We start from the raw sequence: 72,089 nt of genomic DNA on the forward strand, positions 1-72,089 counted from the left end.
GGCCAAGGGTTTGGAGGATAGAGACATTTAAAATGTTAGAGATTACTCGAAAGTCGATTTTTAAAAGGCAAATATCTTCCGATCTGTAGGAATCTGAGAGACAAACCTGATGTCACTTTGAGGGAACGTATATGTGAACATCCTGTCAGAGTCACGTCAATGTATGTCCAAGGGTTTGTAGGATAGAGACATATTAATTTCTCGAGATTATTTGAAAGTCAATTTGTGAAAAGCAAATATTTCCCGATCTGTAGGAATCTGAGAGACAAAACTTATGTCACTTTGAGGGAACGAATATGTCAACTTCATGTCATAGTCACGTCAATGTATGTCCAAGGGTTTGGAGGATAGAGACATTTAAATTTTTAGAGATTATTTAAAGTCAATTCTTAAAAGGCAAATATCTCTCGATCTGTAGGAATATGAGAGGCAAAACTTATGTCACTTTGAGGGACCGTATATGTCAACTTCCTGTCAGGGTCACGTCAAAGTAAGTCCAAGGGTTTGGAGGATAGAAAGATTTTAATTTTTCGAGATTATTCGAAAGTCAATTTATGAAAAGGCAAATATCTCCCTATCTGTAGGCATCTTAGTGACAAACCTTCTGTCACTTTGAAGGAATGTATATGTCAACCTCCTGTCAGAGTCACGTCAATGTATGTCCAAGGGTTTGGAGGATAGAGACATTTAAATTTTTCGAGATTATTCGAAAGTCAATTATTAAAGGGCAAATATCTCCCGATCTGTAGGCATCTGTGAGACAAACCTTATGTCACTTTGAGGGAACGCATATATAACTTCATGTCAGAGTCTCGTCAATGTATGTCAAAGGGTTTGGAGGATAGAAACATTTGAATTTTTCGAAATTATTCGAAAGTCAATTATTAAAGGGCAAATATCTCCCGATCTGTAGGAATCTGAGAGACAAACCTTATGTCACTTTGAGGGAACGTATATGTCAACTTCGTGTCAGAGTCTCATCAATGTATGTCCAAGGGTTTGGAGGATAGAGACATTTGAATTTTTTGAGATTATTTGAAAGTCAATTATTAAAGGGCAAATATCTCCCGATCTGTAGGCATCTGTGAGACAAACCTTATGTCACTTTGAGGGAACGCATATATCAACTTCATGTCAGAGTCTCGTCAATTAATGTCCAAGGGTTTGGAGGATAGAGGCATTTAAATTTTTCGAGATTATTCGAAAGTCAATTTTTAAAAGGCAAATATCTCCCTATCTGTAGGAATCTGAGAGACAAAACTTATGTCACTTTGAGGGAACGAATATGTCAACTTCATGTCTTAGTCACGTCAATGTATGTCCAAGGGTTTGGAGGATAGAGACATTTTAATTTTTCGAGGTTATTCGAATGTCAATTTTTAAAATGCAAATATCTCCCGATCTGTAGGAATCTGAGGGACAAAACTTATGTCACTTTGAGGGAACGTATATGTAAACGTCCTGTCATAGTCACATCAATGTATGTCCTAGGGTTTGGAGGATAGAGACATTTAAATTTTTCGAGATTATTCGAAAGTCAATTTGGGAAAGGCAAATATCTCCCGATCTGTAGGAATCTAAGAGACAAAACGTATGTCACATTGAGGGAAAGCATATGTCAACTTCATGTGAGAGTCACGTTAATGTATGTCCAAGGGGTTGGAGGATAGAAACATTTAAATTTTTCGAGATTATTCGAAAGTCAATTTTTAAAAGGCAAATATCTCCCGATCTGTAGTAATCTGAGAGACAGAACTTATGTCACTTTGAAGGAACGTATATGTGAACTTCATGCCATAGTCACGTCAATGTATGTCCAAGGGTTTGGAGGATAGAGACATTTAAATTTTTCGAAATTATTCGAAAGTCAATTATTAAAGGACAAATATCTCCCGATCTGTAGGCATCTTAGAGACAAACCTAATGTCACTTTGAGGGAACGTATATGTCAACTTCCTGTCAGAGTCACGTCAATGTATGTCTAAGGGTTTGGAGTATAGAGAAATTTAAATTTTTAGAGATTATTCGAAAGTCAATTTTTAAAAGGCAAATATCTCCCGATCTGTAGGAATCTGAGAGACAAAACTTATGTCTCTTTGAGGGAACGTATATGTCAATTTCCTGTCAGAGTCTCGTCAATGTATGTCAAAGGGTTTGGAGGATAGAGACATTTGAATTTTTCGAGATTCTGCGAAAGTCAATTTATGAAAAGGCAAATATCCCCCTATCTGTATTCATCTGAGAGACAAACCTTATGTCACTTTGAGGGAATGTATATTTCAACCTCCTATCAGAGTCACGTCAATGTAGGTCCAAGGGTTTGGAGGATAGAGACATTTAAATTTTTCGAAATTATTCTAAAGTCAATTATTAAAGGGCAAAAATCTCCCGATCTGTAGGCATCTGAGAGACAAACCTTATGTCACTTTGAGGGAACGCAAATGTCAACTTCATGTCAAAGTATCGTCAATGTATGTCCAAGGGTTTGGAGGATAGAGACATTTAAATTTTTAGAGATTATTCGAAAGTCAATTTTTAAAAGGCAAATATCTCCCGATCTGTAGGAATCTGAGAGACAACCCTTATGTCTTTTGAGGGAACGCATATGTCAACTTCATGTCAGAGTCACGTCAATGTATGTACAAGGCTTTGGAGGATAGAGACATTTAAAATTTTCGAGATTATTCAAAAGTCAATTTTTAAGATTCAAATATCTCCCGATCTGTAGGAATCTGAGAGACAAAACTTATGTCACTTTGAGGGAACGTATATGTCAACTTCCTGTCAGAGTTACGTTAATGTATGTCCAAGGGTTTGGAGGATAGAGACATTTAAATTTTTAGAGATTATTCGAAAGTCAATTTTTAAAAGGCAAATATCTCCCGATCTGTAGGAATCTGAGAGACAAAACTTATGTCACTTTGAGGGAACGTATATGTAAACTTCCTGTCTGAGCACGTCAATGTATGTCCTAGGGTTTGGAGGATACAGACATTTTAATTTTTCGAGATTATTCGAAAGTCAATTTGCGAAAAGGCAAATATCTCCCGATCTGTAGGAATCTCAGAGTCAAACCTTATGTCACTTTGAGGGAACAAATATGTCAACTTTATGTCAGAGTCACGTCAATGTATGGCCAAGGGTTTGGAGGAAAGAGACATTTTAATTTTTCGAGATTATTCGAAAGTCAATTTTTAAAGGCAAAAAACTCCCGATCTGTAGGAATCTGAGAGACAAAACTTATGTCACTTTGAGGGAACGTATATGTCAACGTCCTGTCATAGTCACGTCAATGTGTGTCCAAGGGGTTGGAGGATAGAGACATTTAAATTTCTAGAGATTATTTGAATGACAATTTTGGAAAAGGCAAATATCTCCCGATCTGTAGGCATCTGAGAGACAAAACTTATGTCACAATGAGGGAACGTTCATGTCAGAGTCATGTCATAGTCACGTCAATGTATGTCCAAGGGTTTGGAGGATAGAGATATTTGAATTTTTCGAGATTATTCAAATGTCAATTTTTGAAAAGGCAAATAACTCCCGATCTGTAGGAATCTGAGAGACAAAACGTATGTCACTTTGAGGGAACGTATATGTCAACGCCATGTCAGAGTCACGTCAATGTATGTCTCAGGGTTTGGAGGATAGAGACATTTTAATTTTTCGAGATTATTCGAAAGTCAATTTTTAAAAGGCATATATCTCCCGATCTGTAGGAATCTGAGAGACAAAACATATGTCACTTTGAGGGAACGTATATGTCAACTTTATGTAATAGTCAAGTCAATGTATGTCCAAGGGTTTGGAGGATAGAGACATTTTAATTTTTCGAGATTATTCGAAAGTCAATTTTTAAAAGGCAAATATCTCCCGATCTGTAGGAATCTGAGAGACAGCCCTTATGTCACTTTGAGGGAACGCATATGTCAACTTCATGTCAGCGTCATGTCAATGTATGTCCAAGGGTTTGGAGGATAGAGACATTTTAATTTTACGAGATTATTCGAAAGTCAATTTTTAAAAGGCAAATATCTCCCGATCTGTAGTAATCTGAGAGACAAAACTTATGTCACTTTGAGGGAACGTGTATGTCAACCTCCTGTCAGAGTCACGTCAATTTATTTCCAAGGGTTTGGTGGATAGAGACATTTAAATTTTTAGAGATTATTCGAAAGTCAATTCGTGAAAGGCAAATATCTCCCGATCTGTATGAGTCTGATAGACAAACCTTATGTCACTTTGAGGGAACGTATATGTCAACGTCCTGTCAGAGTCACGTCAATGTATGTCCAAGGGTTTGGAAGATAGAGACATTTAAATTTTTAGAGATTAATCGAAAGGCAATTTTTAAAAGGCAAATATCTCCCGATCTTTAGGAATCTGAGAGACAAAACTTATGTCACTTTGAGGGAACGTAAATGTCAACTTCCTGTCAGAGTTTCGTCAATGCATGTCCAAGGGTTTGGAGAATAGAAACATTTTAATTATTCGAGATTATTCGAAAGTCAATGAGTTAAAGGCAAATATCTCCCGATCTGTAGGAATCTGAGAGACAACCCTTATGTCGCTTTGAGGGAACGTATATGTAAACTTCCTGTCAGAGTCACGTCAATGTATGTCCTAGGGTTTGGAGGATAGAGACATTTAAATTTATCGAGATTATTTGAAAGTCAATTTTTAAAACGCAAATATCTCCCGATCTGTAGGAATCTGAGAGACAAAACTTATGTCACTTTGAGGGAACGTATATGTCAGCTTCCTGTCAGAGTCATGTCAATGTATGTCCTAGGATTTGGAAGATAGAGACATTTAAATTTTTAGAGATTATTCGAAAGTCAATTTTTAAAGGGAAAATATCTCCCGATCTGTAGGAATCTGAAAGAAAAACCTTATGTCACTTTGAGGGAAGGCATATGTCAACTTCCTGTCATAGACACGTCAATGTATGTCCAAGGGTTTGGAGGATAGAGACATTTAAATTTTTAGAGATTATTCGAAAGTCAATTTTAGAAGGCAAATATCTCCCGATCTTTAGGAATCTGAGAGACAACCCTTATGTCACTTTGAGGGAAGGCATATATCAACTTCATGTCAGAGTCACGTCAATGTATGTCCAAGGGTTTGGAGGATAGAGACATTTACATTTTTCGAGATTATTCGAAAGCCAATTCTTTAAAGGCAAATATCTCCCGATCTGTAGGAATCTGAGAGACAAAACTTATGTCACTTTGAGGGAACGTAAATGTCAACTTCCTGTCAGAGTTTCGTCAATGCATGTCCAAGGGTTTGGAGAATAGAAACATTTTAATTTATCGAGATTATTCGAAAGTCAATGAGTTAAAGGCAAATATCTCCCGATCTGTAGGAATCTGAGAGACAACCCTTATGTCACTTTGAGGGAACGCATATGTCAACTTTATGTCAGAGTCACATCAATGTATGTCCAAGGGTTTGGAGGATAGAGACATTTAAATTTTTCGAGATTATTCGAAAGTCAATTTTTTAAAGGCAAATATCTCACGATCTGTAGGAATCTGAGAGACAAAACTTATGTGACTGTGAGGGAACGCATATGTCAACTTCATGTCAGAGTCTCCTTAATGTATGTCCAAGGGTTTGGAGGGTAGTGACTTTTGAATTTTTCGACATTATTCGAAAGTCAATTTTTAAAAGGCAAATATCTCCCTATCTGTAGGCATCTGAGAGACAAACCTTATGTCACTTTGAGGGAACGTATATGTCAACTTCCTGTTAGAGTCTCGTCAATGTATGTCCAAGGGTTTGGAGGATAGAGACATTTGAATTTCTCGAGATTATTCGAAAGTCAATTTATTGAAAAGCAAATATCTCCCTATTTGTAGGCATCTGAGAAACAAACCTCATGTCACTTTGAGGGAACTTATCTGTCAACTTCATGTCAGTGTCTCGTCAATTTATGTCCAAGGGTTTGGAGGATACAGACATTTGAATTTTTCGAGATTATTCGAAAGTCAATTATTAAAGGGCAAATATCTCCCGATCTGTAGGTATCTGAGAGACAAACCTAATGTCACTTTGAGGGAACGCATATGTCAACTTCCTGTCAGAGTCACGTCAATGTATGTCTAAGGGTTTGGAGTATAGAGAAATTTAAATTTTTAGAGATTATTCGAAAGACAATTTTTAAAAGGCAAATATCTCCCGATCTGTAGGAATCTGAGAGACAAAACTTATGTCTCTTTGAGGGAACGTATATGTCAATTTCCTGTCAGAGTCTCGTCAATGTATGTCAAAGGGTTTGGAGGATAGAGACATTTGAATTTTTCGAGATTCTTCGAAAGTCAAGTTATGTAAAGGCAAATATCTCCCTATCTGTAGGCATCTGAGAGAAAAACCTTATGTCACTTTGAGGGAATGTATATGTCAACCTCCTATCAGAGTCACGTCAATGTAGGTCCAAGGGTTTGGAGGATAGAGACATTTAAATTTTTCGAAATTATTCTAAAGTCATTTATTAAAGGGCAAATATCTCCCGATCTGTAGGCATCTGAGAGACATACCTTATGTCACTTTGAGGGAACGTATATGTCAACTTCATGTCAGAGTATCGTCAATGTATGTCCAAGGTTTTGAGGATAGAGACATTTAAATTTTTAGAGATTATTCAAAAGTCAATTTTTAAAAGGCAAATATCTCCCGATCTGTAGGAATCTGAGAGACAACCCTTATGTCTCTTAGAGGGATCGCATATGTCAACTTCATGTAAGAGTCACGTCAATGTATGTCCAAGGCTTTGGAGGATAGAGACATTTAAATTTTTCGAGATTATTCGAAAGTCAATTTTTAAAGGCAAATATCTCCCGATCTATAGGAATCTGAGAGAAAAACCTTATGTCACTTTGAGGGAATGTATATGTCAACCTCCTGTCAGTGTCACGTCAATGTATGTCCAAGGGTTTGGAGGATAGAGACATTTAAATTTTTCAAAATTAATCGAAAGTCAATTTTTAAAGGGCAAATATCTCCCTATCTGTAGGAATATGAGAGACAAAACTTATGTCACTTTGAGGGAACGCATATGTGACCTTCATGGCATAGTCATGTCAATGTATGGCCAAGGGTTTGGAGGATAGAGACATTTAAAATGTTAGAGATTACTCGAAAGTCGATTTTTAAAAGGCAAATATCTTCCGATCTGTAGGAATCTGAGAGACAAACCTGATGTCACTTTGAGGGAACGTATATGTGAACATCCTGTCAGAGTCACGTCAATGTATGTCCAAGGGTTTGTAGGATAGAGACATATTAATTTCTCGAGATTATTTGAAAGTCAATTTGTGAAAAGCAAATATTTCCCGATCTGTAGGAATCTGAGAGACAAAACTTATGTCACTTTGAGGGAACGAATATGTCAACTTCATGTCATAGTCACGTCAATGTATGTCCAAGGGTTTGGAGGATAGAGACATTTAAATTTTTAGAGATTATTTAAAGTCAATTCTTAAAAGGCAAATATCTCTCGATCTGTAGGAATATGAGAGGCAAAACTTATGTCACTTTGAGGGACCGTATATGTCAACTTCCTGTCAGGGTCACGTCAAAGTAAGTCCAAGGGTTTGGAGGATAGAAAGATTTTAATTTTTCGAGATTATTCGAAAGTCAATTTATGAAAAGGCAAATATCTCCCTATCTGTAGGCATCTTAGTGACAAACCTTATGTCACTTTGAAGGAATGTATATGTCAACCTCCTGTCAGAGTCACGTCAATGTATGTCCAAGGGTTTGGAGGATAGAGACATTTAAATTTTTCGAGATTATTCGAAAGTCAATTATTAAAGGGCAAATATCTCCCGATCTGTAGGCATCTGTGAGACAAACCTTATGTCACTTTGAGGGAACGCATATATAACTTCATGTCAGAGTCTCGTCAATGTATGTCAAAGGGTTTGGAGGATAGAGACATTTGAATTTTTCGAAATTATTTGAAAGTCAATTATTAAAGGGCAAATATCTCCCGATCTGTAGGAATCTGAGAGACAAACCTTATGTCACTTTGAGGGAACGTATATGTCAACTTCATGTCAGAGTCTCATCAATGTATGTCCAAGGGTTTGGAGGATAGAGACATTTGAATTTTTTGAGATTATTTGAAAGTCAATTATTAAAGGGCAAATATCTCCCGATCTGTAGGCATCTGTGAGACAAACCTTATGTCACTTTGAGGGAACGCATATATCAACTTCATGTCAGAGTCTCGTCAATTAATGTCCAAGGGTTTGGAGGATAGAGGCATTTAAATTTTTCGTGATTATTCGAAAGTCAATTTTTAAAAGGCAAATATCTCCCTATCTGTAGGAATCTGAGAGACAAAACTTATGTCACTTTGAGGGAACGAATATGTCAACTTCATGTCTTAGTCACGTCAATGTATGTCCAAGGGTTTGGAGGATAGAGACATTTTAATTTTTCGAGGTTATTCGAATGTCAATTTTTAAAATGCAAATATCTCCCGATCTGTAGGAATCTGAGGGACAAAACTTATGTCACTTTGAGGGAACGTATATGTAAACGTCCTGTCATAGTCACATCAATGTATGTCCTAGGGTTTGGAGGATAGAGACATTTAAATTTTTCGAGATTATTCGAAAGTCAATTTGGGAAAGGCAAATATCTCCCGATCTGTAGGAATCTAAGAGACAAAACGTATGTCACATTGAGGGAAAGCATATGTCAACTTCATGTGAGAGTCACGTTAATGTATGTCCAAGGGGTTGGAGGATAGAAACATTTAAATTTTTCGAGATTATTCGAAAGTCAATTTTTAAAAGGCAAATATCTCCCGATCTGTAGTAATCTGAGAGACAGAACTTATGTCACTTTGAAGGAACGTATATGTGAACTTCATGCCATAGTCACGTCAATGTATGTCCAAGGGTTTGGAGGATAGAGACATTTAAATTTTTCGAAATTATTCGAAAGTCAATTATTAAAGGACAAATATCTCCCGATCTGTAGGCATCTTAGAGACAAACCTAATGTCACTTTGAGGGAACGTATATGTCAACTTCCTGTCAGAGTCACGTCAATGTATGTCTAAGGGTTTGGAGTATAGAGAAATTTAAATTTTTAGAGATTATTCGAAAGTCAATTTTTAAAAGGCAAATATCTCCCGATCTGTAGGAATCTGAGAGACAAAACTTATGTCTCTTTGAGGGAACGTATATGTCAATTTCCTGTCAGAGTCTCGTCAATGTATGTCAAAGGGTTTGGAGGATAGAGACATTTGAATTTTTCGAGATTCTGCGAAAGTCAATTTATGAAAAGGCAAATATCTCCCTATCTGTATTCATCTGAGAGACAAACCTTATGTCACTTTGAGGGAATGTATATTTCAACCTCCTATCAGAGTCACGTCAATGTAGGTCCAAGGGTTTGGAGGATAGAGACATTTAAATTTTTCGAAATTATTCTAAAGTCAATTACTAAAGGGCAAAAATCTCCCGATCTGTAGGCATCTGAGAGACAAACCTTATGTCACTTTGAGGGAACGCAAATGTCAACTTCATGTCAGAGTATCGTCAATGTATGTCCAAGGGTTTGGAGGATAGAGACATTTAAATTTTTAGAGATTATTCGAAAGTCAATTTTTAAAAGGCAAATATCTCCCGATCTGTAGGAATCTGAGAGACAACCCTTATGTCTTTTGAGGGAACGCATATGTCAACTTCATGTCAGAGTCACGTCAATGTATGTACAAGGCTTTGGAGGATAGAGACATTTAAAATTTTCGAGATTATTCAAAAGTCAATTTTTAAGATTCAAATATCTCCCGATCTGTAGGAATCTGAGAGACAAAACTTATGTCACTTTGAGGGAACGTATATGTCAACTTCCTGTCAGAGTTACGTTAATGTATGTCCAAGGGTTTGGAGGATAGAGACATTTAAATTTTTAGAGATTATTCGAAAGTCAATTTTTAAAAGGCAAATATCTCCCGATCTGTAGGAATCTGAGAGACAAAACTTATGTCACTTTGAGGGAACGTATATGTAAACTTCCTGTCTGAGCACGTCAATGTATGTCCTAGGGTTTGGAGGATACAGACATTTTAATTTTTCGAGATTATTCGAAAGTCAATTTGCGAAAAGGCAAATATCTCCCGATCTGTAGGAATCTCAGAGTCAAACCTTATGTCACTTTGAGGGAACAAATATGTCAACTTTATGTCAGAGTCACGTCAATGTATGGCCAAGGGTTTGGAGGAAAGAGACATTTTAATTTTTCGAGATTATTCGAAAGTCAATTTTTAAAGGCAAAAAACTCCCGATCTGTAGGAATCTGAGAGACAAAACTTATGTCACTTTGAGGGAACGTATATGTCAACGTCCTGTCATAGTCACGTCAATGTGTGTCCAAGGGGTTGGATGATAGAGACATTTAAATTTCTAGAGATTATTTGAATGACAATTTTGGAAAAGGCAAATATCTCCCGATCTGTAGGCATCTGAGAGACAAAACTTATGTCACATTGAGGGAACGTTCATGTCAGAGTCATGTCATAGTCACGTCAATGTATGTCCAAGGGTTTGGAGGATAGAGATATTTGAATTTTTCGAGATTATTCAAATGTCAATTTTTGAAAAGGCAAATAACTCCCGATCTGTAGGAATCTGAGAGACAAAACGTATGTCACTTTGAGGGAACGTATATGTCAACGCCATGTCAGAGTCACGTCAATGTATGTTTCAGGGTTTGGAGGATAGAGACATTTTAATTTTTCGAGATTATTCGAAAGTCAATTTTTAAAAGGCATATATCTCCCGATCTGTAGGAATCTGAGAGACAAAACATATGTCACTTTGAGGGAACGTATATGTCAACTTTATGTAATAGTCAAGTCAATGTATGTCCAAGGGTTTGGAGGATAGAGACATTTTAATTTTTCGAGATTATTCGAAAGTCAATTTTTAAAAGGCAAATATCTCCCGATCTGTAGGAATCTGAGAGACAGCCCTTATGTCACTTTGAGGGAACGCATATGTCAACTTCATGTCAGCGTCATGTCAATGTATGTCCAAGGGTTTGGAGGATAGAGACATTTTAATTTTACGAGATTATTCGAAAGTCAATTTTTAAAAGGCAAATATCTCCCGATCTGTAGTAATCTGAGAGACAAAACTTATGTCACTTTGAGGGAACGTGTATGTCAACCTCCTGTCAGAGTCACGTCAATTTATTTCCAAGGGTTTGGTGGATAGAGACATTTAAATTTTTAGAGATTATTCGAAAGTCAATTCGTGAAAGGCAAATATCTCCCGATCTGTATGAGTCTGATAGACAAACCTTATGTCACTTTGAGGGAACGTATATGTCAACGTCCTGTCAGAGTCACGTCAATGTATGTCCAAGGGTTTGGAAGATAGAGACATTTAAATTTTTAGAGATTAATCGAAAGGCAATTTTTAAAAGGCAAATATCTCCCGATCTTTAGGAATCTGAGAGACAAAACTTATGTCACTTTGAGGGAACGTAAATGTCAACTTCCTGTCAGAGTTTCGTCAATGCATGTCCAAGGGTTTGGAGAATAGAAACATTTTAATTATTCGAGATTATTAGAAAGTCAATGAGTTAAAGGCAAATATCTCCCGATCTGTAGGAATCTGAGAGTCAACCCTTATGTCACTTTGAGGGAACGCGTATGTCAACTTTATGTCAGAGTCACGTCAATGTATGTCCAAGGGTTTGGAGGATAGAGACTTTTGAATTTTTCGACATTATTCGAAAGTCAATTTTTAAAAGGCAAATATCTCCCTATCTGTAGGCATCTGAGAGACAAACCTTATGTCACTTTGAGGGAACGTATATGTCAACTTCATGTCATAGTCTCGTCGTGTATATTCCTAGGGTTTGGGGGATAGAGACATTTGAATTCTTCGAGATTATTCGAAAGTCAATTATTAAAAGGCAAATATCTCCCGATCTGTAGGAATCTGAGAGACAAACCTAATGTCACTTTGAGGGAACACATATGTCAACTTCATGTCAGAGTCTCGTCAATGTATGTCAAAGGGTTTGGAGGATAGAGACATTTGAATTTCTCGAGATTATTCGAAAGTCAATTTATGAAAAGGCAAATATCTCCCTATCTGTAGGCATCTGAGACACAAACCTTATGTCACTTTGAGGGAATGTATATGTCAACCTCCTGTCAGAGTCACGTCAATGTATGTCGAAGGGTTTGGATGATAGAGACATTTAAATTTTTCGAGATTATTCGAAAGTCAATTTGGGAAAGGCAAATATCTCCCGATCTGTAGGAATCTAAGAGACAAAACGTATGTCACTTTGAGGGAACGCATATGTCAACTTCATGTCAGAGTCACGTTAATGTATGTCCAAGGGGTTGGAGGATAGAGACATTTAAATTTTTCGAGATTATTCGAAAGTCAATTATTAAAAGGCAAATATCTCCCGATCTGTAGTAATCTGAAAGACAAACCTGATGTCAATTTGAGGGAACGTATATGTCAAAGTCCTGTCAGAGTCACGTCAATGTATGTCCAAGGGTTTGGAGTATAGAGACATTTAAATTTTTAGAGATTAATCGAAAGTCTATTTTTAAAAGGCAAATATCTCCCGATCTGAAGGAATCTGAGATACAAAACGTATGTCACATTGATGGAAGGCATATGTCAACTTCCTGTCAGAGACACGTCAATGTATGTCCAAGGGTTTGGAGGATAGAGACATTTAAATTTTTAGAGATTATTCGAAAGTCAATTTTTAAAAGGCAAATATCTCCCGATCTGTAGGAATCTGAGAGACAACCCTTATGTCACTTTGAGGGAACGCATATATCAACTTCACGTCAGAGTCACGTCAATGTATGTCCAAGGGTTTGGAGTATAGAGACATTTAAATTTTTCGAGATTATTCGAAAGTCAATTATTTAAAGGCAAATATCTCCCGATCTGTAGGAATCTGTGAGACAAACCTTATGCCACTTTGAGGGAACACATATGTCAACTTCATGTCAGAGTCCCGTCAATGTATGTCAAAGGGTTTGGAGGATAGAGACATTTGAATTTCTCGAGATTATTCGAAAGTCAATTTATGAAAAGGCAAATATCTCCCTATCTGTAGGCATCTGAGAAACAAACCTCATGTCACTTTGAGGGAATGTATATGTCAACCTCCTGTCAGAGTCACGTCAATGTATGTCCAAGGGTTTGGAGGATAGAGACATTTAAATTTTTCGAGATTATTCGAAAGTCAATTATTAAAGGGCAAATATCTACTGATCTGTAGGCATCTGAGATACAAACCTTATGTCACTTTGAGGGAACTTATCTGTCAACTTCATGTCAGTGTCTCGTTAATTTATGTCCAAGGGTTTGGAGGATAGAGACATTTGAATTTTTCGAGATTATTCGAAAGTCAATTAATAAAGGGCAAATATCTCCCGATCTGTAGGAATCTGAGAGACAAACCTAATGTCACTTTGAGGGAACGTATATGTCAACTTCCTGTCAGAGTTTCGTCAATGCATGTCCAAGGGTTTGGAGAATAGAAACATTTTAATTTTTCGAGATTATTCGAAAGTCAATGAGTTAAAGGCAAATATCCCCCGATCTGTAGGAATCTGAGAGACAACCCTTATGTCACTTTGAGGGAACGCATATGTCAACTTTATGTCAGAGTCACGTCAATGTATGTCCAAGGGTTTGGAGGATAGAGACATTTAAATTTTTCGAGATTATTCGAAAGTCAATTTTTAAAGGCAAATATCTCACGATCTGTAGGAATCTGAGAGACAAAACTTATGTGACTGTGAGGGAACGCATATGTCAACTTCATGTCAGAGTCTCCTTAATGTATGTCCAAGGGTTTGGAGGGTAGTGACTTTTGAATTTTTCGACATTATTCGAAAGTCAATTTTTTAAAGGCAAATATCTCCCTATCTGTAGGCATCTGAGAGACAAACCTTATGTCACTTTGAGGGAACGTATATGTCAACTTCATGTTAGAGTCACGTCAATGTATGTCCAAGGGTTTGGAGGATAGAGACATTTGAATTTCTCGAGATTATTCGAAAGTCAATTTATTGAAAGGCAAATATCTCCTGATCTGTAGGAATCCGAGAGACAAAACTTTTGCCACTTTGAGGGAACGTATATGTCAACCTCATGTTGTAGTCAGGTCAATGTATGTAGAAGGGTTTGGAAGATAGAGACATTTAAATTTTTAGAGATTATTCGAAAGTCAATGAGTTAAAGGCAAATATCCCCCGATCTGTAGGAATCTGATAGAAAACCCTTATGTCACTTTGAGGGAACGCATATGTCAACTTTATGTCAGAGTCACGTCAATGTATGTCCAAGGGTTTGGAGGATAGAGACATTTAAATTTTTCGAGATTATTCGAAAGTCAATTTTTAAAGGCAAATATCTCACGATCTGTAGGAATCTGAGAGACAAAACTTATGTGACTGTGAGGGAACGCATATGTCAACTTCATGTCAGAGTCTCCTTAATGTATGTCCAAGGGTTTGGAGGGTAGTGACTTTTGAATTTTTCGACATTATTCGAAAGTCAATTTTTTAAAGGCAAATATCTCCCTATCTGTAGGCATCTGAGAGACAAACCTTATGTCACTTTGAGGGAACGTATATGTCAACTTCATGTTAGAGTCACGTCAATGTATGTCCAAGGGTTTGGAGGATAGAGACATTTGAATTTCTCGAGATTATTCGAAAGTCAATTTATTGAAAGGCAAATATCTCCCTATTTGTAGGCATCTGAGAAACAAACCTCATGTCACTTTGAGGAACTTATCTGTCAAATTTCATGTCAGTGTCTCGTCAATTTATGTCCAAGGGTTTGGAGGATAGAGACATTTGAATTATTCGAGATTATTCGAAAGTCAGTTATTAAAGGGCAAATATCTCCCGATCTGTAGGTATCTGAGAGGCAAACCTAATGTCACTTTGAGGGAACGCATATGTCAACTTCCTGTCAGAGTCACGTCAATGTATGTCTAAGGGTTTGGAGTATAGAGAAATTTAAATTTTTAGAGATTATTCGAAAGAAAATTTTTAAAAGGCAAATATCTCCCGATCTGTAGGAATCTGAGAGACAAAACTTATGTCCCTTTGAGGGAATGTATATGTCAATTTCCTGTCAGAGTCTCGTCAATGTATGTCAAAGGGTTTGGAGGATAGAGACATTTGAATTTTTCGAGATTCTTCGAAAGTCAAGTTATGTAAAGGCAAATATCTCCCTATCTGTAGGCATCTGAGAGAAAAACCTTATGTCACTTTGAGGGAATGTATATGTCATCCTCCTATCAGAGTCACGTCAATGTAGGTCCAAGGGTTTGGAGGATAGAGACATTTAAATTTTTCGAAATTATTCTAAAGTCATTTATTAAAGGGCAAATATCTCCCGATCTGTAGGAATCTGAGAGACATACCTTATGTCACATTGAGGGAACGTATATGTCAACTCCATGTCAGAGTATCGTCAATGTATGTCCAAGGTTTTGGAGGATAGAGACATTTAAATTTTTAGAGATTATTCAAAAGTCAATTTTTAAAAGGCAAATATCTCCCGATCTGTAGGAATCTGAGAGACAACCCTTATGTCTCTTAGAGGGATCGCATATGTCAACTTCATGTAAGAGTCACGTCAATGTATGTCCAAGGCTTTGGAGGATAGAGACACTTAAATTTTTCGAGATTATTCGAAAGTCAATTTTTAAAGGCAAATATCTCCCGATCTATAGGAATCTGAGAGACAAAACTTATGTCACTTTGAGGGACCGTATATGTCAACTTCATGTCAGAGTCTCGTCAATGTATGTCAAAGGGTTTGGAGGATAGAAACATTTTAATTTATCGAGATTATTCGAAAGTCAATTTATGAAAAGGCAAATATTTCCCTATCTGTAGGCATCTGAGAGACAAACCTCATGTCACTTTGAGGGAATGTATATGTCAACCTCCTGTCAGTGTCACGTCAATGTATGTCCAAGGGTTTGGAGGATAGAGACATTTAAATTTTTCAAAATTAATCGAAAGTCAATTTTTAAAGGGCAAATATCTCCCGATCTGTAGGAATATGAGAGACAAAACTTATGTCACTTTGAGGGAACGCATATGTGACCTTCATGGCATAGTCATGTCAATGTATGGCCAAGGGTTTGGAGGATAGAGACATTTAAAATGTTAGAGATTACTCGAAAGTCAATTTTTAAAAGGCAAATATCTTCCGATCTGTAGGAATCTGAGAGACAAACCTTATGTCACTTTGAGGGAACGTATATGTCAACTTCATGTCATAGTCACGTCAATGTATGTCCAAGGGTTTGGAGGATAGAGACATTTAAATTTTTAGAGATTATTTAAAGTCAATTCTTAAAAGGCAAATATCTCTCGATCTGTAGGAATATGAGAGGCAAAACTTATGTCACTTTGAGGGACCGTATATGTCAACTTCCTGTCAGGGTCACGTCAAAGTAAGTCCAAGGGTTTGGAGGATAGAAAGATTTTAATTTTTCGAGATTATTCGAAAGTCAATTTATGAAAAGGCAAATATCTCCCTATCTGTAGGCATCTTAGAGACAAACCTTATGTCACTTTGAAGGAATGTATATGTCAACCTCCTGTCAGAGTCACGTCAATGTATGTCCAAGGGTTTGGAGGATAGAGACATTTAAATTTTTCGAGATTATTCGAAAGTCAATTATTAAAGGGCAAATATCTCCCGATCTGTAGGCATCTGTGAGACAAACCTTATGTCACTTTGAGGGAACGCATATATAACTTCATGTCAGAGTCTCGTCAATGTATGTCAAATTGTTTGGAGGATAGAGACATTTGAATTTTTCGAAATTATTCGAAAGTCAATTATTAAAGGGCAAATATCTCCCGATCTGTAGGAATCTGAGAGACAAACCTTATGTCACTTTGAGGGAACGCATATATCAACTTCATGTCAGAGTCTCGTCAATGTATGTCCAAGGGTTTGGAGGATAGAGGCATTTAAATTTTTCGAGATTATTCGAAAGTCAATTTTTAAAAGGCAAATATCTCCCTATCTGTAGGAATCTGAGAGACAAAACTTATGTCACTTTGAGGGAACGATAATGTCAACTTCATGTCTTAGTCACGTCAATGCATGTCCAAGGGTTTGGAGGATAGAGACATTTTAATTTTTCGAGGTTATTCGAATGTCAATTTTTAAAATGCAAATATCTCCCGATCTGTAGGAATCTGAAAGACAAAACTTATGTCACTTTGAGGGAACGTATATGTAAACTTCCTGTCATAGTCACATCAATGTATGTCCTAGGGTTTGGAGGATAGAGACATTTAAATTTTTCGAGATTATTCGAAAGTCAATTTGGGAAAGGCAAATATCTCCCGATCTGTAGGAATCTAAGAGACAAAACATATGTCACATTGAGGGAAAGCATATGTCAACTTCATGTGAGAGTCACGTTAATGTATGTCCAAGGGTTTGGAGGATAGAAACATTTAAATTTTTCGAGATTATTCGAAAGTCAATTTTTAAAAGGCAAATATCTCCCGATCTGTAGTAATCTGAGAGACAAAACTTATGTCACTTTGAGGGAACGTATATGTGAACCTCGTGTCAGTGTCACGTCAATGTATGTCCAAGGGTTTGGAGGATAGAGACATTTAAATTTTTCGAAATTATTCGAAAGTCAATTATTAAAGGGCAAATATCTCCCGATCTGTAGGCATCTTAGAGACAAACCTAATGTCACTTTGAGGGAACGTATATGTCAACTTCCTGTCAGAGTCACGTCAATGTATGTCTAAGGGTTTGGAGTATAGAGAAATTTAAATTTTTAGAGATTATTCGAAAGTCAATTTTTAAAAGGCAAATATCTCCCGATCTGTAGGAATCTGAGAGACAAAACTTATGTCTCTTTGAGGGAACGTATATGTCAATTTCCTGTCAGAGTCTCGTCAATGTATGTCAAAGGGTTTGGAGGATAGAGACATTTGAATTTTTCGAGATTCTTCGAAAGTCAATTTATGAAAAGGCAAATATCTCCCTATCTGTATTCATCTGAGAGACAAACCTTATGTCACTTTGAGGGAATGTATATTTCAACCTCCTATCAGAGTCACGTCAATGTAGGTCCAAGGGTTTGGAGGATAGAGACATTTAAATTTTTCGAAATTATTCTAAAGTCAATTATTAAAGGGCAAAAATCTCCCGATCTGTAGGCATCTGAGAGACAAACCTTATGTCACTTTGAGGGAACGCAAATGTCAACTTCATGTCAGAGTATCGTCAATGTATGTCCAAGGGTTTGGAGGATAGAGACATTTAAATTTTTAGAGATTATTCGAAAGTCAATTTTTAAAAGGCAAATATCTCCCGATCTGTAGGAATCTGAGAGACAACCATTATGTCTTTTGAGGGAACGCATATGTCAACTTCATGTCAGAGTCACGTCAATGTATGTACAAGGCTTTGGAGGATAGAGACATTTAAAATTTTCGAGATTATTCAAAAGTCAATTTTTAAGATTCAAATATCTCCCGATCTGTAGGAATCTGAGAGACAAAACTTATGTCACTTTGAGGGAACGTATATGTCAACTTCCTGTCAGAGTTACGTCAATGTATGTCCAAGGGTTTGGAGGATAGAGACCTCTAAATTTTTAGAGATTATTCGAAAGTCAATTTTTAAAAGGCAAATATCTCCCGATCTGTACTAATCTGAGAGACAAAACTTATGTCACTTTGAGGGAACGTATATGTAAACTTCCTGTCTGAGCACGTCAATGTATGTCCTAGGGTTTGGAGGATACAGACATTTTAATTTTTCGAGATTATTCGAAAGTCAATTTGCGAAAAGGCAAATATCTCCCGATCTGTAGGAATCTCAGAGTCTAACCTTATGTCACTTTGAGGGAACAAATATGTCAACTTTATGTCAGAGTCACGTCAATGTATGGCCAAGGGTTTGGAGGAAAGAGACATTTTAATTTTTCGAGATTTTTCGAAAGTCAATATTTAAAGGCAAAAAACTCCCGATCTGTAGGAATCTGAGAGACAAAACTTATGTCACTTTGAGGGAAAGTATATGTCAACATCCTGTCATAGTCACGTCAATGTGTGTCCAAGGGGTTGGAGGATAGAGACATTTAAATTTCTAGAGATTATTTGAATGACAATTTTGGAAAAGGCAAATATCTCCCGATCTGTAGGCATCTGAGAGACAAAACTTATGTCACATTGAGGGAACGTTCATGTCAGAGTCATGTCATAGTCACGTCAATGTATGTCCAAGGGTTTGGAGGATAGAGATATTTGAATTTTTCGAGATTATTCAAATGTCAATTTTTGAAAAGGCAAATAACTCCCGATCTGTAGGAATCTGAGAGACAAAACGTATGTCACTTTGAGGGAACGTATATGTCAACGCCATGTCAGAGTGACGTCAATGTATGTCCAAGGGTTTGGAGGATAGAGACATTTTAATTTTTCGAGATTATTCGGAAGTCAATTTTTAAAAGGCATATATCTCCCGATCTGTAGGAATCTGAGAGACAAAACATATGTCACTTTGAGGGAACGTATATGTCAACTTTATGTAATAGTCAAGTCAATGTATGTAAAAGGGTTTGGAGGATAGAGACATTTTAATTTTTCGAGATTATTCGAAAGTCAATTTTTAAAAGGCAAATATCTCCCGATCTGTAGGAATCTGAGAGACAGCCCTTATGTCACTTTGAGGGAACGTAAATATCAACTTCCTGTCAGAGTTTCGTCAGTGCATGTCCAAGGGTTTGGAGGATAGAAACATTTAAATTTTTCGACATTATTTGAAAGTCAATTTGTGAAAAGCAAATATTTCCCGATCTGTACTAATCTGAGAGACAAAACTTATGTCACTTTCAGGGAACGTATATGTCAACTTCATGTCATAGTCACGTCAATGTATGTCCAAGGGTTTGGAGGATAGAGACATTTAAATTTTTAGAGATTATTTAAAGTCAATTCTTTAAAGGAAAATATCACTCGATCTGTAGGAATATGAGAGGAAAAACATATGTCACTTTGAGGGACCGTATATGTCAACTTCCTGTCAGAGTCACGTCAAAGTACGTCCTAGGGTTTGGAGGATAGAAAGATTTTAATTTTTCGAGATTATTCGAAAGTCAATTTATGAAAAGGCAAATATCTCCCTATCTGTAGGCATCTTAGAGACAAACCTGATGTCACTTTGAAGGAATGTATATGTCAACCTCCTGTCAGAGTCACGTCAATGTATGTCCAAGGGTTTGGAGGATAGAGACATTTAAATTTTTAGAGATTATTCGAAAGACAATATTTAAAGGCAAATATCTCCCGATCTGTAGGAATCTGAGTGACAAAACGTATTTCATATTGAGGGAACGTATATGTCAATTTCCTGTCAGAGTCTCGTCAATGTATGTCAAAGGGTTTGGAGGATAGAGACATTTGAATTTTTCGAGATTATTCGAAATCAAATTTATGAAAAGGCAAATATCTCCCTATCTGTAGGCATCTGAGAGACAAACCTTATGTTACTTTGAGGGAATGTATATGTCAACCCCCTGTCAGAGTCTTGTCAATGTATGTCGAAGGGTTTGGATGATAGAAACATTTAAATTTTTCGAGATTATTCGAAAGTCAATTATTAAAGGGCAAATATCTCCCGATCTGTAGGCATCTGTGAGACAAACCTTATGTCACTTTGAGGGAACGCATATATAACTTAATGTCAGAGTCTCGTCAATGTATGTCCAAGGGTTTGGATGATAGAGACATTTAAATTTTTCGAGATTATTCGAAAGTCAATTTGGGAAAGGCAAATATCTCCCGATCTGTAGGAATCTAAGAGACAAAACGTATGTCACTTTGAGGGAACGCATATGTCAACTTCATGTCAGAGTCACGTTAATGTATGTCCAAGGGGTTGGAGGATAGAGACATTTAAATTTTTCGAGATTATTCGAAAGTCAATTATTAAAAGGCAAATATCTCCCGATCTGTAGTAATCTGAAAGACAAACCTGATGTCAATTTGAGGGAACGTATATGTCAAAGTCCTGTCAGAGTCACGTCAATGTATGTCCAAGGGTTTGGAGTATAGAGACATTTAAATTTTTAGAGATTAATCGAAAGTCTATTTTTAAAAGGCAAATATCTCCCGATCTGAAGGAATCTGAGATACAAAACGTATGTCACATTGATGGAAGGCATATGTCAACTTCCTGTCAGAGACACGTCAATGTATGTCCAAGGGTTTGGAGGATAGAGACATTTAAATTTTTAGAGATTATTCGAAAGTCAATTTTTAAAAGGCAAATATCTCCCGATCTGTAGGAATCTGAGAGACAACCCTTATGTCACTTTGAGGGAACGCATATATCAACTTCATGTCAGAGTCACGTCAATGTATGTCCAAGGGTTTGGAGTATAGAGACATTTAAATTTTTCGAGATTATTCGAAAGTCAATTATTTAAAGGCAAATATCTCCCGATCTGTAGGAATCTGTGAGACAAACCTTATGCCACTTTGAGGGAACACATATGTCAACTTCATGTCAGAGTCCCGTCAATGTATGTCAAAGGGTTTGGAGGATAGAGACATTTGAATTTCTCGAGATTATTCGAAAGTCAATTTATGAAAAGGCAAATATCTCCCTATCTGTAGGCATCTGAGAAACAAACCTCATGTCACTTTGAGGGAATGTATATGTCAACCTCCTGTCAGAGTCACGTCAATGTATGTCCAAGGGTTTGGAGGATAGAGACATTTAAATTTTTCGAGATTATTCGAAAGTCAATTATTAAAGGGCAAATATCTACTGATCTGTAGGCATCTGAGATACAAACCTTATGTCACTTTGAGGGAACTTATCTGTCAACTTCATGTCAGTGTCTCGTTAATTTATGTCCAAGGGTTTGGAGGATAGAGACATTTGAATTTTTCGAGATTATTCGAAAGTCAATTAATAAAGGGCAAATATCTCCCGATCTGTAGGAATCTGAGAGACAAACCTAATGTCACTTTGAGGGAACGTATATGTCAACTTCCTGTCAGAGTTTCGTCAATGCATGTCCAAGGGTTTGGAGAATAGAAACATTTTAATTTTTCGAGATTATTCGAAAGTCAATGAGTTAAAGGCAAATATCCCCCGATCTGTAGGAATCTGAGAGACAACCCTTATGTCACTTTGAGGGAACGCATATGTCAACTTTATGTCAGAGTCACGTCAATGTATGTCCAAGGGTTTGGAGGATAGAGACATTTAAATTTTTCGAGATTATTCGAAAGTCAATTTTTAAAGGCAAATATCTCACGATCTGTAGGAATCTGAGAGACAAAACTTATGTGACTGTGAGGGAACGCATATGTCAACTTCATGTCAGAGTCTCCTTAATGTATGTCCAAGGGTTTGGAGGGTAGTGACTTTTGAATTTTTCGACATTATTCGAAAGTCAATTTTTTAAAGGCAAATATCTCCCTATCTGTAGGCATCTGAGAGACAAACCTTATGTCACTTTGAGGGAACGTATATGTCAACTTCATGTTAGAGTCACGTCAATGTATGTCCAAGGGTTTGGAGGATAGAGACATTTGAATTTCTCGAGATTATTCGAAAGTCAATTTATTGAAAGGCAAATATCTCCTGATCTGTAGGAATCCGAGAGACAAAACTTTTGCCACTTTGAGGGAACGTATATGTCAACCTCATGTTGTAGTCAGGTCAATGTATGTAGAAGGGTTTGGAAGATAGAGACATTTAAATTTTTAGAGATTATTCGAAAGTCAATGAGTTAAAGGCAAATATCCCCCGATCTGTAGGAATCTGATAGAAAACCCTTATGTCACTTTGAGGGAACGCATATGTCAACTTTATGTCAGAGTCACGTCAATGTATGTCCAAGGGTTTGGAGGATAGAGACATTTAAATTTTTCGAGATTATTCGAAAGTCAATTTTTAAAGGCAAATATCTCACGATCTGTAGGAATCTGAGAGACAAAACTTATGTGACTGTGAGGGAACGCATATGTCAACTTCATGTCAGAGTCTCCTTAATGTATGTCCAAGGGTTTGGAGGGTAGTGACTTTTGAAATTTTCGACATTATTCGAAAGTCAATTTTTTAAAGGCAAATATCTCCCTATCTGTAGGCATCTGAGAGACAAACCTTATGTCACTTTGAGGGAACGTATATGTCAACTTCATGTTAGAGTCACGTCAATGTATGTCCAAGGGTTTGGAGGATAGAGACATTTGAATTTCTCGAGATTATTCGAAAGTCAATTTATTGAAAGGCAAATATCTCCCTATTTGTAGGCATCTGAGAAACAAACCTCATGTCACTTTGAGGAACTTATCTGTCAAATTTCATGTCAGTGTCTCGTCAATTTATGTCCAAGGGTTTGGAGGATAGAGACATTTGAATTATTCGAGATTATTCGAAAGTCAGTTATTAAAGGGCAAATATCTCCCGATCTGTAGGTATCTGAGAGGAAAACCTAATGTCACTTTGAGGGAACGCATATGTCAACTTCCTGTCAGAGTCACGTCAATGTATGTCTAAGGGTTTGGAGTATAGAGAAATTTAAATTTTTAGAGATTATTCGAAAGAAAATTTTTAAAAGGCAAATATCTCCCGATCTGTAGGAATCTGAGAGACAAAACTTATGTCCCTTTGAGGGAATGTATATGTCAATTTCCTGTCAGAGTCTCGTCAATGTATGTCAAAGGGTTTGGAGGATAGAGACATTTGAATTTTTCGAGATTCTTCGAAAGTCAAGTTATGTAAAGGCAAATATCTCCCTATCTGTAGGCATCTGAGAGAAAAACCTTATGTCACTTTGAGGGAATGTATATGTCATCCTCCTATCAGAGTCACGTCAATGTAGGTCCAAGGGTTTGGAGGATAGAGACATTTAAATTTTTCGAAATTATTCTAAAGTCATTTATTAAAGGGCAAATATCTCCCGATCTGTAGGAATCTGAGAGACATACCTTATGTCACATTGAGGGAACGTATATGTCAACTCCATGTCAGAGTATCGTCAATGTATGTCCAAGGTTTTGGAGGATAGAGACATTTAAATTTTTAGAGATTATTCAAAAGTCAATTTTTAAAAGGCAAATATCTCCCGATCTGTAGGAATCTGAGAGACAACCCTTATGTCTCTTAGAGGGATCGCATATGTCAACTTCATGTAAGAGTCACGTCAATGTATGTCCAAGGCTTTGGAGGATAGAGACACTTAAATTTTTCGAGATTATTCGAAAGTCAATTTTTAAAGGCAAATATCTCCCGATCTATAGGAATCTGAGAGACAAAACTTATGTCACTTTGAGGGACCGTATATGTCAACTTCATGTCAGAGTCTCGTCAATGTATGTCAAAGGGTTTGGAGGATAGAAACATTTTAATTTATCGAGATTATTCGAAAGTCAATTTATGAAAAGGCAAATATCTCCCTATCTGTAGGCATCTGAGAGACAAACCTCATGTCACTTTGAGGGAATGTATATGTCAACCTCCTGTCAGTGTCACGTCAATGTATGTCCAAGGGTTTGGAGGATAGAGACATTTAAATTTTTCAAAATTAATCGAAAGTCAATTTTTAAAGGGCAAATATCTCCCGATCTGTAGGAATATGAGAGACAAAACTTATGTCACTTTGAGGGAACGCATATGTGACCTTCATGGCATAGTCATGTCAATGTATGGCCAAGGGTTTGGAGGATAGAGACATTTAAAATGTTAGAGATTACTCGAAAGTCAATTTTTAAAAGGCAAATATCTTCCGATCTGTAGGAATCTGAGAGACAAACCTTATGTCACTTTGAGGGAACGTATATGTCAACTTCATGTCATAGTCACGTCAATGTATGTCCAAGGGTTTGGAGGATAGAGACATTTAAATTTTTAGAGATTATTTAAAGTCAATTCTTAAAAGGCAAATATCTCTCGATCTGTAGGAATATGAGAGGCAAAACTTATGTCACTTTGAGGGACCGTATATGTCAACTTCCTGTCAGGGTCACGTCAAAGTAAGTCCAAGGGTTTGGAGGATAGAAAGATTTTAATTTTTCGAGATTATTCGAAAGTCAATTTATGAAAAGGCAAATATCTCCCTATCTGTAGGCATCTTAGAGACAAACCTTATGTCACTTTGAAGGAATGTATATGTCAACCTCCTGTCAGAGTCACGTCAATGTATGTCCAAGGGTTTGGAGGATAGAGACATTTAAATTTTTCGAGATTATTCGAAAGTCAATTATTAAAGGGCAAATATCTCCCGATCTGTAGGCATCTGTGAGACAAACCTTATGTCACTTTGAGGGAACGCATATATAACTTCATGTCAGAGTCTCGTCAATGTATGTCAAATTGTTTGGAGGATAGAGACATTTGAATTTTTCGAAATTATTCGAAAGTCAATTATTAAAGGGCAAATATCTCCCGATCTGTAGGAATCTGAGAGACAAACCTTATGTCACTTTGAGGGAACGCATATATCAACTTCATGTCAGAGTCTCGTCAATGTATGTCCAAGGGTTTGGAGGATAGAGGCATTTAAATTTTTCGAGATTATTCGAAAGTCAATTTTTAAAAGGCAAATATCTCCCTATCTGTAGGAATCTGAGAGACAAAACTTATGTCACTTTGAGGGAACGATAATGTCAACTTCATGTCTTAGTCACGTCAATGCATGTCCAAGGGTTTGGAGGATAGAGACATTTTAATTTTTCGAGGTTATTCGAATGTCAATTTTTAAAATGCAAATATCTCCCGATCTGTAGGAATCTGAAAGACAAAACTTATGTCACTTTGAGGGAACGTATATGTAAACTTCCTGTCATAGTCACATCAATGTATGTCCTAGGGTTTGGAGGATAGAGACATTTAAATTTTTCGAGATTATTCGAAAGTCAATTTGGGAAAGGCAAATATCTCCCGATCTGTAGGAATCTAAGAGACAAAACATATGTCACATTGAGGGAAAGCATATGTCAACTTCATGTGAGAGTCACGTTAATGTATGTCCAAGGGTTTGGAGGATAGAAACATTTAAATTTTTCGAGATTATTCGAAAGTCAATTTTTAAAAGGCAAATATCTCCCGATCTGTAGTAATCTGAGAGACAAAACTTATGTCACTTTGAGGGAACGTATATGTGAACCTCGTGTCAGTGTCACGTCAATGTATGTCCAAGGGTTTGGAGGATAGAGACATTTAAATTTTTCGAAATTATTCGAAAGTCAATTATTAAAGGGCAAATATCTCCCGATCTGTAGGCATCTTAGAGACAAACCTAATGTCACTTTGAGGGAACGTATATGTCAACTTCCTGTCAGAGTCACGTCAATGTATGTCTAAGGGTTTGGAGTATAGAGAAATTTAAATTTTTAGAGATTATTCGAAAGTCAATTTTTAAAAGGCAAATATCTCCCGATCTGTAGGAATCTGAGAGACAAAACTTATGTCTCTTTGAGGGAACGTATATGTCAATTTCCTGTCAGAGTCTCGTCAATGTATGTCAAAGGGTTTGGAGGATAGAGACATTTGAATTTTTCGAGATTCTTCGAAAGTCAATTTATGAAAAGGCAAATATCTCCCTATCTGTATTCATCTGAGAGACAAACCTTATGTCACTTTGAGGGAATGTATATTTCAACCTCCTATCAGAGTCACGTCAATGTAGGTCCAAGGGTTTGGAGGATAGAGACATTTAAATTTTTCGAAATTATTCTAAAGTCAATTATTAAAGGGCAAAAATCTCCCGATCTGTAGGCATCTGAGAGACAAACCTTATGTCACTTTGAGGGAACGCAAATGTCAACTTCATGTCAGAGTATCGTCAATGTATGTCCAAGGGTTTGGAGGATAGAGACATTTAAATTTTTAGAGATTATTCGAAAGTCAATTTTTAAAAGGCAAATATCTCCCGATCTGTAGGAATCTGAGAGACAACCATTATGTCTTTTGAGGGAACGCATATGTCAACTTCATGTCAGAGTCACGTCAATGTATGTACAAGGCTTTGGAGGATAGAGACATTTAAAATTTTCGAGATTATTCAAAAGTCAATTTTTAAGATTCAAATATCTCCCGATCTGTAGGAATCTGAGAGACAAAACTTATGTCACTTTGAGGGAACGTATATGTCAACTTCCTGTCAGAGTTACGTCAATGTATGTCCAAGGGTTTGGAGGATAGAGACCTCTAAATTTTTAGAGATTATTCGAAAGTCAATTTTTAAAAGGCAAATATCTCCCGATCTGTACTAATCTGAGAGACAAAACTTATGTCACTTTGAGGGAACGTATATGTAAACTTCCTGTCTGAGCACGTCAATGTATGTCCTAGGGTTTGGAGGATACAGACATTTTAATTTTTCGAGATTATTCGAAAGTCAATTTGCGAAAAGGCAAATATCTCCCGATCTGTAGGAATCTCAGAGTCTAACCTTATGTCACTTTGAGGGAACAAATATGTCAACTTTATGTCAGAGTCACGTCAATGTATGGCCAAGGGTTTGGAGGAAAGAGACATTTTAATTTTTCGAGATTTTTCGAAAGTCAATATTTAAAGGCAAAAAACTCCCGATCTGTAGGAATCTGAGAGACAAAACTTATGTCACTTTGAGGGAACGTATATGTCAACATCCTGTCATAGTCACGTCAATGTGTGTCCAAGGGGTTGGAGGATAGAGACATTTAAATTTCTAGAGATTATTTGAATGACAATTTTGGAAAAGGCAAATATCTCCCGATCTGTAGGCATCTGAGAGACAAAACTTATGTCACATTGAGGGAACGTTCATGTCAGAGTCATGTCATAGTCACGTCAATGTATGTCCAAGGGTTTGGAGGATAGAGATATTTGAATTTTTCGAGATTATTCAAATGTCAATTTTTGAAAAGGCAAATAACTCCCGATCTGTAGGAATCTGAGAGACAAAACGTATGTCACTTTGAGGGAACGTATATGTCAACGCCATGTCAGAGTGACGTCAATGTATGTCCAAGGGTTTGGAGGATAGAGACATTTTAATTTTTCGAGATTATTCGGAAGTCAATTTTTAAAAGGCATATATCTCCCGATCTGTAGGAATCTGAGAGACAAAACATATGTCACTTTGAGGGAACGTATATGTCAACTTTATGTAATAGTCAAGTCAATGTATGTAAAAGGGTTTGGAGGATAGAGACATTTTAATTTTTCGAGATTATTCGAAAGTCAATTTTTAAAAGGCAAATATCTCCCGATCTGTAGGAATCTGAGAGACAGCCCTTATGTCACTTTGAGGGAACGTAAATATCAACTTCCTGTCAGAGTTTCGTCAGTGCATGTCCAAGGGTTTGGAGGATAGAAACATTTAAATTTTTCGACATTATTTGAAAGTCAATTTGTGAAAAGCAAATATTTCCCGATCTGTACTAATCTGAGAGACAAAACTTATGTCACTTTCAGGGAACGTATATGTCAACTTCATGTCATAGTCACGTCAATGTATGTCCAAGGGTTTGGAGGATAGAGACATTTAAATTTTTAGAGATTATTTAAAGTCAATTCTTTAAAGGAAAATATCACTCGATCTGTAGGAATATGAGAGGAAAAACATATGTCACTTTGAGGGACCGTATATGTCAACTTCCTGTCAGAGTCACGTCAAAGTACGTCCTAGGGTTTGGAGGATAGAAAGATTTTAATTTTTCGAGATTATTCGAAAGTCAATTTATGAAAAGGCAAATATCTCCCTATCTGTAGGCATCTTAGAGACAAACCTGATGTCACTTTGAAGGAATGTATATGTCAACCTCCTGTCAGAGTCACGTCAATGTATGTCCAAGGGTTTGGAGGATAGAGACATTTAAATTTTTAGAGATTATTCGAAAGACAATATTTAAAGGCAAATATCTCCCGATCTGTAGGAATCTGAGTGACAAAACGTATTTCATATTGAGGGAACGTATATGTCAATTTCCTGTCAGAGTCTCGTCAATGTATGTAAAAGGGTTTGGAGGATAGAGACATTTGAATTTTTCGAGATTATTCGAAATCAAATTTATGAAAAGGCAAATATCTCCCTATCTGTAGGCATCTGAGAGACAAACCTTATGTTACTTTGAGGGAATGTATATGTCAACCCCCTGTCAGAGTCTTGTCAATGTATGTCGAAGGGTTTGGATGATAGAAACATTTAAATTTTTCGAGATTATTCGAAAGTCAATTATTAAAGGGCAAATATCTCCCGATCTGTAGGCATCTGTGAGACAAACCTTATGTCACTTTGAGGGAACGCATATATAACTTAATGTCAGAGTCTCGTCAATGTATGTCCAAGGGTTTGGAGGATGGAGACATTTGAATTTTTCGAGATTATTTGAAAGTCAATTATTAAAGGGCAAATATCTCCCGATCTGTAGGAATCTGAGAGACAAACCTTATGTCACTTTGATGAAATGTATATGTCAACCTCCTGTCAGAGTCACGTCAATTTATTTCCAAGGGTTTGGTGGATAGAGACATTTAAATTTTTAGAGATTATTCGAAAATCAATTCGTGAAGGCAAATATCTCTCGATCTGTATGAATCTGAGAGACAAACCTTATGTCACTTTGAGGGAACGTATATGTCAACGTCCTGTCAGAGTCACGTCAATGTATGTCCAAGGGTTTGGAGGATAGAGACATTTAAATTATTAGAGATTAATCGAAAGTCAATTTTTAAAAGGCAAATATCTCCCGATCTGTAGGAATCTGAGAGACAAAACTTATGCCACTTTGAGGGAACGTATATGTCAACTTCCTGTCAGAGTTACGTTAATGTATGTCCAAGGGTTTGGAGGATAGAAACATTTAAATTTTTCGAGATTATTCGAAAGTCAATTAGTTAAAGGCAAATATCTCCCGATCTGTAGGAATCTGAGAGACAACCCTTATGTCACTTTGAGGGATCGCATATGTCAACTTTATGTCAGAGTCACGTCAATGTATGTCCAAGGGTTTGGAGGATAGAGACATTTAAATTTTTCGAGATTATTCGAAAGTCAATTTTTTAAAGGCAAATATCTCACGATCTGTAGGAATCTGAGATACAAAACTTATGTGACCTTGAGGGAACGCATATGTCAACTTCATGTCAGAGTCTCCTTAATGTATGTCCAAGGGTTTGGAGGATAGAGACTTTTGAATTTTTCGACATTATTCGAAAGTCAATTATTAAAAGGCAAATATCTCCCTATCTGTAGCCATCTGAGAGACAAACCTTATGTCACTTTGAGGGAACGTATATGTCAACTTCATGTCATAGTCTCGTCAATGTATGTCAAAGGGTTTGGAGGATAGAGACATTTGAATTTCTCGAGATTATTCGAAAGTCAATTTATGAAAAGGCAAATATCTCCCTATCTGTAGGCATCTGAGAAACAAACCTCATGTCACTTTGAGGGAATGTATATGTCAACCTCCTGTCAGAGTCACGTCAATGTATGTCCAAGGGTTTGGAGGATTGAGACATTTAAATTTTTCGAAATTATTCCAAAGTCAATTATTAAAGGGCAAATATCTCCCGATCTGTTTTCATCTGAGATACAAACCTTATGTCACTTTGAGGGAACTTATCTGTCAAATTCATGTCAGCGTCTCGTCAATTTATGTCCAAGTGTTTGGAGGATAGAGACATTTGAATTTTTCGAGATTATTCGAAAGTCAATTATTAAAGGGCAAATATCTCCCGATCTGTAAGCATCTGAGAGACAAACCTAATGTCACTTTGAGGGAACGTATATGTCAACTTCCTGTCAGAGTGACGTCAATGTATGTCCAAGGGTTTGGAGGATAGAGACATTTAAATTTTTCGAAATTATTCTAAAGTCAATTATTAAAGGGCAAATATCTCCCGATCTGTAGGCATCTGAGAGACATACCTTATGTCACTTTGAGGGAACGTATATGTCAACTTCATGTCAGAGTATCGTCAATGTATGTCCAAGGGTTTGGAGGATAGAGACATTTAAATATTTAGAGATTATTCGAAAGTCAATTTTTAAAAGGCAAATATCTCCCGATCTGTAGGAATCTGAGAGACAACCCTTATGTCTCTTAGAGGGATCGCATATGTCAACTTCATGTAAGAGTCACGTCAATGTATGTCCAAGGCTTTGGAGGATAGAGACATTTAAATTTTTCGAGATTATTCGAAAGTCAATTTTTAAAGGCAAATATCTCCCGATCTATAGGAATCTGAGAGACAAAACTTACGTCACTTTGAGGGACCGTATATGTCAACTTCATGTCAGAGTCTCGTCAATGTATGTCAAAGGGTTTGGAGGATAGAAACATTTTAATTTATCGAGATTATTCGAAAGTCAATTTATGAAAAGGCAAATATCTCCCTATCTAGAGGCATCTGAGAGACAAACCTCATGTCACTTTGAGGGAATGTATATGTCAACCTCCTGTCAGTGTCACGTCAATGTATGTCCAAGGGTTTGGAGGATAGAGACATTTAAATTTTTCAAAATTAATCGAAAGTCAATTTTTAAAGGGCAAATATCTCCCGATCTGTAGGAATATGAGAGACAAAACTTTTGTCACTTTGAGGGAACGCATATGTGACCTTCATGGCATAGTCATGTCAATGTATGGCCAAGGGTTTGGAGGATAGAGACATTTAAAATGTTAGAGATTATTCGAAAGTCAATTTTTAAAATTCAAATATCTTCCGATCTGTAGGAATCTGAGAGACAAACCTTATGTCACTTTGAGGGAACGTATATGTGAACATCCTGTCAGAGTCACGTCAATGTATGTCCAAGGGTTTGTAGGATAGAGACATATTAATTTCTCGAGATTATTTGAAAGTCAATTTGTGAAAAGCAAATATTTCCCGATCTGTAGGAATCTGAGAGACAAAACTTATGTCACTTTGAGGGAACGAATATGTCAACTTCATGTCATAGTCACGTCAATGTATGTCCAAGGGTTTGGAGGATAGAGACATTTAAATTTTTAGAGATTATTTAAAGTCAATTCTTAAAAGGCAAATATCTCTCGATCTGTAGGAATATGAGAGGCAAAACTTATGTCACTTTGAGGGACCGTATATGTCAACTTCCTGTCAGGGTCACGTCAAAGTAAGTCCAAGGGTTTGGAGGATAGAAAGATTTTAATTTTTCGAGATTATTCGAAAGTCAATTTATGAAAAGGCAAATATCTCCCTATCTGTAGGCATCTTAGTGACAAACCTTATGTCACTTTGAAGGAATGTATATGTCAACCTCCTGTCAGAGTCACGTCAATGTATGTCCAAGGGTTTGGAGGATAGAGACATTTAAATTTTTCGAGATTATTCGAAAGTCAATTATTAAAGGGCAAATATCTCCCGATCTGTAGGCATCTGTGAGACAAACCTTATGTCACTTTGAGGGAACGCATATATAACTTCATGTCAGAGTCTCGTCAATGTATGTCAAAGGGTTTGGAGGATAGAGACATTTGAATTTTTCGAAATTATTCGAAAGTCAAATATTAAAGGGCAAATATCTCCCGATCTGTAGGCATCTGTGAGACAAACCTTATGTCACTTTGAGGGAACGCATATATAACTTCATGTCAGAGTCACGTCAATGTATGGCCAAGGGTTTTGGAGGAAAGAGACATTTTAATTTTTCGAGATTATTCGAAAGTCAATTTTTAAAGGCAAAAAACTCCCGATCTGTAGGAATCTGAGAGACAAAACTTATGTCACTTTGAGGGAACGTATATGTCAACGTCCTGTCATAGTCACGTCAATGTGTGTCCAAGGGGTTGGAGGATAGAGACATTTAAATTTCTAGAGATTATTTGAATGACAATTTTGGAAAAGGCAAATATCTCCCGATCTGTAGGCATCTGAGAGACAAAACTTGTGTCACATTGAGGGAACGTTCATGTCAGAGTCATGTCATAGTCACGTCAATGTATGTCCAAGGGTTTGGAGGATAGAGATATTTGAATTTTTCGAGATTATTCAAATGTCAATTTTTGAAAAGGCAAATAACTCCCGATCTGTAGGAATCTGAGAGACAAAACGTATGTCACTTTGAGGGAACGTATATGTCAACGCCATGTCAGAGTCACGTCAATGTATGTCTCAGGGTTTGGAGGATAGAGACATTTTAATTTTTCGAGATTATTCGAAAGTCAATTTTTAAAAGGCATATATCTCCCGATCTGTAGGAATCTGAGAGACAAAACATATGTCACTTTGAGGGAACGTATATGTCAACTTTATGTAATAGTCAAGTCAATGTATGTCCAAGGGTTTGGAGGATAGAGACATTTTAATTTTTCGAGATTATTCGAAAGTCAATTTTTAAAAGGCAAATATCTCCCGATCTGTAGGAATCTGAGAGACAGCCCTTATGTCACTTTGAGGGAACGCATATGTCAACTTCATGTCAGCGTCATGTCAATGTATGTCCAAGGGTTTGGAGGATAGAGTCATTTTAATTTTACGAGATTATTCGAAAGTCAATTATTAAAAGGCAAATATCTCCCGATCTGTAGTAATCTGAGAGACAAAACTTATGTCACTTTGAGGGAACGTGTATGTCAACCTCCTGTCAGAGTCACGTCAATTTATTTCCAAGGGTTTGGTGGATAGAGACATTTAAATTTTTAGAGATTATTCGAAAGTCAATTCGTGAAAGGCAAATATCTCCCGATCTGTATGAGTCTGATAGACAAACCTTATGTCACTTTGAGGGAACGTATATGTCAACGTCCTGTCAGAGTCACGTCAATGTATGTCCAAGGGTTTGGAGGATAGAGACATTTAAATTTTTAGAGATTAATCGAAAGGCAATTTTTAAAAGGCAAATATCTCCCGATCTGTAGGAATCTGAGAGACAACCCTTATGTCTCTTAGAGGGATCGCATATGTCAACTTCATGTAAGAGTCACGTCAATGTATGTCCAAGGCTTTGGAGGATAGAGACATTTAAATTTTTCGAGATTATTCGAAAGTCAATTTTTAAAGGCAAATATCTCCCGATCTATAGGAATCTGAGAGACAAAACTTACGTCACTTTGAGGGACCGTATATGTCAACTTCATGTCAGAGTCTCGTCAATGTATGTCAAAGGGTTTGGAGGATAGAAACATTTTAATTTATCGAGATTATTCGAAAGTCAATTTATGAAAAGGCAAATATCTCCCTATCTAGAGGCATCTGAGAGACAAACCTCATGTCACTTTGAGGGAATGTATATGTCAACCTCCTGTCAGTGTCACGTCAATGTATGTCCAAGGGTTTGGAGGATAGAGACATTTAAATTTTTCAAAATTAATCGAAAGTCAATTTTTAAAGGGCAAATATCTCCCGATCTGTAGGAATATGAGAGACAAAACTTTTGTCACTTTGAGGGAACGCATATGTGACCTTCATGGCATAGTCATGTCAATGTATGGCCAAGGGTTTGGAGGATAGAGACATTTAAATTGTTAGAGATTACTCGAAAGTCAATTTTTAAAATTCAAATATCTTCCGATCTGTAGGAATCTGAGAGACAAACCTTATGTCACTTTGAGGGAACGTATATGTGAACATCCTGTCAGAGTCACGTCAATGTATGTCCAAGGGTTTGTAGGATAGAGACATATTAATTTCTCGAGATTATTTGAAAGTCAATTTGTGAAAAGCAAATACTTCCCGATCTGTAGGAATCTGAGAGACAAAACTTATGTCACTTTGAGGGAACGAATATGTCAACTTCATGTCATAGTCACGTCAATGTATGTCCAAGGGTTTGGAGGATAGAGACATTTAAATTTTTAGAGATTATTTAAAGTCAATTCTTAAAAGGCAAATATCTCTCGATCTGTAGGAATATGAGAGGCAAAACTTATGTCACTTTGAGGGACCGTATATGTCAACTTCCTGTCAGGGTCACGTCAAAGTAAGTCCAAGGGTTTGGAGGATAGAAAGATTTTAATTTTTCGAGATTATTCGAAAGTCAATTTATGAAAAGGCAAATATCTCCCTATCTGTAGGCATCTTAGTGACAAACCTTATGTCACTTTGAAGGAATGTATATGTCAACCTCCTGTCAGAGTCACGTCAATGTATGTCCAAGGGTTTGGAGGATAGAGACATTTAAATTTTTCGAGATTATTCGAAAGTCAATTATTAAAGGGCAAATATCTCCCGATCTGTAGGCATCTGTGAGACAAACCTTATGTCACTTTGAGGGAACGCATATATAACTTCATGTCAGAGTCTCGTCAATGTATGTCAAAGGGTTTGGAGGATAGAGACATTTGAATTTTTCGAAATTATTCGAAAGTCAATTATTAAAGGGCAAATATCTCCCGATCTGTAGGCATCTGTGAGACAAACCTTATGTCACTTTGAAGGAACGCATATATAACTTCATGTCAGAGTCATGTCAATGTATGGCCAAGGGTTTGGAGGAAAGAGACATTTTAATTTTTCGAGATTATTCGAAAGTCAAATTTTAAAGGCAAAAAACTCCCGATCTGTAGGAATCTGAGAGACAAAACTTATGTCACTTTGAGGGAACGTATATGTCAACGTCCTGTCATAGTCACGTCAATGTGTGTCCAAGGGGTTGGAGGATAGAGACATTTAAATTTCTAGAGATTATTTGAATGACAATTTTGGAAAAGGCAAATATCTCCCGATCTGTAGGCATCTGAGAGACAAAACTTATGTCACATTGAGGGAACGTTCATGTCAGAGTCATGTCATAGTCACGTCAATGTATGTCCAAGGGTTTGGAGGATAGAGATATTTGAATTTTTCGAGATTATTCAAATGTCAATTTTTGAAAAGGCAAATAACTCCCGATCTGTAGGAATCTGAGAGACAAAACGAATGTCACTTTGAGGGAACGTATATGTCAACGCCATGTCAGAGTCACGTCAATGTATGTCTCAGGGTTTGGAGGATAGAGACATTTTAATTTTTCGAGATTATTCGAAAGTCAATTTTTAAAAGGCATATATCTCCCGATCTGTAGGAATCTGAGAGACAAAACATATGTCACTTTGAGGGAACGTATATGTCAACTTTATGTAATAGTCAAGTCAATGTATGTCGAAGGGTTTGGAGGATAGAGACATTTTAATTTTTCGAGATTATTCGAAAGTCAATTTTTAAAAGGCAAATATCTCCCGATCTGTAGGAATCTGAGAGACAGCCCTTATGTCACTTTGAGGGAACGCATATGTCAACTTCATGTCAGCGTCATGTCAATGTATGTCCAAGGGTTTGGAGGATAGAGTCATTTTAATTTTACGAGATTATTCGAATGTCAATTATTAAAAGGCAAATATCTCCCGATCTGTAGTAATCTGAGAGACAAAACTTATGTCACTTTGAGGGAACGTGTATGTCAACCTCCTGTCAGAGTCACGTCAATTTATTTCCAAGGGTTTGGTGGATAGAGACATTTAAATTTTTAGAGATTATTCGAAAGTCAATTCGTGAAAGGCAAATATCTCCCGATCTGTATGAGTCTGATAGACAAACCTTATGTCACTTTGAGGGAACGTATATGTCAACGTCCTGTCAGAGTCACGTCAATGTATGTCCAAGGGTTTGGAGGATAGAGACATTTAAATTTTTAGAGATTAATCGAAAGGCAATTTTTAAAAGGCAAATATCTCCCGATCTGTAGGAATCTGAGAGACAAAACTTATGTCACTTTGAGGGAACGTAAATGTCAACTTCCTGTCAGAGCTTCGTCAATGCATGTCCAAGGGTTTGGAGGATAGAAACATTTAAATTTTTCGACATTATTCGAAAGTCAATTAGTTAAAGGCAAATATCTCCCGATCTGTAGGAATCTGAGAGACAACCCTTATGTCTCTTTGAGGGAACGCATATGTCAACTTTATGTCAGAGTCACGTCAATGTATGTCCAAGGGTTTGGAGGATAGAGACATTTAAATTTCTCGAGATTATTCGAAAGTCAATTTATGAAAAGGCAAATATCTCCCTATCTGTAGGCATCTGAGAGACAAACCTTATGTCACTTTGAGGGAACGTATATGTCAACTTCATGTCATAGTCTCGTCATGTATATTAATAGGGTTTGGGGGATAGAGACATTTGAATTCTTCGAGATTATTCGAAAGTCAATTATTAAAAGGCAAATATCTCCCGATCTGTAGGAATCTGAGAGACAAACCTAATGTCACTTTGAGGGAACACATATGTCAACTTCATGTCAGAGTCTCGTCAATGTATGTCAAAGGGTTTGGAGGATAGAGACATTTGAATTTCTCGAGATTATTCGAAAGTCAATTTATGAAAAGGCAAATATCTCCCTATCTGTAGGCATCTGAGAGACAAACCTTATGTCACTTTGAGGGAATGTATATGTCAACCTCCTGTCAGAGTCACGTCAATGTATGTCGAAGGGTTTGGATGATAGAGACATTTAAATTTTTCGAGATTATTCGAAAGTCAATTTGGGAAAGGCAAATATCTCCCGATCTGTAGGAATCTAAGAGACAAAACGTATGTCACTTTGAGGGAACGCATATGTCAACTTCATGTCAGAGTCACGTTAATGTATGTCCAAGGGGTTGGAGGATAGAGACATTTAAATTTTTCGAGATTATTCGAAAGTCAATTATTAAAAGGCAAATATCTCCCGATCTGTAGTAATCTGAAAGACAAACCTGATGTCAGTTTGAGGGAACGTATATGTCAACGTCCTGTCAGAGTCACGTCAATGTATGTCCAATGGTTTGGAGGATAGAGACATTTAAATTTTTAGAGATTAATCGAAAGTCAATTTTTAAAAGGCAAATATCTCCCGATCTGAAGGAATCTGAGATACAAAACGTATGTCACTTTGAGGGAAGGCATATGTCAACTTCCTGTCATAGACACGTCAATGTATGTCCAAGGGTTTGGAGGATAGAGACATTTAAATTTTTAGAGATTATTCAAAAGTCAATTTTTAAAAGGCAAATATCTCCCGATCTGTAGGAATCTGAGAGACAACCCTTATGTCACTTTGAGGGAACGCATATATCAACTTCATGTCAGAGTCACGTCAATGTATGTCCAAGGGTTTGGAGTATAGAGACATTTAAATTTTTCGAGATTATTCGAAAGTCAATTATTTAAAGGCAAATATCTCCCGATCTGTAGGAATCTGTGAGACAAACCTTATGCCACTTTGAGGGAACACATATGTCAACTTCATGTCAGAGTCCCGTCAATGTATGTCAAAGGGTTTGGAGGATAGAGACATTTGAATTTCTCGAGATTATTCGAAAGTCAATTTATGAAAAGGCAAATATCTCCCTATCTGTAGGCATCTGAGAAACAAACCTTATGTCACTTTGAGGGAATGTATATGTCAACCTCCTGTCAGAGTCACGTCAATGTATGTCCAAGGGTTTGGAGGATAGAGACATTTAAATTTTTCGAGATTATTCGAAAGTCAATTATTAAAGGGCAAATATCTACTGATCTGTAGGCATCTGAGATACAAACCTAATGTCACTTTGAGGGAACGTATATGTCAACTTCCTGTCAGAGTTTCGTCAATGCATGTCCAAGGGTTTGGAGAATAGAAACATTTTAATTTTTCGAGATTATTCGAAAGTCAATGAGTTAAAGGCAAATATCTCCCGATCTGTAGGAATCTGAGAGACAACCCTTATGTCACTTTGAGGGAATGCATATGTCAACTTTATGTCAGAGTCACGTCAATGTATGTCCAAGGGTTTGGAGGATAAAGACATTTTAATTTTTCGAGATTATTCGAAAGTCAAGTTTTGAAAAGGCAAATATCTGCCGATCTGTAGGAATCTGAGAGACAAAACCTATGTGACTGTGAGGGAACGCATATGTCAACTTCATGTCAGAGTCTCCTTAATGTATGTCCAAGGGTTTGGAGGATAGAGACATTTGAATTTTTCGACATTATTCGAAAGTCAATTTTTAAAAGGCAAATATCTCCCTATCTGTAGGCATCTGAGAGACAAACCTTATGTCACTTTGAGGGAACGTATATGTCAACTTCATGTTAGAGTCACGTCAATGTATGTCCAAGGGTTTGGAGGATAGAGACATTTGAATTTCTCGAGATTATTCGAAAGTCAATTTATTGAAAGGCAAATATCTCCCTATTTGTAGGCATCTGAGAAACAAACCTCATGTCACTTTGAGGGAACTTATCTGTCAAATTTCATGTCAGTGTCTTGTCAATTTATGTCCAAGGGTTTGGAGGATAGAGACATTTGAATTTTTCGAGATTATTCGAAAGTCAGTTATTAAAGGGCAAATATCTCCCGATCTGTAGGTATCTGAGAGAGAGACCTAATGTCACTTTGAGGGAACGCATATGTCAACTTCCTGTCAGAGTCACGTCAATGTATGTCTAAGGGTTTGGAGTATAGAGAAATTTAAATTTTTAGAGATTATTCGAAAGACAATTTTTAAAAGGCAAATATCTCCCGATCTGTAGGAATCTGAGAGACAAAACTTATGTCTCTTTGAGGGAATGTATACGTCAATTTCCTGTCAGAGTCTCGTCAATGTATGTCAAAGGGTTTGGAGGATAGAGACATTTGAATTTTTCGAGATTCTTCGAAAGTCAAGTTATGTAAAGGCAAATATCTCCCTATCTGTAGGCATCTGAGAGAAAAACCTTATGTCACTTTGAGGGAATGTATATGTCATCCTCCTATCAGAGTCACGTCAATGTAGGTCCAAGGGTTTGGAGGATAGAGACATTTAAATTTTTCGAAATTATTCTAAAGTCATTTATTAAAGGGCAAATATCTCCCGATCTGTAGGCATCTGAGAGACATACCTTATGTCACTTTGAGGGAACGTATATGTCAACTTCATGTCAGAGTATCGTCAATGTATGTCCAAGGTTTTGGAGGATAGAGACATTTAAATTTTTAGAGATTATTCAAAAGTCAATTTTTAAAAGGCAAATATCTCCCGATCTGTAGGAATCTGAGAGACAACCCTTATGTCTCTTAGAGGGATCGCATATGTCAACTTCATGTAAGAGTCACGTCAATGTATGTCCAAGGCTTTGGAGGATAGAGACACTTAAATTTTTCGAGATTATTCGAAACTCAATTTTTAAAGGCAAATATCTCCCGATCTATAGGAATCTGAGAGACAAAACTTATGTCACTTTGAGGGACCGTATATGTCAACTTCATGTCAGAGTCTCGTCAATGTATGTCAAAGGGTTTGGAGGATAGAAACATTTTAATTTATCGAGATTATTCGAAAGTCAATTTATGAAAAGGCAAATATCTCCCTATCTGTAGGCATCTGAGAGACAAACCTCATGTCACTTTGAGGGAATGTATATGTCAACCTTCTGTCAGTGTCACGTCAATGTATGTCCAAGGGTTTGGAGGATAGAGACATTTAAATTTTTCAAAATTAATCGAAAGTCAATTTTTAAAGAGCAAATATCTCCCGATCTGTAGGAATATGAGAGACAAAACTTATGTCACTTTGAGGGAACGCATATGTGACCTTCATGGCATAGTCATGTCAATGTATTCCAAGGGTTTGGAGGATAGAGACATTTAAAATGTTAGAGATTACTCGAAAGTCAATTTTTAAAAGGCAAATATTTTCCGATCTGTAGGAATCTGAGAGACAAACCTTATGTCACTTTGAGGGAACGTAAATGTCAACTTCATGTCATAGTCACGTCAATGTATGTCCAAGGGTTTGGAGGATAGAGACATTTAAATTTTTAGAGATTATTTAAAGTCAATTCTTAAAAGGCAAATATCTCTCGATCTGTAGGAATATGAGAGGCAAAACTTATGTCACTTTGAGGGAACGCATACAAAACTTCATGTCAGAGTCTCGTCAATGTATGTCAAATTGTTTGGAGGATAGAGACATTTGAATTTTTCGAAATTATTCGAAAGTCAATTATTAAAGGGCAAATATCTCCCGATCTGTAGGAATCTGAGAGACAAACCTTATGTCACTTTGAGGGAACGTATATGTCAACTTCATGTCAGAGTCTCATCAATGTATGTCCAAGGGTTTGGAGGATAGAGACATTTGAATTTTTTGAGATTATTTGAAAGTCAATTATTAAAGGGCAAATATCTCCCGATCTGTAGGCATCTGTGAGACAAACCTTATGTCACTTTGAGGGAACGCATATATCAACTTCATGTCAGAGTCTCGTCAATGTATGTCCAAGGGTTTGGAGGATAGAGGCATTTAAATTTTTCGAGATTATTCGAAAGTCAATTTTTAAAAGGCAAATATCTCCCTATCTGTAGGAATCTGAGAGACAAAACTTATGTCACTTTGAGGGAACGAATATGTCAACTTCATGTCTTAGTCACGTCAATGTATGTCCAAGGGTTTGGAGGATAGAGACATTTTAATTTTTCGAGGTTATTCGAATGTCAATTTTTAAAATGCAAATATCTCCCGATCTGTAGGAATCTGAGAGACAAAACTTATGTCACTTTGAGGGAACGTATATGTAAACTTCCTGTCATAGTCACATCAATGTATGTCCTAGGGTTTGGAGGATAGAGACATTTAAATTTTTCGAGATTATTCGAAAGTCAATTTGGGAAAGGCAAATATCTCCCGATCTGTAGGAATCTAAGAGACAAAACGTATGTCACATTGAGGGAAAGCATATGTCAAATTCATGTGAGAGTCACGTTAATGTATGTCCAAGGTTTGGAGGATAGAAACATTAAAATTTTTGAGATTATTCGAAAGTCAATTTTTAAAAGGCAAATATCTCCCGATCTGTAGTAATCTGAGAGACAAAACTTATGTCACTTTGAGGGAACGTATATATGAACCTCCTGTCAGTGTCACGTCAATGTATGTCCAAGGGTTTGGAGGATAGAGACATTTAAATTTTTAGAGATTATTCGAAAGTCAATTTTTAAAAGGCAAATATCTCCCGATCTGTAGGAATCTGAGAGACAAAACTTATGTCTCTTTGAGGGAACGTATATGTCAATTTCCTGTCAGAGTCTCGTCAATGTATGTCAAAGGGTTTGGAGGATAGAGACATTTGAATTTTTCGAGATTCTTCGAAAGTCAATTTATGAAAAGGCAAATATCTCCCTATCTGTATTCATCTGAGAGACAAACCTTATGTCACTTTGAGGGAATGTATATTTCAACCTCCTATCAGAGTCACGTCAATGTAGGTCCAAGGGTTTGGAGGATAGAGACATTTAAATTTTTCGAAATTATTCTAAAATCAATTATTAAAGGGCAAAAATCTCCCGATCTGTAGGCATCTGAGAGACAAACCTTATGTCACTTTGAGGGAACGCAAATGTCAACTTCATGTCAGAGTATCGTCAATGTATGTCCAAGGGTTTGGAGGATAGAAACATTTAAATTTTTAGAGATTATTCGAAAGTCAATTTTTAAAAGGCAAATATCTCCCGATCTGTAGGAATCTGAGAGACAACCCTTATGTCTTTTGAGGGAACGCATATGTCAACTTCATGTCAGAGTCACGTCAATGTATGTACAAGGCTTTGGAGGATAGAGACATTTAAAATTTTCGAGATTATTCAAAAGTCAATTTTTAAGATTCAAATATCTCCCGATCTGTAGGAATCTGAGAGACAAAACTTATGTCACTTTGAGGGAACGTATATGTCAACTTCCTGTCAGAGTTACGTCAATGTATGTCCAAGGGTTTGGAGGATAGAGACCTCTAAATTTTTAGAGATTATTCGAAAGTCAATTTTTAAAAGGCAAATATCTCCCGATCTGTAGGAATCTGAGAGACAAAACTTATGTCACTTTGAGGGAACGTATATGTAAACTTCCTGTCTGAGCACGTCAATGTATGTCCTAGGGTTTGGAGAATACAGACATTTTAATTTTTCGAGATTATTCGAAAGTCAATTTGCGAAAAGGCAAATATCTCCCGATCTGTAGGAATCTCAGAGTCTAACCTTATGTCACTTTGAGGGAACAAATATGTCAACTTTATGTCAGAGTCACGTCAATGTATGGCCAAGGGTTTAGAGGAAAGAGACATTTTAATTTTTCGAGATTATTCGAAAGTCAATTTTTAAAGGCAAAAAACACCCGATCTGTAGGAATCTGAGAGACAAAACTTATGTCACTTTGAGGGAACGTGTATGTCAACGTCCTGTCATAGTCACGTCAATGTGTGTCCAAGGGGTTGGAGGATAGAGACATTTAAATTTCTAGAGATTATTTGAATGACAATTTTGGAAAAGGCAAATATCTCCCGATCTGTAGGCATCTGAGAGACAAAACTTATGTCACATTGAGGGAACGTTCATGTCAGAGTCATGTCATAGTCACGTCAATGTATGTCCAAGGGTTTGGAGGATAGAGATATTTGAATTTTTCGAGATTATTCAAATGTCAATTTTTGAAAAGGCAAATAACTCCCGATCTGTAAGAATCTGAGAGACAAAACGTATGTCACTTTGAGGGAATGTATATGTCAACGCCATGTCAGAGTCACGTCAATGTATGTCTCAGGGTTTGGAGGATAGAGACATTTTAATTTTTCGAGATTATTCGAAAGTCAATTTTTAAAAGGCATATATCTCCCGATCTGTAGGAATCTGAGAGACAAAACATATGTCACTTTGAGGGAACGTATATGTCAACTTTATGTAATAGTCAAGTCAATGTATGTCCAAGGGTTTGGAGGATAGAGACATTTTAATTTTTCGAGATTATTCGAAAGTCAATTATTAAAAGGCAAATATCTCCCGATCTGTAGGAATCTGAGAGACAGCCCTTATGTCACTTTGAGGGAACGTAAATGTCAACTTCCTGTCAGAGTTTCGTCAATGCATGTCCAAGGGTTTGGAGGATAGAAACATTTAAATTTTTAGAGATTATTCGAAAGTCAATTTTTAAAAGGCAAATATCTCCCGATCTGTAGGAATCTGAGAGACAACCCTTATGTCTTTTGAGGGAACGCATATGTCAACTTCATGTCAGAGTCACGTCAATGTATGTACAAGGCTTTGGAGGATAGAGACATTTAAAATTTTCGAGATTATTCAAAAGTCAATTTTTAAGATTCAAATATCTCCCGATCTGTAGGAATCTGAGAGACAAAACTTATGTCACTTTGAGGGAACGTATATGTCAACTTCCTGTCAGAGTTACGTCAATGTATGTCCAAGGGTTTGGAGGATAGAGACCTCTAAATTTTTAGAGATTATTCGAAAGTCAATTTTTAAAAGGCAAATATCTCCCGATCTGTAGGAATCTGAGAGACAAAACTTATGTCACTTTGAGGGAACGTATATGTAAACTTCCTGTCTGAGCACGTCAATGTATGTCCTAGGGTTTGGAGGATACAGACATTTTAATTTTTCGAGATTATTCGAAAGTCAATTTGCGAAAAGGCAAATATCTCCCGATCTGTAGGAATCTCAGAGTCTAACCTTATGTCACTTTGAGGGAACAAATATGTCAACTTTATGTCAGAGTCACGTCAATGTATGGCCAAGGGTTTAGAGGAAAGAGACATTTTAATTTTTCGAGATTATTCGAAAGTCAATTTTTAAAGGCAAAAAACACCCGATCTGTAGGAATCTGAGAGACAAAACTTATGTCACTTTGAGGGAACGTGTATGTCAACGTCCTGTCATAGTCACGTCAATGTGTGTCCAAGGGGTTGGAGGATAGAGACATTTAAATTTCTAGAGATTATTTGAATGACAATTTTGGAAAAGGCAAATATCTCCCGATCTGTAGGCATCTGAGAGACAAAACTTATGTCACATTGAGGGAACGTTCATGTCAGAGTCATGTCATAGTCACGTCAATGTATGTCCAAGGGTTTGGAGGATAGAGATATTTGAATTTTTCGAGATTATTCAAATGTCAATTTTTGAAAAGGCAAATAACTCCCGATCTGTAAGAATCTGAGAGACAAAACGTATGTCACTTTGAGGGAATGTATATGTCAACGCCATGTCAGAGTCACGTCAATGTATGTCTCAGGGTTTGGAGGATAGAGACATTTTAATTTTTCGAGATTATTCGAAAGTCAATTTTTAAAAGGCATATATCTCCCGATCTGTAGGAATCTGAGAGACAAAACATATGTCACTTTGAGGGAACGTATATGTCAACTTTATGTAATAGTCAAGTCAATGTATGTCCAAGGGTTTGGAGGATAGAGACATTTTAATTTTTCGAGATTATTCGAAAGTCAATTTTTAAAAGGCAAATATCTCCCGATCTGTAGGAATCTGAGAGACAGCCCTTATGTCACTTTGAGGGAACGTAAATATCAACTTCCTGTCAGAGTTTCGTCAATGCATGTCCAAGGGTTTGGAGGATAGAAACATTTAAATTTTTCGACATTATTTGAAAGTCAATTTGTGAAAAGCAAATATTTCCCGATCTGTACTAATCTGAGAGACAAAACTTATGTCACTTTCAGGGAACGTATATGTCAACTTCATGTCATAGTCACGTCAATGTATGTCCAAGGGTTTGGAGGATAGAGACATTTAAATTTTTAGAGATTATTTAAAGTCAATTCTTTAAAGGAAAATATCTCTCGATCTGTAGGAATATGAGAGGAAAAACATATGTCACTTTGAGGGACCGTATATGTCAACTTCCTGTCAGAGTCACGTCAAAGTACGTCCAAGGGTTTGGAGGATAGAAAGATTTTAATTTTTCGAGATTATTCGAAAGTCAATTTATGAAAAGGCAAATATCTCCCTATCTGTAGGCATCTTAGAGACAAACCTGATGTCACTTTGAAGGAATGTATATGTCAACCTCCTGTCAGAGTCACGTCAATGTATGTCCAAGGGTTTGGAGGATAGAGACATTTAAATTTTTAGAGATTATTCGAAAGACAATATTTAAAGGCAAATATCTCCCGATCTGTAGGAATCTGAGTGACAAAACGTATTTCATATTGAGGGAACGTATATGTCAATTTCCTGTCAGAGTCTCGTCAATGTATGTCAAAGGGTTTGGAGGATAGAGACATTTGAATTTTTCGAGATTATTCGAAATCAAATTTATGAAAAGGCAAATATCTCCCTATCTGTAGGCATCTGAGAGACAAACCTTATGTTACTTTGAGGGAATGTATATGTCAACCCCCTGTCAGAGTCTTGTCAATGTATGTCGAAGGGTTTGGATGATAGAGACATTTAAATTTTTCGAGATTATTCGAAAGTCAATTATTAAAGGTCAAATATCTCCCGATCTGTAGGCATCTGTGAGACAAACCTTATGTCACTTTGATGGAACGAATATGTCAACTTCATGTCTTAGTCACGTCAATGTATGTCCAAGGGTTTGGAGGATAGAGACATTTAAATTTTTCGAGATTATTCGAAAGTCAATTATTAAAGGGAAAATATCTCCCGATCTGTAGGAATCTGAGAGACAAAACTTATGTCACTTTGAGGGAACGAATATGTCAACTTCATGTCTTAGTCACGTCAATGTATGTCCAAGGGTTTGGAGGATAGAGACATTTAAATTTTTCGAGATTATTCGAAAGTCAATTATTAAAGGGAAAATATCTCCCGATCTGTAGGAATCTGAAAGACAAACCTTATGTCACTTTGATGGAATGTATATGTCAACCTCCTGTCAGAGTCACGTCAATTTATTTCCAAGGGTTTGGTGGATAGAGACATTTAAATTTTTAGAGATTATTCGAAAATCAATTCGTGAAGGCAAATATTTCTCGATCTGTATGAATCTGAGAAACAAACCTTATGTCACTTTGAGGGAACGTATATGTCAACGTCCTGTCAGAGTCACGTCAATGTATGTCCAAGGGTTTGGAGGATAGAGACATTTAAATTATTAGAGATTAATCGAAAGTCAATTTTTAAAAGGCAAATATCTCCCGATCTGTAGGAATCTGAGAGACAAAACTTATGCCACTTTGAGGGAACGTATATGTCAACTTCCTGTCAGAGTTACGTTAATGTATGTCCAAGGGTTTGGAGGATAGAAACATTTAAATTTTTCGAGATTGTTCGAAAGTCAATTAGTTAAAGGCAAATATCTCCCGATCTGTAGGAATCTGAGAGACAACCCTTATGTCACTTTGAGGGATCGTATATGTCAACTTTATGTCAGAGCCACGTCAATGTATGTCCAAGGGTTTGGAGGATAGAGACATTTAAATTTTTCGAGATAATTCGAAAGTCAATTTTTTAAAGGCAAATATCTCACGATCTGTAGGAATCTGAGATACAAAACTTATGTGACCTTGAGGGAACGCATATGTCAACTTCATGTCAGAGTCTCCTTAATGTATGTCCAAGGGTTTGGAGGATAGAGACTTTTGAATTTTTCGACATTATTCGAAAGTCAATTATTAAAAGGCAAATATCTCCCTATCTGTAGCCATCTGAGAGACAAACCTTATGTCACTTTGAGGGAACGTATATGTCAACTTCATGTCATAGTCTCGTGTATATTCCTAGGGTTTGGGGGATAGAGACATTTGAATTTTTCGAGATTATACGAAAGTCAATTATTAAAAGGCAAATATCTCCCGATCTGTAGGAATCTGAGAGACAAATCTTATGCCACTTTTAGGGAACACATATGTCAACTTCATGTCAGAGTCTCCTTAATGTATGTCCAAGGGTTTGGAGGATTGAGACATTTAAATTTTTCGAAATTATTCGAAAGTCAATTATTAAAGGACAAATATCTCCCGATCTGTAGGCATCTGAGATACAAACCTTATGTCACTTTGAGGGAACTTATCTGTCAAATTCATGTCAGCGTCTCGTCAATTTATGTCCAAGTGTTTGGAGGATAGAGACATTTGAATTTTTCGAGATTATTCGAAAGTCAATTATTAAAGGGCAAATATCTCCCGATCTGTAAGCATCTGAGAGACAAACTTAATGTCACTTTGAGGGAATGTATATGTCAACTTCCTGTCAGAGTGACGTCAATGTATGTCCAAGGGTTTGGAGGATAGAGACTTTTAAATTTTTCGAAATTATTCTAAAGTCAATTATTAAAGGGCAAATATCTCCCGATCTGTAGGCATCTGAGAGACATACCTTATGTCACTTTGAGGGAACGTATATGTCAACTTCATGTCAGAGTATCGTCAATGTATGTCCAAGGGTTTGGAGGATAGAGACATTTAAATTTTTAGAGATTATTCGAAAGTCAATTTTTAAAAGGCAAATATCTCCCGATCTGTAGGAATCTGAGAGACAACCCTTATGTCTCTTTGAGGGAACGCATATGTCAACTTCATGTCAGAGTCACGTCAATGTATGTCCAAGGCTTTGGAGGATAGAGACATTTAAATTTATCGAGATTATCCGAAATCAAATTTATGAAAAGGCAAATATCTCCCTATCTGTAGGCATCTGAGAGACAAACCTTATGTCACTTTGAGGGAATGTATATGTCAACCTCCTGTCAGAGTCACGTCAATGTATGTCGAAGGGTTTGGATGATAGAGACATTTAAATTTTTCGAGATTATTCGAAAGTCAATTTGGGAAAGGCAAATATCTCCCGATCTGTAGGAATGTAAGAGACAAAACGTATGTCACTTTGAGGGAACGCATATGTCAACTTCATGTCAGAGTCACGTTAATGTATGTCCAAGGGGTTGGAGGATAGAGACATTTAAATTTTTCGAGATTATTCGAAAGTCAATTTTTAAAAGGCAAATATCTCCCGATCTGTAGTAATCTGAGAGACAAAACTTATGTCACTATGAGGGAACGTACATGTGAACTTCCTGTCAGACTCTCGTTAATGTATGTCCAATCGTTTGGAGGATAGAGACATTTAACTTTTTAGAGATTATTCGAAAGTCAATTTTTGAAAAGGCAAATATGTCCCGATCTGTAGGAATCTGAGAGACGAAACTTATTTCACTTTGAGGTAACGTATATGTGAACTTTCTTTCAGAGTCTCGTCAATGTATGTCCAAGGGTTTGGAGGATAGAGTCATTTGAATTTTTAGAGATTACACGAAAGTCAATTTTTAAAAGGCAAATATCTTCCGATCTGTAGGAATCTGAGAGACAAAACTTATGTCACTTTGAGGGAACGTAAATGTCAACTTCATGTCATAGTCTCGTCAATGTATATTCCTAGGGTTTGGGGGATAGAGACATTTGAATTTTTCGAGATTATTCGAAAGTCAATTATTAAAAGGCAAATATCTCCCGATCTGTGGGAATCTGACAGACAAACCTTATGCCACTTTGAGGGAACACATATGTCAACTTCATGTCAGAGTATCGTCAATGTATGTCAAAGGGTTTGGAGGATAGAGACATTTGAATTTCTCGAGATTATTCGAAAGTCAATTTATGAAAAGGCAAATATCTCCCTATCTGTAGGCATCTGAAAGACAAACCTTATGTCACTTTGAGGGAATGTATATGTCAACCCCCTGTCAGAGTCTTGTCAATGTATGTCCAAGGGTTTGGAGGATAGAGACATTTTAATTTTTCGAGATTTTTCGAAAGTCAATTTCTGAAAAGGGAAATATCTCCCGACCAGTAGGAATCTAAGAGACAAATCTTATGTCACTTTGAGGGAACGTAAATGTTAACTTCATGTCAGAGTCACGTCAATGTATGTCCAAGGGTTTGGAGGATAGAGACATTTAAATTTTTCGAGATTATTAGAAAGACAATTTTTGAAAAGACAAATATCTCCCGATCTGTAGGAATCTGAGAGACAAAACTTATGTCATTTTGAGGAAACGTATATGTCAACTTCATGTCAGAGTCACGTCAATGTATTTCCAAGGGTTTGGAGGATAGAGACATTTAAATTCTTCTAGATTATTCGAAAGACCTTTTATGAAAAGGCAAATACCTCCCGATCTGTTGGAATCTGAGAGACAAAAATTATGTCACTTTGAGGGAACGTATATGTCAACTTCATGTCAGAGTCACGTAAAAGTATGTCCAAGAGTTTGGAGGATAGAGGCATTTTAATTTTGTGAGATTATTCGAAAGACAATTTTTAAAAGGCAAATATCTCCCGATCTGTAGGAATCTGAGAGACAAAACTTATGTCTCTTTGAGGGAACGTATATGTCAATTTCCTGTCAGAGTCTCGTCAATGTATGTCAAAGGGTTTGGAGGATAGAGACATTTGAATTTTTCGAGATTCTTCGAAAGTTAATTTATGAAAAGGCAAATATCTCCCTATCTGTAGGCATCTGAGAGACAAACCTTATGTCACTTTGAGGGAATGTATATGTCAACCTCCTATCAGAGTCTCGTCAATGTAGGTCCAAGGGTTTGGAGAATAGAGACATTTAAATTTTTCGAAATTATTCTAAAGTCAATTATTAAAGGGCAAATATCTCCCGATCTGTAGGCAACTGAGAGACATACCTTATGTCACTTTGAGGGAACGTATATGTCAACTTCATGTCAGAGTATCGTCAATGTATGTACAAGGGTTTGGATGATAGAGACATTTAAATTTTTAGAGACTATGCGAAAGTCAATTTAAAAGGCAAATATCTCCCGATCTGTAGGCATCTGAGAGACAAACCTTATGTCACTTTGAGGGAACGTATATGTCAACTTGATGTCAGAGTCACGTCAATGTATGTAGAAGGGTTTGGAGGATAGAGACATATTAATTTCTCGAGATTATTCGAAAGTTAATTTATGAAAAGCAAATATCTCCCGATCTGTAGGAATCTGAGAGACAAAACTTATGTCACTTTGAGGGAACGTATATGTCAACTTCATGTCATAGTCACGTCAATGTATGTCCAAGGGTTTGGAGGATAGAGACATTTAAATTTTTAGAGATTATTCGAAGGTCAATTTTTAAAATGCAAATATCTCCCGATCAGTGGGAATCTTAGAGACAAAACTTATGCAGCTTTGAGGGAATGCACTTGTCAACTTCATGTCAGAGTCTCGTCAATGTATGTCCAAGGGTTTCGAGGATAGAGACATTTGAATTTTTCGAGATTATTCGAAAGTCAATTTTTAAAAGGCAAATATCCCCCGATCTGTAGGAATCTGAGAGACAAAACTTATGTCACTTTGAGGGAACGTATATGTCAACTTCATGTCATAGTCACGTCAATGTATGTCCAAGGGTTTGGAGGATAGAGACATTTAAATTTTTAGAGATTATTCGAAAGTCAATTTTTAAAAGGCAAATATTTCTCGATCTGTAGGAATATGAGATGCAAAACTTATGTCACTTTGAGGGAACGTATATGTCAACTTTCTGTCAGAGTCACGTCAATGTAGGTCCAAGGGTTTGAAGGATAGAAACATTTTAATTTTTCGAGATTATTCGAAAGCAATTTATGAAAAGGCAAATATCTCTCTATCTGTAGGCATCTGAGAGACAAGCCTTATGTCATTTTGAGGGAATTTATATGTCAACATCCTGTCAGAGTCACGTCAATATATGTCCAAGGGTTTGGAGGATAGAGACATTTAAATTTTTAGAGATTATTCGAAAGACAATTTTTAAAGGCAAATATCTCCCGATCTGTAGGAATCTGAGAGACAAACCTTATGTCACTTTGAGGGAACGTATATGTCAACTTCATGTCAGAGTCTCGTCAATGTATGTCCAAGGGTTTGGAGGATAGAGATATTTGAATTTTTCGAGATTATTTGAAAGTCAATTATTTAAGGGCAAATATCTCCCGATCTGTAGGCATCTGTGAGACAAACCTTATATCACTTTGAGGGAACGCATATATCAACTTCATGTTAGAGTCTCGTCAATGTATGTCCAAAGGTTTGGTGGATAGAGGCATTTTAATTTTTCGAGATTATTCGAAAGTCAATTTTAAAATTCAAATATCTCCCGATCTGTAGGAATCTGAGAGACAAAACTTATGTCACTTTGAGGGAACGTATATTATTATTATTATTATTATTATTTATTATTGACTGCAAATGGGTTTATACCCGGTGGCAGTGTCCTACAATAACATACAAAACAATGAGACAGAACAGAACAATGAGATACATCAACACAATGAGACAGAACAAAACAATAAACAAAAGGACACAACAAAAACAATAAGACACAATAAACAATGAGATACATCAACACAGAGACAGAACAAAACAATAAACAAAAGGACACAACAAAAACAATATGACACCCAAACAATGGGATACATCAACACAATGAGACACAACAAAACAATAAACAAAGGACACAACAAAAACAATAAGACACAATAAACAATGAGATACATCAACACAGAGACAGAACAAAACAATAAACAAAAGGACACAACAAAAACAATATGACACACAAACAATGGGATACATCAACACTATGAGACACAACAAAACAATAAACAAAGGACACAACAAAAACCATAAGACACAACATACAATGAGATACATCAACACAGAGACAGAACAAAACAATAAAAAAGGACACAACAAAAACAACACATCCCACTCAAAATCAACCAACTCATAAATTACAAAACCATCCAACCTCAAGTACTTAACTTAAAAAAAAGAACTTAATACCACCTAGTCATAAGACAATAACTGTAATGTATTACAAACGTCATGAACTGATGCACTCACACAACAATACAATGAGACACAACAATACAACATACCACACTCAAAATAAAACATCTGACACAATAAAAAAACACACATCCACTAATTAATCACAATACTTAAGAGTGGAATATAAAGTCCGCTCTCAGTACATGAAAATTTTATCCCAAAGAACTACAGCCCTTCATCACTTGGAGACTAAGACACTTCACTTCACTTATCACCATTTATTCCCAACTTAATAACCCTTAGCTTGTAACTACTTTTCTGACCCTCTTTCTAAAGGTGCCTAATTTACAGGGGAAAGACTCTAGCACGCCTGGAGGTAATTGGTTCCAGCTTCTTATGGTCCTATTTACAAAGGAATATTTGCCTACATCCGTTCTTTGTTTCCTAGTCCTAATTTTCCGAGTATGATCGTCCCTGCCCAGGTAGCATGGCTTTAATAATCTATCCTCTATCATTTTCCAAGCCCGGCCCCCCGTGTATGCTTTGAAAAGGGCGCACATTCGGGCTATCAATCTACGCTGTGCCAATGTTTCCCAACCAGATTCGTTCGTGAAATTAGCAAATTTAGCCGCTCTCTTCTGCACCCGATTTAGTGCTCTTACCTGTCCTTCCCTGTAAGGGTCCCAACACACAGCTCCATATTCAAGTATCGGTCTCACTAGCGACGTATAAGCTAAACGTTTCGTATTGTTATTTCCCTTTTTTAGTATACGCATTACGAAATGGAGAGCCTTCCATGCTTTAATTAGTGTATAATTCACATGAAGTGTATAATTCACATGAAGTGTATAATTCACATGAGTGTATAATTCACATGACATATATGTCAACTTCATGTCATAGTCACGTCAATGTATGTCCAAGGGTTTCGAGGATAGAGACATTTGAATTTTTCGAGATTATGCGAAAGTCAATTTGGGAAAGGCAAATATCTCCCGATCTGTAGGAATCTGAAAGACAAAACGTATGTCACGTTGAGGGAACGTATATGTCAACTTCATGTCATAGTCACGTCAATGTATGTCTAAGGGTTTGGTGGATAGAGACATTTAACTTTTTAGAGATTATTCGAAAGTCAATTTTTGAAAAGGCAAATATCTCCCGATCTGTAGGAATCTGAGAGACAAAACTTATTTCGCTTTGAGGGAACGTATATGTCAACTTCCTGTCAGAGTCACGTCAATGTATGTCCAAGGGTTAGGAGGATAGAGACATTTCAATTTTTCGTGATTATTAGAAAGTCAATTTTTGAAAAGGCAAATATCTCCCGATCTGTAGGAATCTGAGAGACAAAACTTATTTCACTTTGAGGGAACGTATATGTTAACTTCATGTCAGAGTCACGTCAATGTATGTCCAAGGGTTTGGAGGATAGAGACATTTTAATTTTTCGAGATTATTAGGAAGTCAATTTTTAAAGGGGAAATATCTCCCGATCTGTAGGAATATGAGAGACAAAACTGATGTCACTTTGAGGGAACGCATATGTGACCTTCATGGCATAGCCATGTCAATGTATGGCTAAGGGTTTGGAGGATAGAGACATTTAAAATTTTAGAGATTACTCGAAATGGAATTTTTAAAAGGCAAATATCTTCCGATCTGTAGGAATCTGTGAGACAGAACTTATGTCACATTGAGGGAACGTATATGTGAACTTCCTGTCAGACTCTCGTCAATGTATGTCCAAGGGTTTGGAGGATAGAGACATTTGAATTTATCGAGATTATTCGAAAGTCAATTATTAAAGGGAAAATATCTCCCGATCTGTAGGAATCTGAGAGATAAACCTTATGTCACTTTGAGGGAACGCATATATCAACTTCATGTCAGAATCTCGTCAATGTATGTCCAAGGTTTTGGAGGATAGAGGCATTTTAATTTTTTGAGATTATTCGAAAGTCAATTTGTTAAAGGCAAATATCTCCCAATCTGTAGGAATCTGAGAGACAAAACTTATGTCACTTTGAGGGAACGCAAATTTCAACGTCATGTCAGAGTCTCCTCAAAGTATGTCCAAGGGTTTGGAGGATAGAGACTTTTAAATTTTTCGAGATTATTCGAAAGTCAATTTTTGAAAAGGCAAATATCTCCCTATCTGTAGGCATCTGAGAGACAAAACTTATGTTACATTGAGGAAACGCATATGTCAACGTCATGTTAGAGTCTCCTCAAAGTATGTCCAAGGGTTTGGAGGATAGAGACATTTAAATTTTTAGAGATTATTCGAAAGTCAATTATTAAAAGGCAAATATCTATCGATCTGTAGGAATCTTAGAGACAAAACTTATGCCGCTTTGAGGGAATGTACATGTCAACTTCATGTCAGAGTCTCGTCAATGTATGTCCAAGGATTTCGAGTATAGAGACATTTGAATTGTTCGAGATTATTCGAAAGTCAATTTTTAAAAGGAAAAAATCCCCCGATCTGTCGGAATCTGAGAGACAAAACTTATATCACTTTGAGGGAACATAAATGTCAACTTCATGTCATAGTCACGTCAATGTATGTCCAAGGGTTTGAAGGATAGAGACATTTAAATTTTTAGAGATTATTCGAAAGTCAATTTTTAAAAGGCAAATATCTCTCGATCTGTAGGAATATGAGAGGCAAACATTATGTCACTTTGAGGGAATGTATATGTCAACCACCTGTCAGAGTCACGTCAGTGTATGTCCAAGGGTTTGGAGGATAGAGACATTTAAATTTTTAGAGATTATTCGATAGACAATATTTAAAGGCAAATATCTCCCGATCTGTAGGAATCTGAGTGACAAAGCGTATGTCACTTTGAGGGAACGTATATGTCAATTTCCTGTCGCAGTCTCGTCAATGTATGTCAAAGGGTTTGGAGGATAGAGACATTTGAATTTTTCGAGATTATTCGAAAGTCAATTTATGAAAAGGCAAATATCTCCCTATCTGTAGGCATCTGAGAGACAAACATTATGTCACTTTGAGGGAATGTATATGTCAACCTCCTGTCAGAGTCACGTCAAATTATGTAGAAGGGTTTGGATGATAGAGCCTTAAATTTTTCGAGATTATTCGAAAGTCAATTATTAAAGGGCAAATATCTCCCGATCTGTAGGCATCTGTGAGACAAACCTTATGTCACTTTGAGGGAACGCCTATATCAACTTCATGTCAGAGTCTCGTCAATGTATGTCCAAGGGTTTGGAGGATAGAGGCATTTAAATTATTCGAGATTATTCGAAAGACAATTTTTAAAGGCAAATATCTCCCGATTTGTTGGAATCTGAGTGACAAAACGTATGTCACTTTGAGGGAACGTATATGTCAATTTCCTGTCAGAGTCTCGTCAATGTATGTCAATGGGTTTGGAGGATAGAGACATTTGAATTTTTCGAGATTATTCGAAATCAAATTTATGAATAGGCAAATTTCTCCCTATCTGTAGGCACCTGATAGACAAACCTTATGTCACTTTGAGGGAATGTATATGTCAACCTCCTGTCAGAGTCACGTCAATGTATGTCGAAGGGTTTGGATGATAGAGACATTTTAATTTTTCGAGATTATTCGAATGTCATTTTTTAAAATGCAAATATCTCCCGATCTGTAGGAATCTGAGAGACAAAACTTATGTCACTTTGAGGGAACACATATGTGACCTTCATGGCATAGTCATGTCAATCTATGGCCAAGGGTTTGGAGGATAGAGACATTTAAATTTTTAGAGATTACTCGAAAGTCAATTTTTAAAAGGCAAATATCTCCCGATCTGTAGGAACCTGAGAGATAAACCTTATGTCACTTTGAGGGAAAGTTTATGTGAACTTCCTGTCAGAGTCTCGTCAATATATGCCCAAAGGTTTGGAGGATAGAGACATTTGAATTTTTAGAGATTATTCGAAAGTCAATTATTAAAGGGCAAATATCTCTCGAACTGTAGGCATCTCAGAGATATACCTTATGTCACTTTTTGGGAACGCATATATCAACTTCATGTCAGAGTCTCGTCAATGTATGTCCAAGGTTTTGGAGGATAGAGACATTTTAATATTTCGAGCTTATTCGAAAGTCAATTTTTTAAAGGCAAATATCTCCCGATCTGTAGGACTCTGAGAGACAAAACTTATGTCACTTTGAGGGAACATATATGTTAACTTCCTGTCAGAGTCACGTCAATGTATGTCGAAGGGTTTGGAGGATAGAGACATTTAAATTTTTAGAGATAATTCGAAAGACAATTTTTAAAAGGCAAATATCTCCCGATGTGTAGGAATCTGACAGACAAAACTTATGCCACTTTGAGGGAATGTATATGTCAACTTCATGTCATAGTCACGTCAATGTATGTCGAAGGGTTTGGAGGATAGAGACATTTAAATTTTTAGAGATTATTCGAAAGACAATTTTTAAGATTCAAATATCTCCCGATCTGTAGGAATCTGAGAGACAAAACTTATGTCACTTTGAGGGAACGTATATGTAAACGTCCTGTCAGAGTCACGTCAATGTATGTCCAAGGGTTTGGAGGATACAGACATTTTAATTTTTCGAGATTATTCGAAAGTCAATTTGTGAAAAGGAAAATATCTCCCGATCTGTAGGAATCTCAGAGACAAACCTTATGTCACTTTGAGGGAACGCATATGTCAACTTCATGTCAGAGTCACGCCAATGTATGTCCAAGGGTTTGGATAGAGACATTTTAATTTTTCGAGATTATACGAAAGCCAATTTTTAAAGGCAAATATCTCCCGATCTGTAGGAATCTGAGAGACAAAACTTATGTCACTTTGAGGGAACGTATATGTCAACTTCATGTCATAGTCACGTCAATGTATGTCCCAGGGTTTGAAGGATAGAGACATTTAAATTTTTAGAGATTATTTGAAAGTCAATTTTTAAAAGGCAAATATCTCCCGATCTGTAGGAATCTGAGAGACAAAACTTATGTCACTTTGAGGGAACGTATATGTCAACTTCCTGTCAGAGTTACGTTAATGTGTGTCCAAGGGTTTGGAGGATAGAGACATTTAAATTTTTAGAGATTATTCGAAAGTCAATTATTAATAGGCAAATATCTCCCGATCTGTAGGAATCTGAGAGACAAACCTTATGTCACTTTGAGGTAACGCATATGTCAACGTTCTGTCAGAGTCACGTCAATGTATGTCCAAGTGTTTGGAGGATAGAGACATTTAAATTTTTAGAGATTAATCGAAAGTCAATTTTTAAGGGCAAATATCTCCCGATCTGTAGGAATCTGAGAGACAAAACTTATGTTACTTTGAGGGAACGTATATGTCAACTTGCTGTCCGAGTCACGTCAATGTATGTCCAAGGGTTTGGAGGATAGAGACATATTAATTTCTCGAGATTATTCGAAAGTCAATTTGTGAAAAGCAATTATTTCCCGATCTGTATCAATCTGAGAGACAAAACGTATATCACATTGAGGGAACGCATATGTCAACTTCATGTCAGAGTCACATCAATGTATGTCCAAGGGTTTGGAGGATAGAGACATTTTAATTTTTCGAGATTATTCGAAAGTCAATTTTTAAAAGGCAAATATCTCCCGATCTGTAGGAATCTGAGAGACAAAACTTATGTCACTTTTAGGGAATGTACATGTCAACTTCACGTCAGAGTCTCGTCAATGTATGTCCAAGGGTTTCGAGGATAGAGACATTTAAATTTTTCGAGATTATTCGAAAGTCAATTTTTAAAGGCAAATATCTCCCGATCTGTAGGACTCTGAGAGACAAACCTTATGCCGCTTTGAGGGAACGTATATGTCAACCTCCTGTCAGAGTCACGTCAATGTATGTCCAAGGGTTTGGAGGATAGAGACATTTAAATTTTTAGAGATTATTCGAAAGACAATTTTTAAAGGCAAATATCTCCCGATCTGTAGGACTCTGAGTGACAAAACGTATGTCACTTTGAGGGAACGTATATGTCAATTTCCTGTCAGAGTCTCGTCAATGTATGTCCAAGCGTTTGCAGGATAGAGACATTTGAATTTTTCGAGATTATTTGAAAGTCAATTATTAAAGGGCAAATATCTCCCGATCTGTAGGCAACTGTGAGACAAACCTTATGTCACTTTGAGGGAACGCATATATCAACATCATGTCAGAGTCTCGTCATTGTATGTCCAAGGGTTTGGAGGATAGAGGCATTTTAATTTTTCGAGATTATTTGAAAGACAATTTTTAAAGGCAAATATCTCCCGATTTGAAGCAATCTGAGTGACAAAACGTATGTAACGTTGAGGGAACGTATATGTCAACCTCCTGTCAGAGTCACGTCAATGTATGTCCAAGGGTTTGGAGGATAGAGACATTTAAATTTTTAGAGATTACTCGAAAGTCAATTTTTAAAAGGCAAATATCTCCCGATCTGTAGGAACCTGAGAGATAAACCTTATGTCACTTTGAGGGAACGTTTATGTGAACTTCCTGTCAGAGTCTCGTCAAAGTATGCCCAAAGGTTTGGAGGATAGAGACATTTGAATTTTTAGAGATTATTCGAAAGTCAATTATTAAAGGGCAAATATCTCTCGATCTGTAGGCATCTCAGAGATATACCTTATGTCACTTTTTGGGAACGCATATATCAACTTCATGTCAGAGTCTCGTCAATGTATGTCCAAGGTTTTGGAGGATAGAGACATTTTAATATTTCGAGATTATTCGAAAGTCAATTTTTTAAAGGCAAATATCTCCCGATCTGTAGGAATCTGAGAGACAAACCTTATGTCACTTTGAGGGAACGTATATGTCAACTTCATGTCACATTCTCGTCAATGTATGTCCAAGGGTTTGGAGGATAGAGACATTTGAATTTTTCGAGATTATTTGAAAGTCAATTATTTAAGGGCAAATATCTCCCGATCTGTAGGCATCTGTGAGACAATCCTTATGTCACTTTGAGGGAACGCATATATCAACTTCATGTCAGAGTCTCGCCAATGTATGTCCAAGGGTTTGGAGGATAGAGGCATTTTAATTTTTCAAGATTATTCGAAAGTCAATTTTAAAATTCAAATATCTCCCGATCTGTAGGAATCTGAGAGACAAAACTTATGTCACTTTGAGGGAACGTATATGTCAACTTCATGTCATAGTCACGTCAATGTATGTCCAAGGGTTTGGAGGATAGAGACATTTAAATTTTTAGAGATTATTCGAAAGTCAATTATTAATAGGCAAATATCTCCCGATCTGTAGGAATCTGAGAGACAAACCTTATGTCACTTTGAGGTAACGCATATGTCAACGTTCTGTCAGAGTCACGTCAATGTATGTCCAAGTGTTTGGAGGATAGAGACATTTAAATTTTTAGAGATTAATCGAAAGTCAATTTTTAAGGGCAAATATCTCCCGATCTGTAGGAATCTGAGAGACAAAACTTATGTCACTTTGAGGGAACGTATATGTCAACTTGCTGTCCGAGTCACGTCAATGTATGTCCAAGGGTTTGGAGGATAGAGACATATTAATTTCTCGAGATTATTCGAAAGTCAATTTGTGAAAAGCAATTATTTCCCGATCTGTATCAATCTGAGAGACAAAACGTATATCACTTTGAGGGAACGCATATGTCAACTTCATGTCAGAGTCACATCAATGTATGTCCAAGGGTTTGGAGGATAGAGACATTTTAATTTTTCGAGATTATTCGAAAGTCAATTTTTAAAAGGCAAATATCTCCCGATCTGTAGGAATCTGAGAGACAAAACTTATGTCACTTTGAGGGAACGTATATGTCAACTTTATGTCATAGTCACGTCAATGTATGTCCAAGGGTTTGGAGGATAGAGACATTTAAATTTTTAGAGATTATTCGAAAGTCAATTTTTGAAAATGCAAATATCTCCCGATCAGTAGGAATCTGAGAGACAAAACTTATGTAACTTTGAGGGAATGTACATGTCAACTTCATGTCAGAGTCTCGCCAATGTATGTCCAAGGGTTTGGAGGATAGAGGCATTTTAATTTTTCGAGATTATTCGAAAGTCAATTTTAAAATTCAAATATCTCCCGATCTGTATTAATCTGAGAGACAAAACTTATGTCACTTTGAGGGAACGTATATGTAAACTTCCTGTCAGAGTCACATCAATGTATGTCCTAGGGTTTGGAGGATAGAGACATTTTAATTTTTCCAGATTATTCGAAAGTCAATTTGGAAAGGCAAATATCTCCCGATCTGTAGGAATCTGAGAGACAAAACTTATTTCACTTTGAGGGAACGTATATGTCAACTTCCTATCAGAGTCTCGTCAATGTATGTCCAAGGGTTTGGAGGATAGAGATATTTTAATTTTTCGAGATTATTCTAAAGTCAATTTTTAAAATGCAAATATCTCCCGATCTGTAGGCATCTGAGAGACAAAACTTATGTCACATTGAGGGAACGTATATATCAACTTCATGTCCGAGTCTCGTCAATGTATGTCCAAGGTTTTGGAGGATAGAGGCATTTTAATATTTCGAGATTATTCGAAAGTCAATTTATGAAAAGGCAAATATCTCCCTATCTGTAGGCATCTGAGACAAACCTTACGTCACTTTGAGGGAATGTGTATGCCAACCTCCTGTCAGAGTCACGTCAATGTATCTCCAAGGGTTTGGAAGATAGAGAGATTTAAATTTTTAGAGATTACTCGAAAGTCAATTTTTAAAAGGCAAATATCTTCCGATCTGTAGGAATCTGAGAGACAAAACTTATGTCACATTGAGGGAACGTATATATCAACTTCATGTCCGAGTCTCGTCAATGTATGTCCAAGGTTTTGGAGGATAGAGGCATTTTAATATTTCGAGATTATTCGAAAGTCAATTTATGAAAAGGCAAATATCTCCCTATCTGTAGGCATCTGAGACAAACCTTACGTCACTTTGAGGGAATGTGTATGCCAACCTCCTGTCAGAGTCACGTCAATGTATCTCCAAGGGTTTGGAAGATAGAGAGATTTAAATTTTTAGAGATTATTCGAAAGACAATTTTTAAAGGCAAATATCTCCCGATCTGTAGGAATCTTAGTGACAAAACGTATGTCACTTTGAGGGAACGTATATGTCAATTACCTGTCGGAGTCTCGTCAATGTATGTCCAAGCGTTTGGAGGATAGAGACATTTGAATTTTTCGAGATTATTCGAAAGTCAATTATTAAAGGGCAAATATCTCCCGATCTGTAGGCATCTGAGAGATAAACCTTATGTCACTTTGAGCGAACGCATATGTCAACTTCCTGTCAGAGGTACGTCAATGTATGTCCAAGGTTTTGGAGGATAGAGGCATTTTAATATTTCGAAATTATTCGAAAGTCAATTGTTAAAAGGCAAATATCTCCCGATCTGTAGGAATCTGAGAGACAAAACTTATGTCACTTTGAGGGAACGTATATGTCAACTTCCTGTCAGAGTTACGTCAATGTATGTCCAAGGGTTTGGAGGATAGAGACATTTTAATTTTTCGAGATTATTCGAAAGTCAATTTGTTAAAGGCAAATATCTCCCAATCTGTAGGAATCTGAGAGACAAAACTTATGTCACTTTGAGGGAATGCATATGTCAACGTCTTGTCATAGTCTCCTCAAAGTATGTCCAAGGGTTTGGAGGATAGAGACATTTGAATTTTTCGAGATTATTCGAAGGTCAATTATTAAGGGGCAAATATATCCCGATCTGTAGACATCTGAGAGATAAACTTTATGTCACTTTGAGGGAACGTATATGTTAACTTCCTGTCAGAGTCACGTCAATGTATGTAGAAGGGTTTGGAGGATAGAGACATTTAAATTTTTAGAGATTATTCGAAAAACAATTTTTAAAAGGCAAATATCTCCTGATCTGTAGGAATCCGAGAGAAAAAATCTTTTGCCACTTTGAGGGAACGTATATGTCAACCTCATGTTGTAGTCACGTCAATGTATGTCGAAGGGTTTGGAAGATAGAGACATTTAAATTTTTAGAGATTATTCGAAAGACAATTTTTAAGATTCAAATATCTCCCGATCTGTAGGAATCTGAGAGACAAAACTTATGTCACTTAGAGGGAACATATGTGTAAACGCCCTGTCAGAGTCTCGTTAATGTATGTACTTGGGTTTGGAGGATAGAGACATTTGAATTTTTCTAGATTATAGGAAGGTCAACTATTAAAGGGCAAATATATCCCGAACTGTAGGGATCTGAGAGATAAACCTTATGTCACTTTGAGGGATCGTACATGTCAACGTCCTGTCAGAGTCACGTCAATGTATGTCCAAGGGTTTGGAGGATAGAGACATTTAAATTTTTAGAGATTAATCGAAAGTCAATTTTTAAAAGGCAAATAACTCCCGATCTGTAGGAATCTGAGAGACAACCATTATGTCACTTTGAGGGAACTCATATGTCAACTTCATGTCAGAGTCACGTCATTGTATGTCTAAGGGTTTGGAGGATAGAGACATTTTAATTTTTTGAGATTATTCGAAAGTCAATTTGGGAAAGGCAAATATCTCCTGATCTGTAGGAATCTGAGAGACAAAAATTATGTCACTTTGAGGGAACATATGTGTAAACGTCCTGTCAGAGTCACGTCAATGTATGTAGAAGGGTTTGGAGGATAGAGACATTTAAATTTTTAGAGATTATTCGAAAGACAATTTTTAAAAGGCTAATATCTCCTGATCTGTAGGAATCTGAGAGACAAATCTTTTGCCACTTTGAGGGAATGTATATGTCAACCTCATGTTGTAGTGACGTCAATGTATGTCGAAGGGTTTGGAAGATAGAGACATTTAAATTTTTAGAGATTATTCGAAAGACAATTTTTAAGATTCAAATATCTCCCGATCTGTAGGAATCTGAGAGACAAAACTTATATCACTTTGTGGGAACGTATATGTAAACGTCCTGTCAGAGTCACGTCAATGTATGTCCTAGGGTTTGGAGGATACAGACATTTTAATTTTTCGAGATTATTCGAAAGTGAATTTGTGAAAAGGCAAATATCTCCCGATCTGTAGGAATCTCAGAGACAAACCTTATGTCACTTTGAGGGAACGCATATGTCAACTTCATGTCAGAGTCACGTCAATGCATGTCCAAGCGTTTGGATAGAGACATTTTAATTTTTCGAGATTATTCGAAAACCAATTTTTAAAGGCAAATATCTCCCGATCTGTAGGAATCTGAGAGACAAAACTTATGTCACTTTGAGGGAACGTATATGTCAACTTCATGTCATAGTCACGTCAATGTATGTCCAAGGGTTTGGAGGATAGAGAGACATTTAAATTTTTAGAGATTATTCGAAAGTCAATTTTTTAAAAGGCAAACATCTCCCGATCTGTAGGCATCTGAGAGACAAACCTTATGTCACTCTGAGGGAACATATATGTCAACTTGCTGTCAGAGTCATGTCAACATATGTCCAAGGGTTTGGAAGATAGAGACATTTAAATTATACGAGATTATTCGAAAGTCAATTTTTAAAAGGCAAATATCTCCCGATCTGTAGGAATCTGAGAGACAAACCTTATGTCACTTTGAGGGAACGTATATGTCAACGTCCTGTCATAGACACGTAAATGTATGTCCAAGGGTTTGGAGGATAGAGACATTTAAATTTTTAGAGATTATTCGAAAGTCAATTATTAATAGGCAAATATCTCCCGATCTGTAGGAATCTGAGAGACAAACCTTATGTCACTTTGAGGGAACGTATATGTCAACGTCCTGTCATAGACACGTAAATGTATGTCCAAGGGTTTGGAGGATAGAGACATTTAAATTTTTAGAGATTATTCGAAAGTCAATTTTTAAAAGGCAAATATCTCCCGATCTGTAGGAATCTGAGAAACAAAACGTATGTCACTTTGAGGGAACGCATATGTCAACGTCCTGTCAGAGTCACGTCAATGTAGGTCAAAGTGTTTGGAGGATAGAGACATTTGAATTTTTCGACATTATTCGAAAGTCAATTATTAAAAGGCAAATATCTCCCGATCTGTAGGAATCTGAGAGACAAACCTTATGTCACTTTGAGGGAACGTACATGTCAACTTCATGTCACAGACACGTCAATGTATGTCCAAGGGTTTGGAGGATAGAGACATTTAAATGTTTCCAGATTATTCGAAAGTCAATTTTTAAAGCCAAATATCTCCCGATCTGTAGAAATCTGAGAGACAACCCTTATGTCACTTTGAGGGAACGCATATGTGAACTTCGTGTCAGAGTCACGTCAATGTATGTCCAAGGGTTTGGAGGATAGAGACATTTAAATGTTTCGAGATTATTCGAAAGTCAATTTTTAAAAGCCAAATATCTCCCGATCTGTAGGAATCTGAGAGACAACCCTTATGTCACTTTGAGGGAACGCATATGTGAACTTCATGTCAGAGTCACGTCAATGTATGTCCAAGGGTTTAGAGGATAGAGACATTTAAATTTTTCGAGATTATTCGAAAGTCAATTTTTAAAGGCAAATATCTCCCGATCTGTAGGAATCTGAGAGACAAAACTTATGTCACTTTGAGGCAACGTATATGGCAACTTCCTGTCAGAGTCACTTCAAGGTATGTCCAAGAGTTTGGAGGATAGAGACATTTAAATTTTTAGAGAATATTCGAAAGTCAATTTTTAAAGGGCAAATATCTCCCGATCTGTAGGAATCTGAGAGACATAACTTATGTCACTTTGAGGAATCGTACATGTCAACTTCCTGTCAGAGTCACGTCAATGTATGTCCAAGGGTTTGGATGATAGAGACATTCAAATTTTTAGAGATTATTCGAAAGTCAATTTTTAAAAGGCAAATATCTCCCGGATCTGTAGGAATCTGAGAGACAAAACTTATATAACTGTGAGGGAACGTATATGTCAAATTCCTGTCAGAGTCACGTCAATGTATGTCCGAGGGTTTGGAGGATAGAGACATTTAAATTTTTAGAGATTATTCGAAAGGCAATTTTTAAAAGGCAAATATCTCCCGATCTGTAAGGATCTGAGAGACAAAACTTATGTCACTTTGAGGGAACGTATATGTCAACTTGCTGTCCGAGTCACGTCAATGTATGTCCAAGGGTTTGGAGGATAGAGACATATTAATTTCTCGAGATTATTCGAAAGTCAATTTGTGAAAAGCAATTATTTCCCGATCTGTATCAATCTGAGAGACAAAACGTATATCACTTTGAGGGAACGCATATGTCAACTTCATGTCAGAGTCACATCAATGTATGTCCAAGGGTTTGGAGGATAGAGACATTTTAATTTTTCGAGATTATTCGAAAGTCAATTTTTAAAAGGCAAATATCTCCCGATCTGTAGGAATCTGAGAGACAAAACTTATGTCACTTTGAGGGAACGTATATGTCAACTTTATGTCAGAGTCACGTCAATGTATGTCCAAGGGTTTGGAGGATAGAGACATTTAAATTTTTAGAGATTATTCGAAAGTCAATTTTTGAAAATGCAAATATCTCCCGATCAGTAGGAATCTGAGAGACAAAACTTATGTAACTTTGAGGGAATGTACATGTCAACTTCATGTCAGAGTCTCGCCAATGTATGTCCAAGGGTTTGGAGGATAGAGGCATTTTAATTTTTCGAGATTATTCGAAAGTCAATTTTAAAATTCAAATATCTCCCGATCTGTAGGAATCTGAGAGACAAAACTTATGTCACTTTGAGGGAACGTATGTGTAAACTTCCTGTCAGAGTCACATCAATGTATGTCCTAGGGTTTGGAGGATAGAGACATTTTAATTTTTCCAGATTATTCGAAAGTCAATTTGGAAAGGCAAATATCTCCCGATCTGTAGGAATCTGAGAGACAAAACTTATTTCACTTTGAGGGAACGTATATGTCAACTTCCTATCAGAGTCTCGTCAATGTATGTCCAAGGGTTTGGAGGATAGAGACATTTTAATTTTTCGAGATTATTCGAAAGTCAATTTTTAAAATGCAAATATCTCCCGATCTGTAGGAATATGAGAGACAAAACTTATGTCACTTTGAGGGAACGCATATGTGACCTTCTTGGCATAGTCATGTCAATGTATGGCCAAGGGTTTGGAGGATAGAGACATTTAAATTTTTAGAGATTACTCGAAAGTCAATTTTTAAAAGGCAAATATGTTCCGATCTGTAGGAATCTGAGAGACAAAACTTATGTCACTTTGAGGGAACGTATATATCAACTTCATGTCCGAGTCTCGTCAATGTATGTCCAAGGTTTTGGAGGATAGAGGCATTTTAATATTTCGAGATTATTCGAAAGTCAATTTATGAAAAGGCAAATATCTCCCTATCTGTAGGCATCTGAGACAAACCTTACGTCACTTTGAGGGAATGTGTATGCCAACCTCCTGTCAGAGTCACGTCAATGTATCTCCAAGGGTTTGGAGGATAGAGAGATTTAAATTTTTAGAGATTATTCGAAAGACAATTTTTAAAGGCAAATATCTCCCGATCTGTAGGAATCTTAGTGACAAAACGTATGTCACTTTGAGGGAACGTATATGTCAATTACCTGTCGGAGTCTCGTCAATGTATGTCCAAGCGTTTGGAGGATAGAGAAATTTGAATTTTTCGAGATTATTCGAAAGTCAATTATTAAAGGGCAAATATCTCCCGATCTGTAGGCATCTGAGAGATAAACCTTATGTCACTTTGAGCGAACGCATATGTCAACTTCCTGTCAGAGGTACGTCAATGTATGTCCAAGGTTTTGGAGGATAGAGGCATTTTAATATTTCGAAATTATTCGAAAGTCAATTGTTAAAAGGCAAATATCTCCCGATCTGTAGGAATCTGAGAGACAAAACTTATGTCACTTTGAGGGAACGTATATGTCAACTTCCTGTCAGAGTTACGTCAATGTATGTCCAAGGGTTTGGAGGATAGAGACATTTTAATTTTTCGAGATTATTCGAAAGTCAATTTGTTAAAGGCAAATATCTCCCAATCTGTAGGAATCTGAGAGACAAAACTTATGTCACTTTGAGGGAATGCATATGTCAACGTCTTGTCATAGTCTCCTCAAAGTATGTCCAAGGGTTTGGAGGATAGAGACATTTGAATTTTTCGAGATTATTCGAAGGTCAATTATTAAGGGGCAAATATATCCCGATCTGTAGACATCTGAGAGACAAACTTTATGTCACTTTGAGGGAACGTATATGTTAACTTTCTGTCAGAGTCACGTCAATGTATGAGGAAGGGTTTGGAGGATAGAGACATTTAAATTTTTAGAGATTATTCGAAAAACAATTTTTAAAAGGCAAATATCTCCTGATCTGTAGGAATCCGAGAGAAAAAATCTTTTGCCACTTTGAGGGAACGTATATGTCAACCTCATGTTGTAGTCACGTCAATGTATGTCGAAGGGTTTGGAAGATAGAGACATTTAAATTTTTAGAGATTATTCGAAAGACAATTTTTAAGATTCAAATATCTCCCGATCTGTAGGAATCTGAGAGACAAAACTTATGTCACTTTGAGGGAACATATGTGTAAACGCCCTGTCAGAGTCTCGTTAATGTATGTACTTGGGTTTGGAGGATAGAGACATTTGAATTTTTCTAGATTATAGGAAGGTCAACTATTAAAGGGCAAATATATCCCGAACTGTAGGGATCTGAGAGATAAACCTTATGTCACTTTGAGGGATCGTACATGTCAACGTCCTGTCAGAGTCACGTCAATGTATGTCCAAGGGTTTGGAGGATAGAGACATTTAAATTTTTAGAGATTAATCGAAAGTCAATTTTTAAAAGGCAAATAACTCCCGATCTGTAGGAATCTGAGAGACAACCATTATGTCACTTTGAGGGAACTCATATGTCAACTTCATGTCAGAGTCACGTCATTGTATGTCTAAGGGTTTGGAGGATAGAGACATTTTAATTTTTTGAGATTATTCGAAAGTCAATTTGGGAAAGGCAAATATCTCCTGATCTGTAGGAATCTGAGAGACAAAAATTATGTCACTTTGAGGGAACATATGTGTAAACGTCCTGTCAGAGTCACGTCAATGTATGTAGAAGGGTTTGGAGGATAGAGACATTTAAATTTTTAGAGATTATTCGAAAGACAATTTTTAAAAGGCTAATATCTCCTGATCTGTAGGAATCTGAGAGACAAATCTTTTGCCACTTTGAGGGAATGTATATGTCAACCTCATGTTGTAGTGACGTCAATGTATGTCGAAGGGTTTGGAAGATAGAGACATTTAAATTTTTAGAGATTATTCGAAAGACAATTTTTAAGATTCAAATATCTCCCGATCTGTAGGAATCTGAGAGACAAAACTTATATCACTTTGTGGGAACGTATATGTAAACGTCCTGTCAGAGTCACGTCAATGTATGTCCTAGGGTTTGGAGGATACAGACATTTTAATTTTTCGAGATTATTCGAAAGTGAATTTGTGAAAAGGCAAATATCTCCCGATCTGTAGGAATCTCAGAGACAAACCTTATGTCACTTTGAGGGAACGCATATGTCAACTTCATGTCAGAGTCACGTCAATGCATGTCCAAGCGTTTGGATAGAGACATTTTAATTTTTCGAGATTATTCGAAAGCCAATTTTTAAAGGCAAATATCTCCCGATCTGTAGGAATCTGAGAGACAAAACTTATGTCACTTTGAGGGAACGTATATGTCAACTTCATGTCATAGTCACGTCAATGTATGTCCAAGGGTTTGGAGGATAGAGAGACATTTAAATTTTTAGAGATTATTCGAAAGTCAATTTTTTAAAAGGCAAATATCTCCCGATCTGTAGGCATCTGAGAGACAAACCTTATGTCACTCTGAGGGAACTTATATGTCAACTTGCTGTCAGAGTCATGTCAACATATGTCCAAGGGTTTGGAAGATAGAGACATTTAATTTATACAAGATTATTCGAAAGTCAATTTTTAAAAGGCAAATATCTCCCGATCTGTAGGAATCTGAGAGACAAACCTTATGTCACTTTGAGGGAACGTATATGTCAACGTCCTGTCATAGACACGTAAATGTATGTCCAAGGGTTTGGAGGATAGAGACATTTAAATTTTTAGAGATTATTCGAAAGTCAATTATTAATAGTCAAATATCTCCCGATCTGTAGGAATCTGAGAGACAAACCTTATGTCACTTTGAGGGAACGTATATGTCAACGTCCTGTCATAGACACGTAAATGTATGTCCAAGGGTTTGGAGGATAGAGACATTTAAATTTTTAGAGATTATTCGAAAGTCAATTTTTAAAAGGCAAATATCTCCCGATCTGTAGGAATCTGAGAGACAACCCTTATGTCGCTTTGAGGGAACGCATATGTCAACTTCATGTCAGAGTCACGTCAATGTATGTCCAAGGGTTTGGAGGATAGAGACATTTAAATTTTTAGAGATTATTCGAAAGTCAATTTTTAAAAGGCAAATATCTCCCGATATGTAGGGATCTGAAAGATAAACCTTATGTCACTTTGAGGGAACGTATATGTCAACGACCTGTCAGAGTCACGTCAATGTATGTCCAAGGGTTTGGAGGATAGAGATATTTAAATTTTTAGAGATTAATCGAAAGTCAATTTTTAAAAGGCAAATATCTCCCGATCTGTAGGAATCTGAGAAACAAAACGTATGTCACTTTGAGGGAACGCATATGTCAACGTCCTGTCAGAGTCACGTCAATGTAGGTCAAAGTGTTTGGAGGATAGAGACATTTGAATTTTTCGACATTATTCGAAAGTCAATTATTAAAAGGCAAATATCTCCCGATCTGTAGGAATCTGAGAGACAAACCTTATGTCACTTTGAGGGAACGTACATGTCAACTTCATGTCACAGACACGTCAATGTATGTCCAAGGGTTTGGAGGATAGAGACATTTAAATGTTTCGAGATTATTCGAAAGTCAATTTTTAAAGCCAAATATCTCCCGATCTGTAGAAATCTGAGAGACAACCCTTATGTCACTTTGAGGGAACGCATATGTGAACTTCATGTCAGAGTCACGTCAATGTATGTCCAAGGGTTTGGAGGATAGAGACATTTAAATGTTTCGAGATTATTCGAAAGTCAATTTTTAAAAGCCAAATATCTCCCGATCTGTAGGAATCTGAGAGACAACCCTTATGTCACTTTGAGGGAACGCATATGTGAACTTCATGTCAGAGTCACGTCAATGTATGTCCAAGGGTTTAGAGGATAGAGACATTTAAATTTTTCGAGATTATTCGAAAGTCAATTTTTAAAGGCAAATATCTCCCGATCTGTAGGAATCTGAGAGACAAAACTTATGTCACTTTGAGGCAACGTATATGGCAACTTCCTGTCAGAGTCACTTCAAGGTATGTCCAAGAGTTTGGAGGATAGAGACATTTAAATTTTTAGAGAATATTCGAAAGTCAATTTTTAAAGGGCAAATATCTCCCGATCTGTAGGAATCTGAGAGACATAACTTATGTCACTTTGAGGAATCGTATATGTCAACTTCCTGTCAGAGTCACGTCAATGTATGTCCAAGGGTTTGGATGATAGAGACATTCAAATTTTTAGAGATTATTCGAAAGTCAATTTTTAAAAGGCAAATATCTCCCGATCTGTAGGAATCTGAGAGACAAAACTTATATAACTGTGAGGGAACGTATATGTCAAATTCCTGTCAGAGTCACGTCAATGTATGTCCGAGGGTTTGGAGGATAGAGACATTTAAATTTTTAGAGATTATTCGAAAGGCAATTTTTAAAAGGCAAATATCTCCCGATCTGTAGGGATCTGAGAGATAAACCTTATGTCACTTTGAGGGAACGTACATGTCAACGTCATGTCAGAGTCACGTCAATGTATGTCCAAGGGTTTGGAGGATAGAGACATTTAAATTTTTAGAGATTAATCGAAAGTCAATTTTTAAAAGGCAAATATCTCCCGATCTGTAGGGATCTGAGAGATAAACCTTATGACACTTTGAGGGAACGTTCATGTCAACGTCCTGTCACAGTCACGTCAATGTATGTCCAAGGGTTTGGAGGATAGAGACATTTAAATTTTTCGAGATTATTCGAAAGTCAATTTGTTAAAGGCAAATATCTCCCAATCTGTAGGAATCTGAGAGACAAAACTAATGTCCCTTTGAGGGAATGCATATGTCAACGTCATGTCAGAGTCTCCTCAAAGTATGTCCAAGGGTTTGGAGGATAGAGACTTTTGAATTTTTCGAGATTATTCGAAAGTCAATTTATGAAAAGGCAAATATCTCCCGATCTGTAGGCACCTGAGAGACAACCCTTATGTCACTTTGAGGAAACGTATATGTCAACTTCCTGTCAGAGTTACGTCAATGTATGTCCAAGGGTTTGGAGTATAGAGACATTTAAATTTTTAGAGATTATTCGAAAGTCAATTTCTGAAAGGCAAATATCTCCCGATCTGTAGGCACCTGAGAGACAAACCTTATGTCACTTTGAGGGAACGTATATGTCAACGT

Source organism: Zootermopsis nevadensis, unplaced genomic scaffold (genome assembly GCF_977971745.1).
Source record: "Zootermopsis nevadensis isolate Lab colony 2312 unplaced genomic scaffold, Znev_1.0 Znev_ptg000064l, whole genome shotgun sequence".
In the NCBI taxonomy this organism is placed as follows: Eukaryota; Metazoa; Arthropoda; class Insecta; order Blattodea; family Termopsidae; genus Zootermopsis; species Zootermopsis nevadensis.